The following is a 72,089-nucleotide window of genomic DNA, read 5'->3' on the forward strand; positions in this document are numbered from 1 at the left end:
TTGAGTATATTGGCTCTAGAGATTATCACTCAGTCAAGTGTGTTGACATGAGCCCTGGTCAGTCCAGTGTCAGGTGGACTTGTTTAGCGGAGCTGAGTAAAGTTAAACAGCACAGAACCACCTTCCATAAAGGGATCTTGTTTCTAAGACAACTGTAATGTTTGTTGTGATGTTTAGTGTGCACTCAACAGTCTTCAAGCTAAATGATGTCAGTTTGTGAACACTCGAGTCATGTCAACAATCCAGTGACTGACATCATGAGCATCAATGTAAACAATTAGCAGATGATAGCATCCATCATACAAGTCAGCAAGTCTGATCGTCCAATCCTGTGAGTTGTCTCAGGACAGTCATAAGTCGCTGAAGACCAACTCTAACTAGGATCTTGGCAGCATAATGAAACTTTTAGCATCGGCACTGAAGCAGGAATAAATACGGTAACGTCAAGTCGTAATACACACAAACATTCAAAGGTTGTCAGAACCTTCTTGGAATAAAGTACCAATCCTGACGTCATTATTTGATTACTACCGGGCCCAGACCAGGATATTGGTGAGTATACATTTCATTCATATCTCTCAACTCTTCAGTTCTCGTTGTGACGTAATTAACTATTCTAGGAAGCCATTATGTGTCTTTATGCGTTTCAGAATCTTGCCTGTATCAAATGTATAATTTAGCATGTTGACAAGCAGTGTATGGAAGTCAAGAGTCCTTACTGTAATGATGGAACTGAGATACTTTGCCGGTAAACCACAAGGACTTATAAGTACTCCATACCCACCTTAGTTTGGAACAGTGATGACTATTTGCAGGTGAACCTAGGGTTGCAACAAGTGTCTGGACTTTTTGTGCATTGCAATAATTGGTACCATGGTACATATAATTGTGCTTGGTGGCCACGGAGAATCCTTGGATGGGTGACCGTGTTTGGCAGCTTGACTCCTGAGAGTTTCTAAGACTTCTGCCCTGTCCCGAAACGAAGCACACCTGACACATGTGATCTCACATTAGGCAAGTGAGTCTGTTCAAAATTGCCTCTGTTCACCCAGCAGAAAATGGGTACTCAGTGGGATAAGTCATATGACGATTAACCTTCTAGCGCCTCACAGGCAGCTTGGGTTATCCGGGGCAATAATGTCCATTATGTTGCATGCACTTAGAGCATGTCCCTGCATGTCCAGCTATATATATGGCCTTGTAATTATCATTACACTTATATTAAGCCACCTGAGTTGTAGTGGACAGAATGTCTGCGCTGGAAATGAGAGGTCAGTGGACCGATCTCAGAGTCATTCACAACTTTATTTAAAGGTGGTACTTGTTGTTGCACTGCCTGGCAAGTGAGGGGACTGGTCAGGTCGGGGTCAGGTCGGGGTCAGTATACTCTGTTTGAATGGGGTAACAACTTTTGTCTCAGTGGGTGAGCATGTCGATACATATTTTAAACATGCTTTGAAATCCGAGGGGTGGTGGGGTAGCCTAGTGGTTAAAGTGTTCGCTCGTCATGCCAAAGACACGGGTTCGATTGTGTGAAGCCATTTCCGGTGTCCCCGCCGTGATATTGCTGGAATTTTGCTAAAAGTGGCGTAAAATCCCACTCACTCACTCACTCACTCACTCACTCACTGTTTGTGTCTGTTTACCTCCCTTTGATACTGATACCGTGGTTACATAATGCATAAATATGTAAATTAATATTAGTTAAATATCAACAAATGTAAATATTCAAACCAGTTATCACAATCCCTGACCGTATTTGGTTAGAGTTTACACAGGACTTAGTTTTCGTTAATGAAGAATTGTGGCCAGAAAGTGTGCTGATTCTTCAAGTGGCCTGCTTCATGAAAGAAGCAACTCGATCCTGAGTGTGTAACACTTACTGGTCCTAATCAGTACAGGGGTGAGCAACCCTAGCCCCAGCTAATTGTGTTAATGGTGTAGTGTGTTCACGTTCAATTTGCTGACCCATTAACTACACACTCAATCTGCCATGGGAGAACACACACTAGGCATCTAATGTGGCTTGTGTCTACCTTGGCTCAAGTGGGGCTGTATAAGCCACACACACACATATACCACACACATGATTGATGAACTTCAGGGATCTCCAGAACCCCTGACAATCAAGTTTACCTTTTTTAGATTAGTAGTTATTTTTGGAAATATTTCTTATGAATCTTTTTTTTCTGTTTTATTTTTCATCCTTCATGCCTTTTTTGATTGTGTTGTGACTTTGTGACTGTCATTCTTTTATTAGAAAGTTGTTTAGTTTTGCAGCTTGCATGTGTGGTTTAACTTTATTGTTGACAATATTCCTTGGTTATTGTGTCTGGGACACCCAGGGTGGGCTTTAGATGTTGTAGCATGTGGGGATTGGGATATAAACCAGTTTTGTTTCCATGTTATGCAGTGTCTTTAGTGTCTCCTACACACCTGAATTGCTGATCTCCCGACCTGATATCATGAACCCTAACCCTGATATCAGGCTGACCATGAAGGTGATCAGAAAAAGAGTAACAGGAAGAAAAGAAACACTTTTTCAATTGTTTGTTTTTATTTATTAACAAAGTATAAGAAATTACAATTACAAGCACATTTTTTGCATACATTTGACCATGAACCCTAACCCTGATATCAGGCAGACCATGAACCCTAACCCTGATATCAGGCAGACCATGAACCCTAACCCTGATATCAGGCAGACCATGAACCCTAACCCTGATATCAGGCAGACCATGAACCCTAACCTGATATCAGGCAGACCATGAACCCTAACCCTGATATCAGGCAGACCATGAACCCTAACCCTGATATCAGGCAGACCATGAACCCCCTAACCCTGATATCAGGCAGACCATGAACCCTAACCCTGATATCAGGCAGACCATGAACCCTAACCCTGATATCAGGCAGACCATGAACCCTAACCCTGATATCAGGCAGACCATGAACCCTAACCCTGATATCAGGCAGTCCATGAACCCTAACCCTGATATCAGGCAGACCATGAACCCTAACTCTGATGTCAGGGGAACCCTAAGACCATGAACCCTAACCCTGATATCAGGCAGACCATGAACCTAACCTGATATCAAGACCATGAACCCTAGTCCTGATATCAGGCAGACCATGAACCCTAACTCTGATGTCATCAGGCAGGCAGACCATGAACCCTAACTCAGGCTGATGTCAGGCAGACCATGAACCCTAACCCTGATATCAGGACCAGAACCCTAACCCTGATACAGACCATGAACCCTAACTCTGATATCAGGCAGACCATGAACCCTAACCCTGATATCAGGCAGACCATGAACCCTAACCCTGATATCAGGCAGACCATGAACCCTAACTCTGATATCAGGCAGACCATGAACCCTAACCCTGATATCAGGCAGACCATGAACCCTAACCCTGATATCAGGCAGACCATGAACCCGTAATTATTATGATCTGTGATATCAGACTGTAATATGATCTGTGATATCAGACTGTAATATAAACTGTTACTCAGATATTGGACTGACCATGAATTGTTACTCTGATATCAATCTGATTATACTGCTGGTTATTTATGAAATTTTGTGTTTTGCACTTTGATGGTTGGTACTTGATATTTTCGGTTTACCTGCATAGTTTTGCTTATATTGTCAGATCCCAAAACATAAGTTAGTTCAGTTTATTTATATCGCTGTTCTTCTGTAATTCATCTCTGGAACAATGTTTTTAGTATAATATGGACAAACTTGATGGGTAACAAATTCTTTTATTTTGTGAGTGTGACATTTCGGTTGCACTCATGAAATAAAAGAAGTTGTTATCCATAAAGTTTGTCTATACTGTACTTCCCAACATCTAAAATGCCTCTCAAAGAATTGTTTATAGTTTTGACAACCATTTCCCTGACTTAATGTAACTACAATCAGGTTTTCCCTTTACAGCAGTGTGTCATCAGTGATCAGTACTCGCCAGGACAATGCAGTGAGAGGAGAAGTAGTACTCCCTTACTCACAGACGTGCGTCTACCTTCCCATTCAGCCTGCCATTGTCTTAGTGTGACCAGCTATCAGTGCAGGCCGGCCTGTCAAACCCACCATTGACTGGGATCTGCCGTTCAGTCTGTGACGTGCACCGTACCACACTATACAGACAGGATCTGCCTTTGGGAGAACTTTGTGTGTAATCTTGTGTGAGACTTACAGACAGCTATACTATTGACTTGACTATACCACTGACGTAACTAACGATACCAGTGAGAGAACTAAACTGGAGACAGCTATACCAATTAGACTGCTATACCAGTGAGAGGGCTATCAAGGAAGCAATACCATTGACACTTCTATCAAGAAGCTATACCATGGATTAAGACAACCGTAAAGACAGTTACACATCGTGACAGCTACACCATTGACAGTTCTACCATCATCCCTGTACCACGTTGTGGACTGTACACAGTTAAGACTGTACTCTATCTAGACTGTACCCAAGTGGAGACTGTACACTACCTAGACTGTGCCACACCATCAGGACTGTACATCATTAAGACTGTGCCGTATCGTGGAGACTGTTTCACTAACACAGAGTGTTGTACCACTGGGACGGAGTTGAGGCTGTAGAAGTGAAGAGCCTGCATTGACTGTTACAGAGAGGCGACTTTCTGTGATTTCCTACAATACTAACAGTATCCTTGCTCTGTACCGACATGGCGGGACACGGTCAACATGCACTACTTCTCTGGGTTCTCCTGGCATCCTCTGCCGTCCACCTCTCCACGGGTAAGTGTGCAGCTTCGAGCATCAGGTGTCTAACACATGGCTCTCATTAACTTGTGTTTCTACAAATGGGCTAAATTCTAGTGTTAATACCTTACAGCATGTTGAGGAATATTGTTTGTTATTTATATTTTTGGGTAATTTTTTTGTCAACATTGTATTGTGTCCACTAAAAGTGTTAAAATATCGAGTAATATCATTTCTGGATATTTACTGCGTTGAAGAATGATTTTATGAAAATACAACTTCTATATTCTGTGAAAGGCTTCATTTTGACATAGATTTTAATGTCATTGTCAAGCATAGCGTTAGCAAGACATTAGGACCTATGTCGAAACATCGCCTTTCACAGAATTCAGAAGTTGTATCATCATTCTTCATCAGCTCAACTTCTAAAATGCCTATCAAAGAAATTAACTGTGTTATAGTTCAGTGCAACATGTCTGTAGAGATGTCAGTCCTATTCGGTTGTAGAGCACTTGCTTCATGTTGGTTGAAGAAACTTTGTCTTCATAGGTTCTAAGTGTTCCAAAATGACTCTTAAAGACAGGTCGATGAGTCAGTGAATGGTTTGTTCACAATTAAACAATGTTGTTGGTGTTATCTATTGAGTAAAGTAGGTGTAAATATTTCCTGGAAGCAGATTGCAGATGATTTAAAAGTATATTCACCTCAATACTAGGGAGCAATCATTTCAGAATATGGGTGGATGTGGAAGTGAAAGAAGTAAACAACCTCTCAAAATGTCTAAACATGGGTTCCATTGTAGGTAAAAAATAATTTGCCCTATTCTTGAAGACAGGCATCCAAAACATACATTTAGCTATTTCTTGACTATATTTAAGCACATCTTAATGTTCAAAAACAACTTGGGCCCTTAAACATTAAATCTCCAAATCTTAATAACATACTTAAATCTTGACAAATATTTTGTTTTAGATTTCTGAACTTGTGAAGATTACTGAATGTGAAGAGATAACTTTTTACTATGGAAGAAATCTGTATTCAGGCTAAAGATTTAAGGTTGATAGCAGACTCAGTGATGTTCAAGGCGTAACTCTAGTGTATGTAAGAGCTGAAAGGAAACCAAAGACTCAGTGATGCTCAAGGCGTTACTCTAGTGTATGTAAGAGGCTGAAAGGAAACCAAAGACTCAGGCTCCTTCACAGAGTTCATTGATTAAAAGGTGGTGAAATTGTTGCTACTTGACAGGTCCTAGAGCCTCACATGTTTAGCTCACCGTGATCATACGGCCTTATGTATTGTACAGTTAAGATCTATCTAGAAATGGTGTCATTTAGCTGATATTTAGGGCATTGTTCTGATGCTTATATATGATTTGTTTGTTTGTTTGTTTAATGCTGCACTCTGCAATATTACAGCTATATGGCGGCAGTCTGTACATAATCTAATCTGGACCAGACAATCCAGTGATCAACAGCATGAGCATTGATCTATGCAATTGGGATATAATGACGATATATACAAACTATTGCAAGTTGGACTGGTCTCTTAATGATGATTTTGCAGCACAAAAGATTTGAATATGCTATATATACTGAACATCATTGAAAACGCACCACCTGTAAATTTTGAAATATGGTAATAGGATTGTTTTGAGAGTGAAAATGAACGTTGGAAATGTTGTTAATAACACAAAAGACAATAAATAATGCTGTACAGTAAAGAACGGATTGCCCGAACACATCATGGAACAACACATCACATGACAACAACAAAATTCATGCACAACACACACGAAAAGCAGAAAATGCATGCGTAAAACATGCTGATTAGGGGTATAAATGACCGTCGGCAAAAAAACGTTCTCATTTTAGCTGTACTTCCACAAGTAAAGTTTATTTTGCAATGCCAAGATTGTCACCAGAGGAACGAGAACGGGCGTTAGGCATGTTGCAGGTTGGCACATCAAGGATTATTGCCAGACGATTTGGTTGCCATCATTCCACCATCATAAGATTTGCCAACAGGTACCAACAAACAGGAACCACCAGGGACCGCCAACGTCCTGGCCAGGCACGTGTTACCACCCCTTGCCAACATCGAGACATTGTTCGACGCCATATTCGGGATTATACGTTGCCGGCTGCCAGAACCGCCAACGCTGTCCAAGGCCGACGTGGTTTGATCAGTGCTTCCACCGTCCGGACTTGGTCTCCGTGCGGCAGGATTACAGTGTCGACGCCCTTATGTTGGACCCATCCTGACTGATAGACATCACCTTGAACGCCGACGATGGGCTGAACAGCATCGTTTGTGGTTGTTACGACGTTAGCATGGTGTTGTGTTCTCTGACGAGTCACGTTTTCACTTGCGACATGCTGACGGGTGTATACAGGTATGGCGGTGACGGGGAGAACGTTACCATCAGGACTGTATTGTGCAAACAGATTGGTGGGGTGGAGGAAGCATTATGGTGTGGGGAGGGATCAGTTATCATCACAAAACCGCTTTGGTAGTTTGTCGTGGCAGAGTGAATGCCCTTTACTACCGTGACACCATTCTTCAGAACAATGTCGTTCCCTTCTTTAACCAACATCAAGATCTGCACACATTTCAGCAGGACAATGCTTGAGCGCACACTGCGTGTGTTGCAACACAGTTTCTGGCAAACAACAACATTCCTCTACTTCCATGGCCTGCATTGTCACCAGATTTGTCTCCCATTGGGATTACATCGCCCAACGCCTCTCACATCACCCACAGATCAACAACCTTGGGGAACTTGAGAATGCCTTGCAACAAGAGTGGAATGCATTGCCTCAAAACATTATTCAGAGACTTAGCAGTTCAATGAGGAGACGTTGCACAGCTTGTGTTTCTGCTAATGGTGGTCATACACGTTACTGACTTTCCAATTTGACTCCATCTTTCTTTCATGGTCAGCAGAAATAAGACTTCACTGTTTTGCTGGATTGTTCTTGTTTCTTTTCTTTACCAATCATTGGACTACAAAAGTATGTAAAATTTACACTGATTGCTCATTTATGCTCTTGGAAATCCAAACTAATACAGGTGGTGCGTTTTCAATGATGTTCAGTATATATTGAGATGTTTTGATGATATACTGCCATCCCAGGAGTATACAGCATTTCATCATGAGGTGATAAGGGGCAGTGGGGTAGCATAGTGGTTAAAGAGTTCACTCATCACGCCAACAACCTTGGTTCAGTTCTTCACATGGGTACAATGTGTGAAGCCCATTTCTGGTGTCCCCCGATGTGATATTGCTGGAATATTGCTAAAATCGGCGTACACCAACTCACTCACTCATGAGGCGATACTCCAGTGTAGGTCCAGTGTGTAGTCTTCAGCAACCTATGCTTGTCATGAGAGGTGACAGGATTGGGAGGTCAGACTCAATTAGGTGGTATATAATTCAAAATTAAGATATTTGAACCATGAACCTTCTGATTAGAGGTCAAACACATTGTCCACATGACCAAGAGGTGAATCTCTCAGTAGACAGACAAGGTGACTTCTTTGAGGGGCATTTACAAGTTTGTGTGATGAACAACGGGGAAAGTTATATGGATATGCAACTTCTTCATTATCAATGTAAGAGACGTTTTGCTGGAATGACTTTATCAATGTAAGTGATGTTTCGGTGGAAGGATGCTATCAATGTAAGCGACGTTTCGGTGGAATGACATTATCAATGTAAGAGACGTTTCAGTGGAATGATGTTATCAATGTTAGAGACGTTTCGGTGGAATGACGTTATCAATGTAAGCGACGTTTCGGTGGAATGACATTATCAATGTAAGAGAAGTTTCAGTGGAATGATGTTATCAATGTAAGAGACGTTTCGGTGGAATGATGTTATCAATGTAAGAGACGTTTCGGTGGAATGACGTTATCAATGTAAGAGACGTTTCGGTGGAATGATGTTATCAATGTAAGAGACGTTTCGGTGGAATGATGTTATCAATGTAAGAGACGTTTCGGTGGAATGATGTTATCAATGTAAGAGACGTTTCGGTGGAATGATGTTATCAATGTAAGAGACGTTTCGGTGGAATGACGTTATCAATGTAAGCGATGTTTCGGTGGAATGATGTTATCAATGTAAGAGACGTTTCGGTGGAATGATGTTATCAATGTAAGAGACGTTTCGTGGAATAGCGTTATCAATGTAAGCGGCCGGTGGAATGATGTTATCAATGTAAGAGACGTTTCGGTGGAATGATGTTATCAATGTAAGAGACGTTTCGGTGGAATGATGTTATCAATGTAAGAGACGTTTCGGTGGAATGATGTTATCAATGTAAGAGACGTTTCGGTGGAATGACGTTATCAATGTAAGCGATGTTTCGGTGGAATGATGTTATCAATGTAAGAGACGTTTCGGTGGAATGATGTTATCAATGTAAGAGACGTTTCGGTGGAATGACGTTATCAATGTAAGCGATGTTTCGGTGGAATGGCTCCATGCCCCAATGCTAGTGCTACAATGACGAGCATCATATACTAGTTGCCTAGATCTGTGCTCATGATGTCTGTAACTGGTTTGTTGGGTCCAGCTCAAGTATTTACAAAAGGCTGGAATGTTGCTAATTGTGGCAATGCTTTAGGGCTCTGGACAAGACTCTCATGTAAATTTTACAATTGTAAAATTGAAAATGATTTCAGCAAGAATTTCACTCAAGAAGATAATTTCCTTTGGCATGAAATACTCCTCATACATCATAACTATATTTTTTCATTATGTTATGTCAGGCTAGGAAATACCACCTACAAATATTTCGATAGCCTGAAATTTAGGAGAGAGCTAAAATCGTCTACAGACTCTTGACTTGAGAGTTGTTGAGTGAGTATGTAACTTTTCCATTACCGTCAAGTGGTCCAGTGGTATGATTCAGAGGCTGCCAGACTTCACATGTAGATTCAAGCCTCCTCCAGCCTAACAAGCAAACACTGTCACCATTAGGCTACTCACATACTTGACCAATTGCCAGCAGATATGTCAGCTTCTCTTGCCAATACTCACTGTTTAATTTAGGGCCTAAATAAAAATGTTGTGGTTCCGATAACCCGACCGAGCCTTGAATTCTAGTGCTGACCGTATTCTTTTAAGCGGTATGAATAAAATAAGCTTTCAGATACCAATGCTTTTTCCCGGCACTGACGGATATCAGTCATCTTGATAGAGAAAGTTGACCTGATGAGCATAATCTTGATTGAATAAACAATTACACATTGATAAAAGTGTTATTAGTTTGTACTTTACTTCTAAAAAAAATGTAATATAAAAAATCCTACCTACCCTAAGAGGTGTAATCGGAACCACCAATTTTTTTAGCATGTTGCTAGGGACATATTATCTAGGGCAGCCCATAGATTTTCTGTTTCCCATCTCCCACCAAACCTGAATACTGATCCCGATGAGAAATAGTAGAAAAATGCCTTGGAAATGTATGCACTGATGATGATACTCTTACTTTTGCACACTGATAAGAACTAGGTCACCTTGATCTTTCTCCATCTTCATATCTGAAAATATTCCAGCGACTCAATCTACATCATAAATTAATTTGAATACTACTGCCAAGTGATCACAATTTTAAAATCTTCTGAAAATCTACACGAGTGAAAAAAAGTTTTCAGTTGAGTTTTTGTATACCCTCCCTACCCTCCCATATCTCTCTCCCCTACACACACATACACACCCACCCACACATGTGCTCACTTGTTTGTTCAGTTTAAGAAACACAAAAGTTTCCTTACCCTGATCGCTTTTGTAATGATCCACAAAGATTCTTTGATGTGATGATGACTTAAAAGACTCTAGATATGTTCTGCTATAGTATTTCATGCCAAAGGTGTGAATATTATATGATAATTCAAGTGAACATGATAATTGCTTGAATTTGATATCTTTACAAATCATAGATTCTTTGAAACACCAAGATGCTATGTACTTTGTTGTATTGATTTGGGATTTGGTATGTAAAAAACACTGAAAATCACTAACCTGTGTGTAATGTTAACATAATGCTTGTGCCAAGTTGCTCTCTATCAGTGCTAGTATCAGCATATGGTGTGTCATATACGGGACAAAATAAGTTAGGGATATTGTTATGATATTTTTATGATTGATGTTTTATCAGTGTGTCAATGAAGAAATAGATCATTATTCATATTTTCAAAATTTACATATATCCCTAACTATATTTGTCCAGTATCTATCTCTTCAGGAACTAACTATATTTGTCCAGTATCTATCTCTTCAGGAACTAACTATATTTGTCCAGTATCTATCTCTTCAGGAACTAACTATATTTGTCTAGTATCTATCTCTTCAGGAACTAACTATATTTGTCTAGTATCTATCTCTTCAGGAACTAACTATATTTGTCTAGTATCTATCTCTTCAGGAACTAACTATATTTGTCTAGTATCTATCTCTTCAGGAACTAACTATATTTGTCTAGTATCTATCTCTTCAGGAACTAACTATATTTGTCTAGTATCTATCTCTTCAGGAACTAACTATATTTGTCTAGTATCTATCTCTTCAGGAACTAACTGTATTTGTCTAGTATCTATCTCTTCAGGAACTAACTATATTTGTCTAGTATCTATCTCTTCAGGAACTAACTATATTTGTCTAGTATCTATCTCTTCAGGAACTAACTATGTTTGTCTAGTATCTATCTCTTCAGGAACTAACTATATTTGTCTAGTATCTATCTCTTCAGGAACTAACTATATTTGTCTAGTATCTATCTCTTCAGGAACTAACTATATTTGTCTAGTATCTATCTCTTCAGGAACTAACTATATTTGTCTAGTATCTATCTCTTCAGGAACTAACTATATTTGTCTAGTATCTATCTCTTCAGGAACTAACTATATTTGTCTAGTATCTATCTCTTCAGGAACTAACTGTATTTGTCTAGTATCTATCTCTTCAGGAACTAACTATATTTGTCTAGTATCTATCTCTTCAGGAACTAACTATATTTGTCTAGTATCTATCTCTTCAGGAACTAACTATATTTGTCTAGTATCTATCTCTTCAGGAACTAACTATATTTGTCTAGTATCTATCTCTTCAGGAACTAACTATATTTGTCTAGTATCTATCTCTTCAGGAACTAACTATATTTGTCTAGTATCTATCTCTTCAGGAACTAACTATATATTTGTCTAGTATCTATCTCTTCAGGAACTAACTATATTTGTCTAGTATCTATCTCTTCAGGAACTAACTATATTTGTCTAGTATCTATCTCTTCAGGAACTAACTATATTTGTCTAGTATCTATCTCTTCAGGAACTAACTATATTTGTCTAGTATCTATCTCTTCAGGAACTAACTATATTTGTCTAGTATCTATCTCTTCAGGAACTAACTATATTTGTCTAGTATCTATCTCTTCAGGAACTAACTATATTTGTCTAGTATCTATCTCTTCAGGAACTAACTATATTTGTCTAGTATCTATCTCTTCAGGAACTAACTATATTTGTCTAGTATCTATCTCTTCAGGAACTAACTATATTTGTCTAGTATCTATCTCTTCAGGAACTAACTGTATTTGTCTAGTATCTATCTCTTCAGGAACTAACTATATTTGTCTAGTATCTATCTGGTATCTTCAGGAACTAACTATATTTGTCTAGTATCTATCTCTTCAGGAACTAACTATATTTGTCTAGTATCTATCTCTTCAGGAACTAACTATATTTGTCTAGTATCTATCTCTTCAGGAACTAACTATATTTGTCTAGTATCTATCTCTTCAGGAACTAACTATATTTGTCTAGTATCTATCTCTTCAGGAACTAACTATATTTGTCTAGTATCTATCTCTTCAGGAACTAACTATATTTGTCTAGTATCTATCTCTTCAGGAACTAACTATATTTGTCTAGTATCTATCTCTTCAGGAACTAACTATATTTGTCTAGTATCTATCTCTTCAGGAACTAACTATATTTTGTCTAGTATCTATCTCTTCAGGAACTAACTATATTTGTCTGAGTATCTATCTCTTCAGGAACTAACTATATTTGTCTAGTATCTATCTCTTCAGGGAACTAACTATGTTGTCTGTATCTATCTCTTCAGGAACCTTCAACTATTTCTTCTAGTATCTATCTCTTCAGGGAACTAATATTTGTCTAGTATCTATCTCTTCAGGAACTAACTATATTTGTCTAGTATCTATCTCTTCAGGAACTAACTATATTTGTCTAGTATCTATCTCTTCAGGAACTAACTATATTTGTCTAGTATCTATCTCTTCAGGAACTAACTATATTTGTCTAGTATCTATCTCTTCAGGAACTAACTATATTTGTCCAGACACTATCTATTTAGGATTAGTGTTTTTAATTTTGATGTTCAGAATTTTGATAGAGTGTTTGATATTTGTTTTAGACATTGGATATTTTTGGTGCCCACAACAGTTTGGTACAAGTTATCCAGTGACCAAGTTGTTTTTTTTAATAACCTGAAGCAAAATATGTTTTTTGAGTACTGTTTAGATGTGATTTTCTTCATGAAATTGTCATTAACTTACTCAAATGCTTCTTTGTAAATAACAGCGGAGATTATGCCTCCTAAGATTGTTCAGACACCTGTTTGTTTGTTTGTTATTTAACACCATCTTCAGCAATGTCCCAGCTATATGGCGGCCAGACACTTGTATCTACCATGTCCACAGGTGTATGTAAAGTCATGTCTCTACCAATTAGTGAGAGTACATTCCGGTGTACAAGACCAACTAATTATCCCAGGTCGTGGAGAAATGATTCCTGAGCATAGCCTTACTGTAATTTTACCTCATCTAACATTAACCTCATTTGTTCAGCCTGATCCAGCGACCTGAATCTTGTCATGGGTCAAATCGTATATGCCCTCAAAAGTCAAAGGTATATAGGTTGTTTTAACCTAATTATTCTGACAGAGCTCCATCTGTATGGAGTTATTTCCAACAGAATTAAACATACTGCTGGAAAAAAGCTGCAAATAAATAAAGAATTTAAGGCTCATTCTTTCTATTATAGTCCGTTTGGCTCAAAAGCGGACCGATGAATTGCAATCTAACTCATAAACTAATAAACATAAAATACTCAATGAAACGCTGATCATAATCAAAACATCATACCCATTCTGTGAGGTTTTTGCAGATTTTTTGTCCTAAAAATAAAAAAGTTGTTTAACAATCTATCATTCAAATATTGACACAGTTCACTATTTGTTACGAGGGAGGAGTGCAGAGAAAGGGACAGCCAGGTGTTAGAGAAGCATGTGCACAAGTGCCGACAAAGTTATTGATTCATTAACCTGTGCTGTGCCGTCTCCATCCTTTCTCGAACACCTGGCTGTCCCTTTCTCTGCACTCCTCCCTCGTAATAGTGAACTGTGTCAATATTTTAATGATAGATTGTTAAACAACTTTTTTAATTTTAGGACAAAAATTCTGCAAAAACCTCACAGAATGGGTATGATGTTTTGATTATGATCAGCGTTTCATTGAGTATTTTATGTTTATTAGTTTTCGAGTTAGATTGCAATTCATCGGTCCGCTTTTGAGCTAACGGACTGTAGCTCTTAATTCATTGTACCATGAACAAACTGGAAAGACATTTAGAGGACATTTTGTAAATGGGTAATTACCATACTGTTCCAATGGTATTATACGACTGTGAGGAATCCCCATGCACAGTTTCTATGATAGAAATTCAGCCCCTTCAACATACTGCCTGCCCTCCCTGCAATGCTAAAGTCCTAAATGAAGCAAATCTAGATTTCTTCAGATTCTGAATATCTCCCATATCACTGGGGCTCCTTTTCAATTTAAATGGGCTTACTTGTTACTTTCTGACCGCCTTCGTGGAAGGTCGCGGGTTCAATCCCCGACCTCGTCATACCAAAAGACGTTAAAATATGGTACTTGTTGGTCCCTGTCTGGCTCTCGGCATTAATGGGTACAACAAGGACTGGTCGGCTTGGAGTCAGTATAATGTGTCTGAGTGGGGTATTCATGCTTTACTGCGGCATGGTATCTCAGTGGGCTAGCACTATAAAACCAGCTTCAGTCTGGGCTAGTACAAGCAGCCGCACATACACATACACACGCATGCACATCATCATATGAGCGAAATATTCTCAAGCACGACGTTAAACCCAATTTCACCTCACCTACTTGTTACTTTCAAAATTGTATATCCAGAGACTAAGCGTTAGTCTGGTCTGGCTCCTTGACTTGTTGGACTGCTTGTCCGTGTTTCCTGATGCTGTAGATTATGGCTGGCAATATTGATCACATGATTGTTCTGTCCAGATTCGATTATTTCCAGACTGCTGTCATGTGTAATATATGTTATATTTGGCATTACACTTTCTCATTAAAGTACAGATTCTTGTATTTTTCTTACGTTGAGTCCCATACCACCTTCTCTGTCAGAGTCAGGTACCTAATTGTCAGCACACGAAATCAGCGACCTGAATCACTGTCACCGTGGCTTCCACATAGGTGGAATATAGCTCATTATGGGAACAAATACTACATGCACACTCACTGACACATGCACTGACACACTCACTGGCAGACGCACATGTGCACATGCAAAACCAAATATGATGGATACATCTGAACTGTGTAGAGTTTTTAGTAATAATTCCTCATTTTTTAAAAGTCATACTGTCATACCTAGGGCCCACTACCACAGAGTGATTATAGTTCTAAAGTTATTATAAGTCCTCGTTAACAATGTGAAACAATAATCAAACTTTGACCTTAGACTTAAGTTATAATTTATGCTGTAAATTATTTTATAATGTTTATAATCTATAAGTCTCCTCAACAATGTGAATTATTTTTGAAACTCTAAGTCTTATCGACAATGTAAACTATTTTTGATACTATAAATTGATAATTTAGCATATCATGGAACTGTTAAATAGATTAGTTGGTACCTAAGTAATGAGAGACATGTAAATTTCTGTGGTGGCGGTATAGTTGCGTAACGACACCCAGTTATAGCGGATGTCCTGCGAGCTACTTGTCAACAACTCCAGTTCCGCATAGAGGAAATACTCCACTTATGATGGTCGTTCAGTTTTTCTCAGAGCTTGTGACCGACTAATCTAGACATTTGGGGAGCTGACAATAGCAATGTTGATTAAATCACTGACTGATGAGATGTGTAGGTGTATGGAAGAAGTCTGAACACTCTCCCACCACGCTGACAATCGTACACTGTTACTGTCTTACGTCTTACAGCTGTCTAGGATAGCTGCCACACCTTGTTTCTGTGTGTAGATAGCAACTGTCTGGCAAGTACCTAGAAATAATGAGGCCCTTGTATAGCTACAGACTGGAAAGTCCCTATATTGCTGCAGACTGCTAGGTCCCAGTATAGTCACAGAATGCTAGGTCCTTGTATAGCTACAGACTGCTAGGTCCCAGTATAGCCACAGACTGCTAGGTCCCAGTATAGCCACAGATTGCTAGGTCCCAGTATAGCCACAGACTGCTAGGTTCCAGTATAGCTACAGACTGCTAGGTCCCAGTATAGTCACAGACTGCTAGGTCCCTGTATAGCTACAGACTGCTAGGTCCCAGTATAGTCACAGACTGCTAGGTCCTTGTATAGCTACAGACTGCTAGGTCCCAGTATAGCCACAGACTGCTAGGTCCCAGTATAGCCACAGACTGCTAGGTCCCAGTATAGCCACAGAATGCTAGGTCCCAGTATAGCCACAGACTGCTAGGTCCCTGTATAGCTACAGACTGCTAGGTTCCAGTATAGCTACAGACTGCTAGGCCACAGTATAGCCACAGACTGCTAGGTCCCAGTATAGCTACAGACTGCTAGGTCCCTGTATAGCTACAGACTGCTAGGTCCCTGTATAGCTACAGACTGCTAGGTCCTTGTATAGCTACAGACTGCTAGGTCCTTGTATAGCTACAGACTGCTAGGTCCCTGTATAGCTACAGACTGCTAGGTCCCAGTATAGCCACAGACTGCTAGGTCCCAGTATAGCCACAGACTGCTAGGTCCTTGTATAGCTACAGACTGCTAGGTCCCTGTATAGCTACAGACTGCTAGGTCCTTGTATAGCTACAGACTGATAGGTCCCAGTATAGTCACAGACTGCTAGGTCCTTGTATAGCCACAGACTGCTAGGACCCAGTATAGCCACAGACTGCTAGGTCCTTGTATAGCTACAGACTGCTAGGTCCCAGTATAGCTACAGACTGCTAGGTCCCAGTATAGCCACATACTGCTAGGTCCCAGTATAGCTACAGACTGCTAGGTCCCAGTATAGCCTCAGACTTCTAGCTCCCAGTATAGCTACAGACTGCTAGGTCCCAGTATAGCCACAGACTGCTAGGTCCTTGTATAGCTACAGACTGCTAGGTCCCAGTATAGCCACAGACTGCTAGGTCCCAGTGTAGCCACAGACTGCTAGGTCCCAGTATAGCCACAGACTGCTAGGTCCCAGTATAGCCACAGACTGCTAGGTTCCAGTATAGCCACAGACTGCTAGGTCCTTGTATAGCCACAGACTGCTAGGTCCCAGTATAGCCACAGACTGCTAGGTTCCAGTATAGCCACAGACTGCTAGGTCCTTGTATAGCCACAGACTGCTAGGTCCCAGTAAAGCCACAGAATGCTAGGTCCCAGTATAGCCACAGACTGCTAGGTCCCAGTATTGAGCTACAGACTGCTAGGTCACAGGTTAGCTACAGACTGCTAGGTCCCAGTATAGCTACAGACTGCTAGGTCCTTGTATAGCTACAGACTGCTAGGTCCTTGTATAGCTGCAGACTGCTAGGTTCCAGTGTAGCTACAGACTGCTAGGTCCTTGTATAGCCACAGACTGCTAGGTCCCTGTATAGCTACAGACTGCTAGGTCCTTGTATAGCTACAGACTGCTAGGCCCCAGTATTGAGCTACAGACTGCTAGGTCTCAGTATAGTCACAGACTGCTAGGTCCCTGTATAGCTACAGACTGCTAGGTCCTTGTATAGCTACAGACTGCTAGGTCCCAGTATAGCTACAGACTGCTAGGTCCTTGTATAGCTACAGACTGCTAGGTCCTTGTATAGCTGCAGACTGCTAGGTTCCAGTATAGCTACAGACTGCTAGCTCCTTGTATAGCCACAGACTGCTAGGTCCCAGTATAGCCACAGACTGCTAGGTTCCAGTATAGCCACAGACTGCTAGGTCCTTGTATAGCCACAGACTGCTAGGTCCCAGTAAAGCCACAGAATGCTAGGTCCCAGTATAGCCACAGACTGCTAGGTCCCAGTATTGAGCTACAGACTGCTAGGTCACAGGTTAGCTACAGACTGCTAGGTCCCAGTATAGCTACAGACTGCTAGGTCCCTGTATAGCTACAGACTGCTAGGTCCCAGTATAGTCACAGACTGCTAGGTCCCTGTATAGCTACAGACTGCTAGGTCCTTGTATAGCTGCAGACTGCTAGGTCCCAGTATAGCCACAGACTGCTAGGTCCCAGTATAGCCACAGACTGCTAGGTTCCAGTATAGCCACAGACTGCTAGGTCCTTGTATAGCCACAGACTGCTAGGTCCCAGTATAGCCACAGACTGCTAGGTTCCAGTATAGCCACAGACTGCTAGGTCCTTGTATAGCCACAGACTGCTAGGTCCCAGTAAAGCCACAGAATGCTAGGTCCCAGTATAGCCACAGACTGCTAGGTCCCAGTATTGAGCTACAGACTGCTAGGTCACAGGTTAGCTACAGACTGCTAGGTCCCAGTATAGCTACAGACTGCTAGGTCCTTGTATAGCTACAGACTGCTAGGTCCTTGTATAGCTGCAGACTGCTAGGTTCCAGTGTAGCTACAGACTGCTAGGTCCTTGTATAGCCACAGACTGCTAGGTCCCTGTATAGCTACAGACTGCTAGGTCCTTGTATAGCTACAGACTGCTAGGCCCCAGTATTGAGCTACAGACTGCTAGGTCCCAGTATAGTCACAGACTGCTAGGTCCCTGTATAGCTACAGACTGCTAGGTCCTTGTATAGCTACAGACTGCTAGGTCCCAGTATAGCTACAGACTGCTAGGTCCTTGTATAGCTACAGACTGCTAGGTCCTTGTATAGCTGCAGACTGCTAGGTTCCAGTATAGCTACAGACTGCTAGCTCCTTGTATAGCCACAGACTGCTAGGTCTCAGTATAGCTACAGACTGCTAGGTCCCAGTATAGCCACAGACTGCTAGCTCCCAGTATATCTACAGACTACTAGGTCCCAGTATAGCCACAGACTGCTAGGTCCCTGTATAGCTACAGACTGCTAGGTCCCAGTATAGCTACAGACTGCTAGGTCCTTGTATAGCTACAGACTGCTAGGTCCCTGTATAGCTACAGACTTCTAGGTCCCAGTATAGCCACAGACTGCTAGGTCCCAGTATAGCCACAGACTGCTAGGTCCTTGTATAGCTACAGACTGCTAGGTCCCTGTATAGCTACAGACTGCTAGGTCCTTGTATAGCTACAGACTGATAGGTCCCAGTATAGTCACAGACTGCTAGGTCCTTGTATAGCCACAGACTGCTAGGACCCAGTATAGCCACAGACTGCTAGGTCCCAGTATAGCCACAGACTGCTAGGCCACAGGATAGCTACAGACTGCTAGGTCCCAGTATAGCTACAGACTGCTAGGTCCCAGTACAGCCACAGACTGCTAGGTCCTTGTATAGCCACAGACTGCTAGGTCCCAGTATAGCCACAGACTGCTAGGTCCCAGTATAGCTACAGACTGCTAGGTTCCAGTATAGCCACAGACTGCTAGGTCCCAGTATAGCCACAGACTGCTAGGTCCCAGTAAAGCCACAGAATGCTAGGTCCCAGTATAGCCACAGACTGCTAGGTAATTGTATAGCCACAGACTGCTAGGTCCCAGTATTGAGCTACAGACTGCTAGGTCACAGTATAGCTACAGACTGCTAGGTCCCAGTATAGCTACAGACTGCTAGGTCCTTGTATAGCTACAGACTGCTAGGTCCTTGTATAGCTGCAGACTACTAGGTTCCAGTGTAGCTACAGACTGCTAGGTCCTTGTATAGCCACAGACTGCTAGGTCCCTGTATAGCTACAGACTGCTAGGTCCTTGTATAGCTACAGACTGCTAGGCCCCAGTATTGAGCTACAGACTGCTAGGTCCCAGTATAGTCACAGACTGCTAGGTCCCTGTATAGCTACAGACTGCTAGGTCCTTGTATAGCTACAGACTGCTAGGTCCCAGTATAGCTACAGACTGCTAGGTCCTTGTATAGCTACAGACTGCTAGGTCCTTGTATAGCTGCAGACTGCTAGGTTCCAGTATAGCTACAGACTGCTAGCTCCTTGTATAGCCACAGACTGCTAGGTCTCAGTATAGCTACAGACTGCTAGCTCCCAGTATAGCCACAGACTGCTAGCTCCCAGTATATCTACAGACTGCTAGGTCCCAGTATAGCCACAGACTGCTAGGTCCCAGTATAGCCACAGACTGCTAGCTCCCAGTATAGCTACATACTTCTAGGTCCCAGTATAGCTACAGACTGCTAGGTCCCAGTATAGCCACAGACTGCTAGGTCCCAGTATAGCCACAGATTGCTAGGTCCCAGTATAGCCACAGACTGCTAGGCCACAGGATAGCTACAGACTGCTAGGTCCCAGTATAGCCACAGACTGCTAGGTCCCAGTATAGCCACAGACTGCTAGGTCCCAGTATAGTCACAGACTGCTAGGTCCTTGTATAGCCACAGACTGCTAGGACCCAGTATAGCCACAGACTGCTAGGTCTTTGTATAGCTACAGACTGCTAGGTCCCAGTATAGCTACAGACTGCTAGGTCCCAGTATAGCCACATACTACTAGGTCCCAGTATAGCTACAGACTGCTAGGTCCCAGTATAGCCTCAGACTTCTAGCCCCCAGTATAGCTACAGACTGCTAGGTCCCAGTATAGCCACAGACTGCTAGGTCCTTGTATAGCTACAGACTGCTAGGTCCCAGTATAGCCACAGACTGCTAGGTCCCAGTATAGCCACAGACTGCTAGGTCCCAGTATAGCTACAGACTGCTAGGTCCCAGTATAGCCACAGACTGCTAGGTCCCAGTATAGCCACAGACTGCTAGGTTCCAGTATAGCCACAGACTGCTAGGTCCTTGTATAGCCACAGACTGCTAGGTCCCAGTAAAGCCACAGAATGCTAGGTCCCAGTATAGCCACAGACTGCTAGGTAATTGTATAGCCACAGACTGCTAGGTCCCAGTATTGAGCTACAGACTGCTAGGTCACAGTATAGCTACAGACTGCTAGGTCACAGTATAGCTACAGACTGCTAGGTGCTTGTATAGCTACAGACTGCTAGGTCCTTGTATAGCTGCAGACTGCTAGGTTCCAGTGTAGCTACAGACTGCTAGGTCCTTGTATAGCCACAGACTGCTAGGTCCCTGTATAGCTACAGACTGCTAGGTCCTTGTATAGCTACAGACTGCTAGGCCCCAGTATTGAGCTACAGACTGCTAGGTCCCAGTATAGTCACAGACTGCTAGGTCCCTGTATAGCTACAGACTGCTAGGTCCTTGTATAGCTACAGACTGCTAGGTCCCAGTATAGCTACAGACTGCTAGGTCCCAGTATAGCCACAGACTGCTAGCTCCCAGTATATCTACAGACTGCTAGGTCCCAGTATAGCCACAGACTGCTAGGTCCCTGTATAGCCACAGACTGCTAGCTCCCAGTATAGCTACATACTTCTAGGTCCCAGTATAGCTACAGACTGCTAGGTCCCAGTATAGCCACAGACTGCTAGGTCCCAGTATAGCCACAGATTGCTAGGTCCCAGTATAGCCACAGACTGCTAGGTCCTTGTATAGCTACAGACTGCTAGGTCCCAGTATAGCTACAGACTGCTAGGCCACATTATAGCTACAGACTGCTAGGTCCCAGTATAGTCACAGACTGCTAGGTTCCAGTATAGCCACAGACTGCTAGGCCACAGGATAGCTACAGACTGCTAGGTCCCAGTATAGCCACAGACTGCTAGGTCCCAGTATAGCCACAGACTGCTAGGTCCCAGTATAGCCACAGACTGCTAGGACCCAGTATAGCCACATAGATTGCTAGGTCCCAGTATAGCCACAGACTGCTAGGTCCTTGTATAGCTACAGACTGCTAGGTCCCAGTGTAGCTACAGACTGCTAGGCCACAGTATAACTACAGACTGCTAGGTCCCAGTATAGCTACAGACTGCTAGGTCCCAGTGTAGCTACAGATTGCTAGGTCCCAGTATAGCTACAGACTGCTAGGTCCCAGTGTAGCTACAGACTGCTAGGTCCCAGTATAGCTACAGACTGCTAGCACAACCCTTGCCACCTAAAGAAGGGCAAGAACTAGCCCAGAAATGTTGTGAAAAATGAATCAAGAAGTTGTTATCCATAAGATTTGTCTTGTATTGCAATATAGCTGTTGATGTGTTTGTAGGTGGACTGAACGACATTCTCACCTCATGTTGCGTGGAGGGTGTCAAATGGGCGGTGGATGGCGGCAGGTGCAACAGCTTCAGCGCCTTCCTCAATGTGTCCGTGGAGGACCGACAGAGTTGTATGGCCATTGTGGAGGTGTGCTGTATGAAGGAGGTGCATGTGCAGAAGTGTGCCGAGGGCAAGCAGACGGCCCTGGACCAGCAGATCTGTGCCATCAGGGACATTGAGCCTGGCAGGGAGCAGTTTATGGTGAGACGTCTGCACACTGTGCAGACATGTGTGGACTCTGTCACTGTTTGTTGATGATATCCTTGTCTGTTGATGATATCCTTGTCTGTTGATGATGTCCCTGTCTGTTGATGATGTCCTGTGTGTTTACAATGTCCCTGTCTTGTTGCAGGAGTGTTGTCCCTGTCTGTTAATGTTGCTGTCCCTGTCTGTTGATGATATCCTTGTCTGTTGATGATATCCCTGTCTCTTGGTGATATCATTGTCTGTTGGTGATATCCCTGTCTCTTGGTGATATCATTGTCTGTTGATGATATCCCCTGTCTGTTGATGATATCCCTGTCTGTTGGTGAAATCCCTGTCTGGTGGTGATATCCCTGTCTGTTGATGATATCCTTGCCTGTTGGTGATATCCTTGTCTGTTGGTGATATCCCTGTCTGTTGGTGATATCCCTGTCTGTTGGTGATAGTACAAGCAGCCGCACCTACACATACACACGCATGCACGTCGTCATATGAGCGAAATATTCTCCAGCACGACGTTAAACCCAATTTCACCTTCCCTAACCTCACCTTCTGTGGTGGGTACTGTACCCACTGTATTTTTTGGAGTGGGTTACGAATGTTGAGTGGGTATTTCATTTTCCGTTACCCACTGCTTTCAAATATGTGGCGTATTTCAGTCATTCTACTCACCTAAGTATTACGTCATTGAGTAAGTTTACTAAGCAGGTATGTTCTGCCTTATGTCATACCTAATCAAAACCAACTTAAATATAATGGAAATGATTTCATAAAAATCACTCATCCTATAGAAGTACAACACCTGTCTATACTAACAGTACAACTTGATGTGTCGATGATGTTTTTCATTCACATGGCGATTTTTTATCAATATATTCGATGGCATTTGTTTAAATTTTTGCGTATCTAACATTTTAAAAGCGTGAATTAATGCGCCAACAATTATTTTTCAATGCGTAATTGGAATTTTCTATCGTATTTTACCGGATGTCAGCTTATCTGGGCCTCTGATGTCCTGATCTCTTCGTGATGTCTCCATCTTGATGACCTAGTTCTTTGTTGTCTGTATTGTTGCAGATGACCCTGTCTGTTGATGGTGTCCTTCTGTGTTGATGATGTCCTTGTGTGTTTAGAATACCACTGTCTGTTGATGATGTCCTTGTGTGTTTAGAATACCACTGTCTGTTGATGATGTCCTTGTGTGTTTAGAATACCCCTGTCTGTTGATGATGTCCTTGTGTGTTTAGAATACCCCTGTCTGTTGATGATGTCCTTGTGTGTTTAGAATACCCTGTCTGTTGTGTGTGTTTAAGAATACCACTGTCTGTTGATGATGTCCTTGTGTGTTTAGAATACCCCTGTCTGTTGATGATGTCCTTGTGTGTTAAGAATACCACTGTCTGTTGATGATGTCCTTGTGTGTTTAGAATACCCCTGTCTGTTGATGATGTCCTTGTGTGTTTAGAATACCCTGTCTGTTGATGATGTCCTTCTGTGTTTAGAATACCACTGTCTGTTGATGATGTTCTTCTGTGTTTAGAATACCCCTATCTGTTGATGATGTCCTTGTGTGTTTAGAATACCCCTGTCTGTTGATGATGTCCTTGTGTGTTTAGAATACCCCTGTCTGTTGATGATGATGTTCTTCTGTGTTTAGAATGGTTGTTGATGATGTCTTCTCTTTGATGATGTTCTTCTGTGTTTAGAATACCTCTGTCTGTTGATGATGTCCTTGTGTGTTTAGAATGCCCTGTCTGTTGATGATGTCCTTGTGTGTTTAGAATACCCCTGTCTGTTGATGATGTCCTTGTGTGTTTAGAATGCCTGTCTGTTGATGATGTTCTTTTGTGTTTAGAATGCCCGACTGTTGATGATGTCCCTGTGTCTGTTGATGATGTCCTTGTGTGTTTAGAATGACAGTGTCTGTTGATGATGTCCTTGTGTGTTTAGAATGGTGTCCCTGTAGTTTACGATGTCTCTTTCTTGTTGCAGGAGTGTTGTCACTGCTGTCAGCTGGGTCTGACGGCCCGGAGGTCAAGTCTGTCCTGTCAGAGCACGGCCTATGGGAATCCGTGTGACATCAAGTTCATGGAGTGCTGCTCGGGACGTGAGGTAGCACAGAACCAAACAGCAGGTGAGCGTCGGCATGGCAACAGATGCAGTGGCTGGGAACAGAAGGCCTTGCATGTTCACAATTATTGTTTATCTGTGTTACAATACAAATTTCACACAAAAAACAATAACTTTTCAGTTTGTGATGCCACAGGCAGCAGGGCTACCTTACTTTCTTAGACATCTGTAGTGTGTGGCATGTTATATATTGGACACAAAAAGTTAGGGATTTTGAATGTTACGGGATATATTACTTCTTAGTGAAGACTGAGCACTGGATATCATAAAAGTATCCCAAAACACTCATGATCCCTAATTACTTTTGTGCTGTATATGTTTCAAAGCATAAAGGAATTTTTCACTAAAACTTCTGCCCAATGTTTTAAAGTATTAATCCTGCCTGATAAGCCTTTGTTGATGTGTTTACTAACGGACCATGATGCCTGTAGGGGATCCTGGGACTGGTGTTCCCGGGAACGGGATTGGGGACCAGGGGGAGGACGACAAGGACGAATGTGCACTGTTCCCCAACAAGCTGTGTTCCCAGCGTTGTGTGAACACTCTGGGCAGTTTCCGCTGTGAGTGTAGCGAGGGCTACATCCTGGACGCTGATGGACGCACATGCAGACTCAAGAATGCCCAAGGTGATTAAGTCCACATGGACCTTCAAGGGAAAGCAACAAAGCACATGTGCTTATTCAAAAGAGGAATTAAAAAAGGTCCAAATCAAATTTAGATTGTGTGACTCACAGTTGGTGACAAATTCATTGACATTTGTAGAGGTTCACAAATTCCTTTGGATGCCACTCTGACATGCATTAGTGAATTCATATCAGTTTGGAATAACCTGTTATTATAGTATAATGTAAGTACATCAGGTTTGGTCTAATGTGATTTGAATTTTTCAGTTTACAGACTCACAGTTTGGTTTGTACTTATGTAAGGCACTAAGGTACTAATGTCATGTCATTTTGTTAATGTTACTTTTGTGTGAATGTGTGTTAGCATAATTGCCTATGGAACAGTTGTGTGATGTATTTGGAACTCTTTGGTCTGCATGGTTATGTGTAGATAAGTTTGTAATCATCTCCATTAGTTCTGTATATTTCCACTAAGCTCAGTCGCGGCAGGTTATGTGTGGCCGTATTCCATGTTGTTGCATGAGTGTTTCTCTGATTTGTTGTTTTTGTTGTTTAATACAACTGCAATTTGTACGTTACTAAGAAATTGTAATCCCAAATATAATATGTTGCATTTGACCACTTTCTAAATGGCATTGGGTAAACATAGCTTTCGGCCGTGGGAGCCATCCCAATTAACAGTCTTATCAGAGGGGTACACAAAGTCTACAGTCTAGACTACCAGTTGTCCGACTTCCATTTTTGTGGAGGTTGCGGTGTCTGAGCGGTCTAGGCGTCTGACTTTGTGTGCTGGTGATTTGGTGCCTGACTCTGAGAGTGTGGGTTCGAATCCCGGATGGGACTCAACCCAAGAAAAGTACTAGAATTTGTACTTTACTAAGAAAGTGTAATCCCAAATATAACGTATGTTGCAATTGGGATAGGACATATATTAATCAAGTCTGTGAGTCTCAACACCTGGTCCCCTGAGTTTTGAATAATGACAAGCAAGGATTGCTGATGATCAGTTCAAAAGGCATACACTGGTGGGTATGGTGTAAAAGACATGTAATGATGTCATATTGTACAGTTTACATCAATACTGTTTACCTGCAGTGTTATTCTACTGATGATGTGATATTAAGATTTTATTACATGACAGCTTTTATTTCGCCACCGAGGACATATATGGTAGTCTCGGGCTGATATGACTACTGAAAGGGAAACTGTGATGAAATAACTTTGTTATCATATGCCACATGAAATGACGTAACTCTAACATAAACTAGGCTCTGACTATTGAAGTTTCGAGCATATGCATGTATTCATTCATACCAGTTTAGTAGCCGGGAAATACGGCTGATATGGATTTTGGCCCTTAGGCTGATATGGCTGATATCCATTTTCGGCCCGGGTGGTCAATATGGACATGTGCCGACAGCCAGTATTGTATGTGCAAAATGGTACATATTATTCATAAGTATATGATAAAGCCTGTTATCACCCTCTGTTGGCGTAAAACTAAACTCACTCACTGTTGCTGTAGAGGGTTACAACTGCGGGGAGAACAACCCCTGTGAACACCAGTGTGATGAAGATGCTAGCGGTGTCATGTGCAGCTGCTTTGACGGCTACGAGCTGAATGGCGATCAGACCACATGCTCAGGTGAGTCCCAGGGAGCACTGCTTCTAAATAAAGAAATTGTCCCCTGTTATACTGAGATTTGTCTGCTGAGTCCCAATGCATTGCTTCAACAGCAAGAAATTGTCCACATGCTCCGTGAGTCCAAGAGAGCATCACGTTAAATGCATTGCTTCTTACAAATTATAATACATACTTCAAGATCTTACATTTACACAACAATTATAACACATCTGTCATGGTTGTTCATGTATACAACAATTATAACACATCCGTCATGGTTGTTCATGTATACAACAATTATAACACATCTGTCATGGTTGTTCATGTATACAAAAATTATATCACATCTGTCATGGCTGTTCATGTATACAACAGTTATTACACATCTGTCATTGTTATACACTTATACAACAGTTATTACACATCTGTCATGGTTATACATTTATACAACAGTTATTACACATCTGTCATGGTTATACATTTATACATGAGTTATTACACATCTGTCATGGTTATATATTTATACAACAGTTATTACACATCTGTCATGGTTATACATTTATACATGAGTTATTACACATCTGTCATGGTTATATATTTATACAACAGTTATTACACATCTGTCATTGTTATACATTTATACAACAGTTATTACACATCTGTCATGGTTATACATTTATACATGAGTTATTACACATCTGTCATGGTTATATATTTATACAACAGTTATTACACATCTGTCATGGTTATACATTTATACATGAGTTATTACACATCTGTCATGGTTATATATTTATACAACAGTTATTACACATCTGTCATGGTTATACATTTATACATGAGTTATTACACATCTGTCATGGTTATATATTTATACAACAGTTATTACACATCTGTCATGGTTATACATTTATACAACAGTTATTACACATCTGTCATGGTTATACATTTATACAACAGTTATTACACATCTGTCATGGTTATACATTTATACAACAGTTATTACACATGTCATGGTTATACATTTATACAACAGTTATTACACATGTCATGGTTATACATTTATACAACAGTTATTACACATGTCATGGTTATACATTTATACAACAGTTATTACACATCTGTCATGGTTATACATTTATACAACAGTTATTAAACATTTGTCATGGTTATACATTTATACAACAGTTATTACACATCTGTCATGGTTATACATTTATACAACAGTTATTACACATCTGTCATGGTTGTACATTTATACAACACTTGCAACTAATGTATCATGGTGGCCACAACACAACCATTATAGTTACACATTAATATCACAGTTCTAAAAGTCATATAACACCTGCTTATAAGTTGTGCCCAGCTTTAAACATTTGTACATCTGTTTATCTTCAAATCCACTCGCTCTAATTGGAACTAAACTTGAATAAGGATGTGTTCCTGTACCCTGCAGATATTGATGAATGTGCGCTTGGTTATGCGAGATGTGGTCGACATGAGGAGTGCATCAATGTGATGGGGCGTTACACATGCACCCCCTCCACCTGTCCCCCAGGCTACACCAAGAACCCCACCACTGGCGTCTGTGAACAGGAGATGGAGTGTGCCCCTGGGTATGGATTCAATAGCGTCACTGCCAGATGTGAAGGTGAGCGTCCAAACTACTGCTGGGCTAAAGTTTAGTTCTTCTCTCCTTAAAACCAGGGTTATTAAGTTGTGTGCCCATTGCTCCCATTATTTAAGGTACTACAGAGTTGCCTCCCCTAGGTGTGCCAGATCATGGGTTCAAATCCCAGATTCACCCTGACCAGGCTTCCTGGTTTGTCGGTTCCTTAGTTTATTCAAAGTGGAAAAGTCTGGATCTGCATCACTTGAGGCTTCTTCGGTCATTTCCCATGTTTTAGGTCTGCCTCTTTCCAACTGGAATAGGGGCTGCGGGGTAGTCTAGTGGTTAAAGCGTTGGCTCGTCACACCGAAGACCCGGGTTCGAATCCCCACATGGGTACAATGTGTGAAGCCCATTTCTGGTGTCCCCCGCCGTGATATTGCTGGAATATTGCTAAAAGCGGCGTAAAACCAAACTCAGTCAGTCCAAATGGAATAACATTGTTTTTCAGGGAAAGTACTTGACCCATAAGATTTTGATGAGTCCTGAACATGGAAGGTCCATGAGGTTTCAGGTAATGTTAGTTTTTAGGGACTGTCCTTCACTTGTTTGATGACAAGAAGTGTTTAAATACGTGTACCAGGATATATATAACATATATTTCGGTGATATTACACCCCTCCCAACATTCATCTACACAGGGAGTATGACAGAGATTGTATATTACTGTTTCAAGACATTGACGAGTGTACAATCTACCAGCACTCTTGTTACGGAGACAACCAGATCTGTGTGAACCTGAACGGGTCGTACAAGTGTGACTGTGTGGAGGGCTACCACTACAACATGACGCAGGGAGAGTGCCTTGGTACTGTACACTGGCATGGCTGTGTGGCTCCCTGGCGTGCAGTGTCCATGTAGCATGGCATGGCATACATTTGATTTTTTCTTGACAGTAATGTGCTATACAAACAGTTCATTTGTGTGTTAAATAGCAACATGTTGTTGACTGTGTGGTTAATGTTGTGCTAACACAGTCCATGTGATTTGTTATCTGTTTTCTAAGTGTGTGCTCTCTTACAGTGCATCAGCCATGTATCTTGTAACTTTGGGTTGGTGGATCTACAGACAACAGTGGCATATTATGTGATGTCTTCCTGTTTGTGTCCATAGTGTCTCATGGCTTCCATCGTGTTACGTGACGTCTCCTGTTTTGTATAGATGTGTTTTCATGACATGTGTTATCTGTTGGCCCCATTCATCAACATTTCCATTGAAATGTATCTTATCATCCAAAACTGTGTTCCACAGGAGATATTGCTTGTGTGAGATCAGATGACGTCACAATGATATGCTCTGCAAGTCTAGGAGTTATTGACAGTAGATTTTGTACAATGCCCTGACAATGCTATGACGGCATGAACTTGATGACGTCACAATGCTATGTTATTGCTACACTGCAAGTCTTATGGCAGTCATTCAACGTACAACAATGGCCTAGGCATTGTATAATGATCAGTACACAATGCTGGTCTTCTTGTAATTACAGATGTAATGTGAAATGAGATGCAATAGCCTGCTTCCCTTATTTATCATCAAAACTGTGTTCCACGGGAAATATTGCTTGTGTGAGATGTTTTGACAGTAGATTTGGAAAATGCCCTGACGTCATCAATTACATGACTCAAAAACCTGATGATGTCATAATGCTATGACATCGCTGCACTGCAAGTCTTTTGGCAGTGCCGTGTTCAGGGATGTACATGTGTAATTGAAAACAGAAGAAGAGTGATTTTTAATGATAAATAGAATCTCACCCTCGTGTCTTCTGATATCAAATATATCAACACTCGTTGATAAAAGTAAATATATCCTCGGCAAGCCTCGGATTTTGGTAACTTTATCAACTCATGATGATATATTTGATATCAAAAGAGACTTGGGTGAGATTCTCTATAAACTTTTATAATACACTCTGAGTCAGTAGACTTTAGAACCACACCATGCAGTATGTTCCAGATCTTTCTGTCTAAATCTAGTACATGTATAAATATAGCACACTATGACCCCCTTACTGGATCTAAATACACAATGTATTACACTCAGAACATTGTTACACAATGAACAGCGCTGCGACATAAAAGTCACTATACTCAGATTGTTTTAATGAGTTCATGGTTTGATAGTCCACTATGGTGTGCTTCAGTGTTAGTTAATACTGACATGCATCGTGTCCAGTTGTAAAAAAACTTTCTGTTGTATGTAACTAACCAGCCTGTATGTTTGTGGAGATTCTGGACTACAAGTTGTCCCAACAACGTGTGCCTGTTGGAAGAGGTGACACAATGAAATAAATTGCCATATATTGTGTAGTTATCATACTCCAACAGTCCGATGGTCTAATGACATGGTGTGTCAATCACTGGGTTGTCTGGTCAAGACTCGATTACTTACAGGCTTGATTATTAACATAGCTGGAATATTGCTGATTAAAGGATTAAACAACAACATAGGAAATCTTGTACCAGGGGTGTTGAAATATGTGTTGCTCATAAAGTAAACCTTTATGTAACATTTTCACAGTGTTTATGGGTTATGTCACACAGGTTTTGATGAATGTTCATTAAAATACTACCCCAATTTATTCTACAAATGTTTACAAATTTATTTAATTTTCTTTCATATTGGTAGTACTCAAACAACAGGTTTAAAGAGGATTCTGTAAAGTTCACTTTTAAAGAATGTAATGATAATGGATATATCGAACTGAATTTGGTTTGGTTCCATTCATTTGGTGTATTTTTTTATCAAAATGCACACAACAAACGATAAGGAAAATTAGTTTGAGTTTTAAGTCTTTGGATGGCATTTAGAAGTGATACACATTTTAGGGTGATGGATGTCATTAACTGATGTCAACTTCTGTAATATGAGGAACACGATGTTTCAGAGTATATTCCTACACCTTCATGAGGTAAGTTTATAACAACCTTAAGTTAACCACCTTAAATACATCTAAGTTACAGAACATGTGCATCACAAAGTATTTGGTTGCTATATGCCTGGCCTCCTGTGTTGCAGACATCAATGAGTGCGCTACGGGGGCCTACCACTGTCAGTCGGGGGAGAGATGTGAGAACAAAGTGGGGTCCTACATCTGTCGCAGAATCTACTCCTGCGGAACGGGCTACACCCTCGACACAGAGAGCCAGAGATGTGTTGGTAGGTAGCTTTGAGGAAAATTGCTACTCTTAGACCCAGACACCTGGAGATGTGTTGGTTGGTACAGCAGCTGTGTCAAAGCTGGAAACAAAAATTGTATGTAGCTTTTGTAATCTTTAGAGAACTGTTTGTCTCTGTAAACTGAAATAAACATTGGGAATGCTAAATATCAGCCTTCTTGGTAAAATGTTAAGAACCTTTATGAGCATTTATGCATCTTGAAAAGCTTGTGTACTATGTAATAATACCTACACTGATTACTTTGACTATATGGCAGGTGTAAGGCAGGGTTGTATGATAAGTCCTTTGCTATTTTCATTTTTTGATAATAAGTTATCTGTAGGTATTATAACGATTGAAAATACCTGGTTCAGCTCTTCCTGGATAAATTAGAAAATTTGTTGTTGTTTTGTGGATGATGTGATATTGGCCTCTGATGCAGTGTCTGGTTTGCAGGAACAATTAACATTTTGGAAACATATGCTGATGGATAGATTTTGATAAATCTTTAAAACACCAGTATTTTCATTTTTAGACAGGGTAGTCTTTAAGCACATTTAAAACGCTTATGACTTCAAAATTGAAAATGTTACCAGACATCTGTTTAAATACTTGTATTGCACACATAAGAAGTGATAAATATTATTAAACTTAAGTAATTGTAGTTCAATAATGTATATGGGCCTGTGGCCTTCTTATGGAATAAGGGGTGGTGGGGTAGCCTAGTAATTAAAGGTACGGGGCGGTGGGGTAGCCTAGTGGTTAAAGTGTTCACTCATCACAACGAAGAACCAAGTTCGATTCCATGCATGGATACAATGTGTGAAGCCCATTTCTGGTGTTCCCTGCCACAATATTGCTGTAATATTACTAAAAGCGGTGTAAAGCTAAACTGACTCACTCACTCATATAGAATAAACACTTGACACTTGACATGATGGTGAGATCCACACCATATCTTTTTACCCTTCTAGACACCAACGAGTGCGAACTGAAGATCGATAATTGTGGAGGTGGCTATGCATGTCAGAATACTAACGGCTCCTTCCGCTGCGTCCCCAAGACCTGCCCCGAGGGTTCCCGTTTCAACCCCGCGCGGGGAGCATGTGAAAGGATCTCCTGCCGGAGGGGCTTCAGACCAGGGCCTAATGGCAACTGTGTCGGTATGTGAGAATCATTTCCAATAATACTCTACAGCAACATGACGTATGCAAATGTTGAAAATGCATAATATAATCTACATGTTCTTGCAGATGCTATGTTGGTTGTTCACACTGAATATGATTGATACGAACTATTAGAAGGGACATTTGGGACCTGCTCTTGTATTTGGCATCACAGTCCAGAAACTAAATGTTTATATGCAAGGATTAAGACATGAGTGTTATGTTGTATGTGTGCAGATCTCAACGAGTGCAGGGAATACCCCAACATTTGTGGGAACTTCCAGCAGTGCGTGAACAACGTTGGTTCCTACACCTGTCGGAGCACTCTCAACTGCCCTCCTGGGTTTGAACCTGCAGAAGGTGGCCGATGTGTAGGTGGGTACCCGGTAGTTTCAGTACAAACATATGATGTGATGTTTCAGACAAGTGACAGATAGAAAGGTTCCATGCTTTGAGTGAAGTGTTAACTACCAAACAAAATATTTATACTTGCAAAGGATTTTCTGTTATTCAGCCCCTTCTTGAAGAACCAGGATGTAATAATGATTCTATTGTCACCATGCAACTAATAAAGACTGTGAGTGAAAATATCAAAATTAGTGCAATATTATGAATATGCAATGTCTTTTAGAAAGTGGTCAAATTTAGCATATATTATGTTGTGGATTTCAGAGTAAAGTACAAATTCTAGTACTCTTTTGGTTGAATCAAAGTGCTCATTTGGTTGAATCCCACTGAAACCCACACTCTTAGTCAGTCAAAGTCAGAGATCTTAACCGGGGCGGTGGGATGGCCTAGTGGTGAAAGTGTTCGCTCGTCACGCTGAAGAAGTGGGTTCAATTCCCAATATGGGTGCAATGTGTGAAGCCCATTTCTGGTGTCCCCCGCTGTAATATTGCTGAAATATTGCTAAAAGCATCATAAAACTAAACTTACTCACTCACTCATCAGAGATCTAACCCACCCAGCCTCGACAGCTTACACTGAATGTTTGACCATTGGTAGCCTTATATCCTAAGTGTACCCCTCTGAAGAGTGTAACTGGGGATGGCCCTCATGGCTGACATGTATGTGAATGCACAATGCCTTTCAGAAAGTGATAAAATGTAACATACATTAGATCACTCATTTTGTGTGCTGGCCTCACTCTGAGGGTAGTTAAATGGCTTTGAATATTGTAGTTTTATGTTTTTGTACAGATGGAACATTTGGTTATTTTTTTTCAGTAAAAACGTAGAACTTTCCTGTATCTTGTTTCTTTTGTATTCCATATTCTAAATGAATTGTTCGTTTGCAGCTGATATGGCACATAGTTTGTTTAGAATCATGCGTGAAAATAAGACCAGGTTAATTAATTTTCTTGTCTCCCCAAAATACCTGAAGACAGGGGGCAACAAATGTTTGATCACATAAGACTAATTTGGTATTTCCAATCTTTTATTGGTTCATTTGAAGGGGAAATATTATAATTTTCTGATGTGAAGAAACATGTAAATATGAAATATCTATGTAGCAAATAATAAATATATGTAGCAAATAGTAAATAAATACATATAGAGATGAAAGGTTAACAGACAGGCTACAGAAGTTATGTATGTATTATTGAGAATGGCTAAAATGTGAGTTGCATGGATCAATTAAACAAATAACTAAATTTGTGTGGCCTGAAGTAGGAAGACATGAACAAGAAGTAGCAGTGTTTTATTTGAATCGCTGTGACCTTCATCTGTTGGCAGACATTGATGAGTGCGAGAAATCAACTCACCGATGTGGGGCGGACCAGCAGTGTGTCAACAGACAGGGGAGTTACTTCTGTCAGTGTCCTCGTGGATACCGTACCAGCGCCGGCGGCAGATGCACCGGTCAGTACAACATCACATACCGTGGACATAGTCAGTTAAACCTGTTACATGTCAGACACTATCACTGTTACTTGATACTTTAAAATAGATTGTAATTTTTATCTGGTGTGCTTTCTAATACAGTCCTATAATGCTGTAACTTAATGCTGGATACTGATGGAGTCAGACAAATGTCAGTGTGTCAACAGGTAGTTGAAATATCATCACATAATAAGAAAAGTGTATGAGGTCATTTTTGGACAAAAACATTTTCCTTACGTTTTAAGACTTACACCACTCCAAAAAGCAAACTTGAAGGAAAACAACTATTTGTTGGAATGTTGAAATAATGAAAAAGGATTGTTTGTCTTTGAATGCTACTTCACTTTGAGAGGTTGTGGGGTAGCCTAGTGGTTAAAGCGTTTGCTCGTCAGGCCGAAGACCGGGTTCGATCCCCCACATGGGTACAATGTGTGAAGCCCATTACTGGTGTCCCCGCTGTGTTATTGCTGGAATATTGCTAAAAGCACGTAAAACCTCACTCACTACTTCATTTGATTGGTGTTAGTGGTGCAGCAAAGCTTTCAGCTATGTCACACTGTCATATTTTCCACACAACTTGTAATGTATCTAAGATAGACTTGCCTTTCATTTTTATAGCAAGTATATGACTATAGAGGCGTTTTTTTATTACAGTTGTAATGGAGGTTTTATTTTTGGATATATTGCATGGATCTATGTTTGTTGATTGTTGAGTATTGTCTCACTTCCTGTTGTCAGATGTGGACGAGTGTGCGTACGGTGCGGCCATCTGCCCCTCCAACTCTCGGTGTTCCAACACCCCTGGTAGCTACACCTGCCAATGCAAGGAGGGTCTGCAGGGCGACGGCCAGGGAAGCTGCTCAGGTCAGTGGTCTACTATGTGGTCAGTAGTTTTCCAACAGTAAAAGTGTCCACTCGTCACTAGTGTTGGGAATTGGTTGAAATCTCACAATTGATGATTGCTTCATTACCAACGAACAATCATCGAAAAAAATTGGTTAGCGTCATTTTTCAGATTTTCCTATCCAGGTTGTTATTGCAGATATGTATAACATGATGCAACATGCTACTTTAAAGTGATGACTTATATATCATGAACATAAACTTCCTGGAGTCTTCAAGAAATATTCAGTCATTGCTTTTCAGTTAGTGAAGTGAGTTTTAAGAATTAAACACGTTTTCAGGCCCTGACACTTCAACGATATGTTTCATTGTTAAGTATTTCAAAGACTAAAAAAAGTAGTTAAAAAATCGTTTATGTTCGATTATGAGAAAATGTGATCGATTGCTTGGTTGTTTGGTCACTGCGATCAATCTTCGATTATATTACAATTAATCGGAACACCACTACTCGTCACCCCGAAGACCCGGGTTTGATTCCCCACATGGGTACAATGTGTGAAGCCCATTTCTGGTGTTCCCCGTTGTGATATTGCTGGAATATTGCTAAAAGCAGTGTAAAACCAAACTCACTTACTCTTCCAACAGTGTATTATACAGTGTTACATGTTTCTGACATTGCAGAGTGCCTTAAAGAGTTATGTGACGTTATTTCCAACATTGAATAGTGTCTTGAACATTGTATATTCCGTTATTTCAGACATCGATGAGTGTCAGACCCCCAACATCTGCCACCACAGCTGCGTGAACGTCATCGGCTCCTACTTCTGCTCCTGTAACCGTGGCTTCCAGCTGGCGGAGGACAAGAGACTGTGTGAAGGTCGGGCTGATTCCTACAATCTATGCATTCTTTTAATCCTCTCATAGTATTCTGAAGTAAATCTAAAAAATTGAAGTTGAAACTGCAATTGTTGCCATACATAGAATGTCTTTAGTTCCCAGTCTCATGGGTACTTACACTCACACCCTCACTGAAATTGTACTTAGGACAATTACAATTTTGACTAATTTGAAGGAAATTCAATTATCTACTAGTATTATCAATTATCTTTTCATTGAAAAAATAAGACGGTTATTACACTGACCAATTGACGCTGAGATCCGCTGAAAGTAGATTTATGCATGTAACATATACTGAGAGAAACAAATAAAGGATCACAGGGATATTCAAGCGTTCCTTTAATATTTTCCAGTTTTTATCACCAGCTTTGAATAGTGCTGTGGTGAAGAAAACTGAATAATAATAAAGGAACGCTTGAATTTTCCTGTGACCCTTTATTTGTTTTTGTCAGTGTATCTCACTGAAACTTCTGCCATCATGGATTGTATGACATCATTATGCAGACAATGTATGGCTGCTGGGATATGACTGCACCATTGCTAACCATTGTAAAAACTCAATTCACTCTCTCACCCAGTCTTGTCCTGAATATACCATTAACATAAAATTGGTTTTCTTAGACATCAACGAGTGTACTCAGTTTGGAGGTCGAGGAGGTCGTGGAGGTATCAGGGGTGGCGTGTGCGGAGGTCGTTGTATCAACCTCCAGGGGTCATATCGGTGCGAGTGTCCCGAGGGATGGAGGGTCAAAGGTGATGGAAGGTCATGTGAAGGTAAGACTCACCTAGACAACTAGTCTGTCATACAGATCCTGTACCAAATATATCCAGGAAGGCCCATGCAAGTCTAGAATATGTGGCAAGTCTACATTACAACAGTTAATGAAGGAAGTCTCTGGAAATCATTTAATATGTTTTATGATAATAATTCATGAACCGTTTGTTCTGTATAATTCAAATTTTCTGTTCATTTCTGAGACTTGATGTTAGTCTACCCGACAACTTAAAGAACCCATTTCTTTGGAGACAACCGTGATATAGCGTTGAGTCCAGTCCGTTTAGATGACATGTAAATGAAATAATTAACCCTTAAGTGTATACAACATTTTAGGTAACCTGGACAGTTGATAGAGGAATGTAGTGTATGCTAAAGCTGTGAAGTATTGATGATGTAATGTTGCTGAAGTTTGGGTTTGAAAGTTCCATATTGACTGATTTCGTTTTGGTTCATTTCTAAAGGCAAAGAACACACAGAAGTATTGTACATGGTGTTTTTTTTTGTGTCCCAGATATTGACGAGTGTAAGACTGGTGTGGCTACATGTCGCAACAGGGATGAGTTTTGTGTCAACGTCCGTGGCGGCTTCAAGTGTCCTCTTGTGCGATGTCCAGATGGGTTTGTCAAGATTCCATCAGGCGGGCGGCAAAACAGGTAAGTCACAAATTTGATAAACACAAAGCTATGAAGTATTGGTCATGGAGAATAGATAAATGATGATTATATATGTTGTGACATTGATCAACAAATAAACCGCGTCAGAACTTATTGTTATATTGATATGTGCATGTGTGATGGTGTGTTTCTGTTGTTGATTAATCCTTAACATATTGTGAGTGGTGTTGTTTGTTGTACCTAACTGACAGCTTTGATGGAGATGTTGATATAAGTTAGTACAAAGCATCACAATGAAAACAGAAGAGTTTGCTAACTTGGAGATCATTGTGATGTAAGAGTTATCTCCCTTCACTCACATACGATACTTTGAACTTTTAGCCATGTTGGTACAGGCACTTCCTGCAACACTTTTTCACTTTGGCAATTTTGTGGCCAGTTACACCAGGCAACCACTGGTATTAGACTGATTAATGAGAGGCAAATTGTCTGATAATGTGACAGCTGTGTTTTTTGGGTAATAAATAACAAAGTTCAGAAATGGGTGGAGAAGCCAGAAGACAAATGGAATTGTTGACTGAAGCACCCTGAAAATATATTTGATGGAAGTTTGAGACATGAATGCACCAGCAGTCAAACATATATTTGTAGTTGGCGGCAATGACTGCCAAAGGTCTTGTTCTTAGCTCACCTGATCATGGGAGTTAATGTTCTTGTGTACAGGGTCCCATTGTACAAAACAACCTTAGTGCTAAGACTACCTTAAGTCTATGTTAAGGTATGGGAGATACAGTCACCTTAGAGCTAAGATCGTTTTGTACAACGGCACCCTGGTCTTTAGCTGGCAGACATAGATGTGTTACATTTTCTGACTTCATTTCTGAGAGGGTTGATGAATTCAACGTGACTTTTTGTGAATTTTGTGACTGTAGGGGTATGAAGTTTATTCAAGGTATTACTATTGGATTTTGATAAGGCTGTCGTAAAACCATCTATCATTAAGAACTTTGTGAATGTGATGGTCAACTTGTACAGTACATTGATTGTTGAAGACATCTTCATGCCAGTGGCTATAATGTAAAATACGTACACGAGTCATTCAAACATCTTTGCAGAAACTACTGGGCCAGTGACGCTGAGGGTTCACATGGTTGGTCATACCAATGATGACACCCCCAGTTTGTTCGGGTATCAAATTGATTTTCAATATGACCACCACACCAGCTATTTTGAAAATGATATCAATGACATTACTCAAAGTGTTTGTTAACAGCATTGAAATTAACGTCCGTCCTTAGGCCCGAACCCGACTGAAAACCACTTGGACCCACAGCTTTTGTTTTCTGCAGGTCCTTATGACCAACAGTTCAAAAAAAAGTTTTTCATCCCCAATAATTTCCAGTATTTTATCTCAATTAGCAGCAAAACTTTCATTTTGTTTGCTGGGAATTACATATATTGTAGCTAAAATATAGGGCGTACACATTCTGATCAGGACCCACAACTTTTTATGGTTCTGGGTCCTTAGGCCTGCAGCTTTTCAGGGTTAAGGGCGAACACTGCTTGTGAAAATGTAACGAGTAGTTTGTATTTGGGCTCAACATGTATGTTTCCTTCCTTGCAATATTAGGGTTCTCTGGCCTTGCCAAACTTAAGAAACAGAACTTATTCTAGTTTGGTGACATGGGTCTCCTTTCATGAAGCTACCTTTACTAAGGTTAACCTTAACTCCCATTCTTTAACATTGCACTAAGGTTACCTTAGTGACTTACGATCACCTTAGTGCTTTCTGAAAGGAGGCCCTGAACTTATTCTAGTATGGTGCTCCTTACCTTGACGTAATTTGTTCAAATGAATAAGAATTTAGTTGGGGGTTGGGGGGTCTGAGACAGTTAGAAAACCTGTACAGCTTTTGGAACATTACTCTGTATAGAAGGTTTATGGGATGAAGAGTTGAAACTTTGTCACAAAAAATGTTCACAGTTGGCAAATGCCACAGTGTGTTTTGAATATTTCATTCAAAATTTTGTTCTTGCAGATTTGCAGAACTATTGTGGATAGTTAGGTTCTTGTTTCATATTTACCAAAACCGGCTTTTCACTCAGTATTTCTGCAGAAACAAGTTGAATATTAAATCTGGCAATGACTTTTTAAAAGTACAGGAGCATGTCACTACCTTGTAACTTTAATATCTTCACAAACATAATGCTTACTTTTTACCTTAAATGTGTCCCTAAAATACAGTTCTGTTGGCCATGGCTTTGAAACACTGAATGAATATTTGACATTGCAAAACCTCTCACAGCTACCGGGGACGATGAGGTAGCCAAGTGGTTAAAGCGTTTGCTCGTCAGGCCGAAGACCTAGGTTCAATTCCCCACATGGGTACAATGCGTGAAGCCTATTTCTGGTGTCCCCCCCAGCCGTAATATTGCTGGAATATTGCTAAAAGCGGTGTCAAATGCAACTCACTCACTCACTGCAACAGCAAATTTGCATGGTAGAGGAAGTTCCAGGATTTTGAAAAAAGTGGAAAGAATATAATATCCATGGGTGCATTTTACATGTAAGGTGTTGGAAAAAAGGGGTTCCCCACTTAATACCCAAGTCGTGAAGTAACGTGGCCGAGGGCACAGTTACATTTAAGGTGTCAGGAAACAACAGGTTGTGTGCTCTTCCATGTGATCTGCTTCTCCAGTCTGAAGTGTAGTGTAGCTGCTTGCAGTCCCCCCATGTTGTCTAACACCCTCCATGCATACTGACATTCACTTACAGTTTCCGCTGCAAGAAGAGATCCAAGACTTGCCGCCGATGTCTGGACGGGCTCCTGTCCCTCTCCTACAACTTCCTCACCTTCCCCACCAATGTCATCATCCCCGCAGCCCTCTTCTCAATGACCGGCGCCAACGACCAGGAGAAGTTCTACGCCTGGGAACTGACCATCATTTCGGCCGAACCCCGTCAGAGTGGAATCCCCAAAGCCACGGACGCATATTTCTCGCTTGAGGAAAGCTCCAACCAGGCTGTTGTCAGCCTCATACAACGAATACAAGGTCCGCAAGACGTTGTGCTTCAGCTCCGGATGAGGATCAACGACCTTACCAAGGGGTTTGAAGGTTACGCTGAATCACGTCTGCATTTGTTTATCACAGACGACAATGTGGCTTAACTTGCTGTTTATTCTTCTATATAAAATAATCGGTATTGCTGATCCAGTGATTGTGAAGTCAGAACGAGGTTTCCAGGAATATTTGTCAGCCATCTAAGCAGAAATTGTCAACATACAGATCATTTGAACATACAGACCATTTGAACATACAGACCATTTGAACATACAGACCATTTGAACATACAGACCACTTGAACATACAGACCATTTGAACATACAGACCATTTGAACATACAGACCATTTGAACATACAGACCCATTTCATGAGGATGAAAGTTTGCTCTAATGGTATCCGAAAATGGTTTTATTGGGGAGCATAAACATATTTCTAAAGGTAAAATATATTCATTTTTGAGATTCAGTATGAGAAGATCATTCTAAACTTTGATTTTTTAGTAATTCTATTTAAATTTTCAAATTTCAAATTTCAAGCAGTATTTTACCAAAAGAAGGTCTGGTTGAATAATCCATGCTCTATATTATTATGTTGATTTTCACTGAATATTTGATCTTCACTTTTTATTTTCTGACTTTCTTTTACAATTACAATTAATGCAAAAATATTTAAATAGATCTGATAATATGAAACAATTAAGAAATTAGGAGGGTACATTTTGCTGACAGTTTCTTTCATGCTGATGTAATTGTCCCCCAATTCATTTTCAACTAAAGGCTTGGTTACTGCTGAAAATATATTTATCAGTATTTAATGTATTTAATTATGTATACATGGTCAGGAAAATTCTTGAAAAAAAATAGTTTCTAATATGACTATCTAAAGATTTAAAAAACAAACATATTGTTTAAAACAGTGAATGAATGTTATAGAGTTTTGGTTAAATATCAGCTTCCGTTGCCTAGGCATTAGAGATTAGTACCAGTTGCCCAATAACCATTCCGATATAGCCATCATTCCGATATAACCAGCATTCTGTTGGCCAGGACTTTGTGCGGATTTGTGTATGATATAGGATTCTGATAGTTGTTTTCAGACACTCTGTACTATATGGCAGTATTCTGTGTACCAGTGTCTGTTGTGTCATATCCCAGGCACTTCAGGTGTTATTTTGGATCTGGTGTATGGTCCACATATGATTCTTTAATGTTACAACAAGGTATAACTATATATTTCTTGGTTCATTTCGTTCTTAGGCCGGACCAAATTTATTTCTTGTTTTACGCATTTTTGTCCTCAGGAAACCTAAAGGCAGGAGAGAATTTTTTTGTATATAATCACCAGTCAAAGTAATATTCCTTCTAAAAACTAGAAGTATTTTACTTTGGGCAATTTATGATGTGCATTTTGGGCAAAATACAATTTAAAAAACATTTGTTTGTAAGTTTACATTTTTGCCAATGAAAACATTAGGATTGTATTTTTTGAGCTTGAAATCTTTTACAATTTTTTTTTATTATTCTTGAAATTTACGACCGGTGGATCCGTAAAACAAGAAATAAAATTGGTCTGGCCTTAGTTGTGAAGAAATATATGATATTCATGAGGGTTGAAAAAGAGGAAAAAAGGATATTTCAGAAGTTTTCTTTTGTCTGTAAAATTAATGTTATCAGAATATGTTGCCAGGCAACCAGTGTTAGCTTGAGACCTTGTAGTTTATCCTATAGTATATGCATAAGTTTCAGCATGTTTTGTGGGATCAGCATTTAGGAAATAAAGTGTCTTGCCTAACATTTGTATATCATTATTCATTTTGCATGTACAGGTATCATAATGCTATTCATCCGGTGACAAATATGATTGAATCAGTAAACGACAAGTTTGAGCTAATTTGGAATAATTTGATAATCATGTATCATATTCTTCAATAAACTATTTATATATTGATGTTTTGATTTATTTGCTGAGAAGAAGAATGAGAGAAATTGTATGAAGTACATGTATATGAGTCAGGCTTTACACCTGTGAGGTTTTACGTACAGCAGTGAGGTTTTACACCTGTGTGGTTTTACACCTGTGAGGTTTTACACCTGTGTGTTTTACACCAGTTTTACAAATTTTACAGCGGTGTTTTAACATGGATGCCAAAGAATCTCTACCTGTGAAGATCTGGGTTAGAATTGATCTTCAGTAACCCGTGCTTGTCGTAAAAGGCGACTAACGGGAATGGGTGGTCAGGTTCGCTGACTTTGTTGACACATGTCATTGTATCCCAGTTGCGTAGTACAATGCTCGTGGTGTTGATCACTGGATTGTCTGGTCTAGACTTGATTATTTACAGACTGCCGCCTTATAGCTAGAATATTGCTGAGTGTGGCATTAAACAACAATCAATCTGATCAAACTGAAATATGGTATATTTGGGATTCACCCAAATCATTCGCTCATTCAATGGGCCACCTTGCCAAGTGAAGGTGTAAAGTGTTGGGTGAAGTGTCATGTGCTCCTATGAACTACGTCTGTGATATGAGCCAAAGGAGAAATGATGTGTGTCAGTAGATGTTGGTGACTGACTTATGTAACTGACAGCGGTGAGGACATCAGTGAATTCACAGGTGAATACATTAGTGAATACACTGGTACATACATTGCTGAATACACTAGTGATGACATTGGTGAATACACTTGTGAATGCATTGGTGGTGACATTGGTGAATACACTTGTGAATGCATTGGTGGTGACATTGGTGAATACACTTGTGAATGCATTGGTGAATACACTTGTGAATGCATTGGTGGTGACATTGGTGAATACACTTGTGAATGCATTGATGAATACACTTGTGAATGCATTGGTGAATGCATGGTGAATACACTTGTGAATGCATTGGTGGTGACATTGGTGAATACACTTGTGAATGCATTGGTGGTGACATTGGAATGCATTGGTGGTGACATTGGTGAATACACTTGTGAATGCATTGGTGGTGACATTGGTGAATACACTTGTGAATGCATTGGTGGTGACATTGGTGAATACACTTGTGAATGCATTGGTGGTGACATTGGTGAATACACTTGTGAATGCATTGGTGAATACACTTGTGAATGCATTGGTGGTGACATTGGTGACTACACTTGTGAATGCATTGGTGAGTACACTTGTGAATGCATTGGTGGTGACATTGGTGAATACACTTGTGAATGCATTGGTGGTGACATTGGTGAATACACTTGTGAATGCATTGGTGGTGACATTGGTGAATACACTTGTGAATGCATTGGTGGTGACATTGGTGAATACACTTGTGAATGCATTGGTGATAACAAGGTAATACACTTGTGAATGCATTGGAGAATAGATTGTGATTACACTGGTGAATAAACTTGTGAATACATTGGTAAATACCATGGTGAGAACATTGGTGAAAACATTATGGAATACTTTGGAGAAGATATAGGTGAAAACAGTGGTGAATATTTAGTTCACTTGTCTGGCATGTGAATGTGAGCAACACCTTAACTTCTGTTTGACAAGACTGTATTACCATGTGCATGTTTGCAGTTCACACCCGTGTGCAAGGTCAGTATAAACCTACTGTTGTAACTAACATTATGTAACTACTAGCATTGACTCCTTTGTTATTGCATGTACAAGTGTACCACTGTTCTCAACTCAAGTCAGGAAGTCAGCTTGTTTCATTGCCAATCTGTGTGTGTAACTTGCATATATCAAGTGCCCTTAAGAGAACTATGTAGAAGCCTGCAAGACAAATTAACAAAAACACATGAACATATCTGTACCAATGTAGCTGAAAATGCCTTGTTTGTCTTCAGCCGCAGCGAGCTAATCGCTGATGATGGTGGAGTGGTATGTGGTCGGTCGTGTGTCCCCACCGACGTTAACTGTCACTACAACAAGACGAAGACAGTGTCATGGCAGTTCCTCGCACTGCCCCAAGTGGAGTTTGTCCATAAACCCCTCACCCTCCTCAACATCCGCACCATCGGGTACTCCATCTACCCAAACCTGGACCTGCGCATCATCGCCGGCAATGATGAAGGGCTGTTCCAGACAGTGGTGGAAGGAGACCAAGGTTTGTACCTTCTGGGGGTGTCATTGACTGGACTTTTAGCATTCATAGCATCTCATTTGTATCATCTTATATTGATCAATGATAAAGTTAGATATTTTTTATGCATAAAGATAAATAGTTACAGACATGGAATTGTTACATAAGTATTCACAAAGAACTTAGTTAAGCACCCCGACATATCTCACGATTGAATGAGTCCCAATCTTAACCCTTTGGAGCATATCTGGGACATAATTGGTCGTCGTGTGCAACAAAGGGATCCTCCTGTACAAAACCTGGCCCAATTGGAAGCTGCTTTACACAAGGAATGGTGTAGACTGCCCTTTTAGAGGATCAGGAGGCTGACAGGGGGTATGAGGAGGAGAGTGCTGGCTATCATACAGTCACATTTAGGTTACACTCTGTATTGACCTTGAATCGTGTAAGACATGCAAAATGACATTTTGAATGTTCACATTCACCAATAAATTCAACATTAAACATTCCAGGGCCATACATGTACAGACATGGTTTACCGTTTTGTATGAAAATCAGTGATTTTAAAAATGAGCAATTATCATCATAAAATCAACATGGATTCCAATACTTTTTGTCGCTTTTTATGGGTCAAAGGATCATATGGGTCAGAAAAACTTTTGTTTTTTCATTGTGGTCACCACGATAAGTTTTATGTACGTGTTGAAAACCTATCATTGCAAAAATACAAAGGGTGCTTAATTAAGTTCTTTGTGTATATTTCTGTAGCAGTGAATTTTATTCAGAAATCAGAGTTCATAATTAGTATTGATGCATCAACTGTAGGACAAATTTATTGATGCATCAATATTGTTATAAATTATGAGATACCTTGGACCAGGGCCCACTTACACAAACTAATCATAGCGCTGTGAAAACCTTTGGTGCCTTTTAGAGTATGGGGCTTATGATCATTGTAGCGCTAAGATCACTTTGTGCAAGTGGGTCCTTGTCCCTGGGCCTCTTGGGTCCCCTAGGTTCACTGGAATGAAGATGGGGCAGTGGGGTAGCCTAGTGCAATATTGCTAAAAGCAGTGTAAAACTAAAACTCACTCACTCACTCTTGATATGGATATCAATCACTGGATTGTCTGGATCAGACTTAATTATGTTGACATGTAGCAGGAATATTGCAGTTAACAGTGTGTGCCATTAAGCAACAAATGTATACTGAGGAAATAAGGGATCACATGAAATATTTGTTAGGCAATATACACTGCAGTGGTACAATATTTTGCAAAATGAAATAAAATTTGATGTAAACATTTAATTTGTTGTGGGATGCCATTTGTTTTTCAAGAATATTTCAAATTTTGACATTTGTGTTTTGACCGGTTACTTCATATTTTAAACTGTAATATTTCTTGTTACCAGCGTTCTTGAAGCTCCTGAAACCTCTCTTTGGACCTGCGGAGTACGAGGTGACGATGAAGCTGGAGAACCGCGACTTTTCCCGAACACGTCTCATCTCCCGTCACATCACGCACGCGAAGATCTTTGTGTCCGACTTCCCACAGTGATCCTCCTGTGTGACATCTCCAAGGTCATACTGTTACACTTCAACAACAACAACACAACCATCGTTATCAACGCTTCCTGGTTCCATAAATAAGTTGCATTTGAAAGATTCTACTTCAGCTGTTGTAAAGGTATCATAAATCATTTTGTGGTTAGGTGTATCTAAATGGATTAGGTGGTGACTTTCTTGGATCCATGCCGAAGATGTCAGGGTGTGGTCTGTCTAGGCCCACCTTGATCACACCACAGGTTGTGGTCTGTCTGGGCCCACTTCGATCACTCTACAGGGTGTGGTCTGTCTGGGCCCACCTTGATCACACTACAGGGTGTGGTCTGTCTGGGCCCACCTTGATCACACTACAGGGTGTGGTCTGTCTGGGCCCACTTCGATCACTCTACAGGGTGTGGTCTGTATAGGCCCACCTTGATCATACTACACGGTGTGGTCTGTCTGGGCCCACTTCGATCACTCTACAGGGTGTGGTCTGTCTGGGCCCACCTTGATCACACTACTGGGTGTGGTCTGTCTGGGCCCACTTCGATCACTCTACAGGGTGTGGTCTGTCTAGGCCCACCTTGATCACTCTACAGGGTGTGGTCTGTCTGTGCCCACCTTGATCACACTACAGGTTGTGGTCTGTCTGGGCCCACCTTGATCACACTACTGGGTGTGGTCTGTCTGGGCCCACTTCGATCACACTACAGGGTGTGGTCTGTCTGGGCCCACTTCGATCACTCTACAGTGTGTGGTCTGTATAGGCCCACCTTAATCATACTACACGGTGTGGTCTGTCTGGGCCCACCTCGATCACACTACAGGTTGTGGTCTGTCTGGGCCCACCTTGATCACACTACAGGGTGTGGTCTGTCTGGGCCCACTTTGATCACACTACAGGGTGTGGTCTGTCTGGGCCCACCTTGATCACACTACTGGGTGTGGTCTGTCTGGGCCCACCTTGATCACACTACAGGGTGTGGTCTGTCTGGGCCCACCTTGATCACACTTCAGGGTGTGGTCTGACTGGGCCCACCTTGATCACACTACAGAGTATGGTCTGTCTGGGCCAACCTTGATCACACTACTGGGTATGGTCTGTCTGGGCTCACCTTGATCACATTACAGGGTGTGGTCTGTCTGGGCCCACCTTGATCACACTACAGGGTGTGGTCTGTCTGGGCCCACCTTGATCACACTACAGGGTGTGGTCTGTCTGGGCCCACCTTGATCACACTACAGGGTGTGGTCTGTCTGGGCCCACCTTGATCACACTACTGGGTGTGGTCTGTTTGGGCCCACCTTGATCACACTACAGTTTGTGGTCTGTCTGGGCCCACCTTGATCACATTACAGGGTGGGGTCTGGGGTCTGTCTGGGCCCACCTTGATCACACTACAGGGTGTGGTCTGTCTGGGCCCACCTTGATCACACTACAGGGTGTGGTCTGTCTGGGCCCACCTTGATCACACTACAGGGTGTGGTCTGTCTGGGCCCACCTTGATCACACTACAGGGTGTGGTCTGTCTGGGCCCACCTTGATCACATTACAGGGTGTGGTCTGTCTGGGCCCACCTTGATCACACTACAGGGTGTGGTCTGTTTGGGCCCACCTTGATCACACTACTGGGTGTGGTCTGTTTGGGCCCACCTTGATCACACTACAGGGTGTGGTCTGTCTGGGCCCACCTTGATCATACTACAGGGTGTGGTCTGTCTGGGCCCACCTTGATCACACTACAGGGTGTGGTCTGTTTGGGCCCACCTTGATCACACTACAGGGTGTGGTCTGTTTGGGCCCACCTTGATCACACTACAGGGTGTGGTCTGTCTGGGCCCACCTTGATCACACTACAGGGTGTGGTCTTTTTGGGCCCACCTTGATCACACTACTGGGTGTGGACTGTCTGGGCCCACCTTGATCACACTACAGGTTGTGGTCTGTTTGGGCCCACCTTGATCACACTACTGGGTGTGGTCTGTCTGGGCCCACCTTGATGACACTACAGGGTGTGGTCAATCTGGGCCCACCTTGATCACACTACAGTGTATGGTCTGTCTGGGCCCATTTTGATCACACTACAGGGTGTGGTCTGTCTGGGGCCACCTTGATCACACTACAGGGTGTGGTCAGTCGGGGCCCACCTTGATCACACTACTGGGTGTGGTATGTCTGGGCCCACCTTGATCACACTACAGGGTGTGGTCAGTCGGGGCCCACCTTGATCACACTACAGGGTGTGTACTTTTTGGGCCCACCTTGATCACACTACTGGGTGTGGACTGTCTGGGCCCACCTTGATCACACTACAGGTTGTGGTCTGTTTGGGCCCACCTTGATCACACTACTGGGTGTGGTCTGTCTGGGCCCACCTTGATGACACTACAGGGAGTGGTCAATCTGGGCCCACCTTGATCACACTACAGTGTATGGTCTGTCTGGGCCCATTTTGATCACACTACAGGGTGTGGTCTGTTTGTCCAGTTTGATCACACTACAGGTTGTGGTCTGTCTGGGCCCATCTTGATCACACTACTGGGTGTGGTCTGTCTGGGGCCACCTTGATCACACTACAGGGTGTGGTCAGTCGGGGCCCACCTTGATCACACTACTGGGTGTGGTATGTCTGGGCCCACCTTGATCACACTACGGAGTATGGTCGGTCTGGGCCCATTTTGATCACACTACAGGCCATGGTCTGTTTGTCCATTTTGATCACAGTACAGGCCGTGGTCTGTTTGTCCAGTTTGATCACACTACAGGGGTGTGGTTGGTCGGGGCCCACCTTGATCACACTACACAGAATGGTCTGTCTGGGCCCATCTTGATGACACTACAGAGTGTGGTCAATCTGGGCCCACCTTGATCACACTACAGAGTATGGTCTGTCTGGGCCCATCTTGATCACTCCACTGGGTGTTTTCTGTCTGGGCCCACCTTGATCACACTACAGGCCGTGGTCTGTTTGTCCAGTTTGATCACACTACAGGGTGTGGTCGGTCGGGGCTCACCTTGATCACACTACACAGAATGGTCTGTCTGGTCCCATTTTGATCACACTACAGGCCATGGTCTGTTTGTCCAGTTTGATCACACTACAGACCATTGTCCGTTTGTCCAGTTTGATCACACTACAAACTGTGGTCTGTTTGTCCAGTTTGATCACAGTACAGGCCGTGGTGTTTGTCCTGTTTGATCACAGTACAGGCCGTGGTCTGTTTGTCCAGTTTGATCACACTACAGACCATGGTCTGTTTGTCCAGTTTGATAATAGTACAGACCATGGTCTGTTTGTCCAATTTGATCACACTACAGACCATGGTCTGTTTGTCCAGTTTGATCACAGTACAGGCCATGGTCTGTTTGTCCAGTTTGATCACACTACAGACCGTGGTCTGTTTGTCCAGTTTGATCACCCTTCAGTCTCTGGTCTGCATGGACATCATGGTCAGCTTTTCAGGATCACAAGATGAGACAAACATATTTTACAAGAAAAACAAATGTTTTGTTTATTACTTTAAGTCTTGCAATCCATAAATCTCATAATGGAGTTAACTTTCATCTGGCAACATGTTTATGTATCACAACACAGACAAACGTTATTTTGCGCTCCGTCTGAGCTCCAAGACACAGGTGCCCCTAAAGATTTGTCATTTTCTGGGGCTATCCGTTTGATCAGGCTTGTTGTGAAGGATCAAAACTGACTCTGAGGTTTTGTTCGAAAAAGTAAGCCTGGGACAGAGGGAAATTGGGAGGGCTGATAAACCAAGAAGGTTTTGATCCAACTTATGAACCAACCGAAGATAAACTTTAGGTATAATTTTCATATTTGGTATTTACTGTTGAAATCAACTGGGATGAGACTGACAGCCAATGCCAGTAAACAAAGACTTGCAGGTTCGAAACCATGCATTGGCACAATACATTGGAAGTTTTCAATACTGTGATATATACTACTCAAAGTTTGATAAGGATCATATTTTTCAGCACTAGTAAAACTGTCAACAAAGGTGAATGACAACCAACACAGAGTGATTTATGTTCAGAAATGTTTACTTCAAGAAATTGTGACAGAAAAATTTGGCAAACATGACATTTCATCGCGTACTCCTAAGGTAAAGGGAGAGTACCATAAAAAGCATGGTAATTTCATGATCACGAAATTGTTTAAACTCTGCACATTCCATTTCACACTGCACAAACAAGTGTCAATAGCGGGTATGGCCTCCGTTAGCTCCAATGACAGCTTGGCAACGTAGATCTCATGCTTCCAACGAGGTTTTGAATGGGCCTTAAAAGAGAGATTGTTCCATTCTTGGATCAGAACATTTTCAAGTTCCTGGAGGGTGGTTGGTTGTACAGGACGACGATGAAATCGCTACCTGAAGCATATTCCAGACATGCTCGATAGGGTTGAGGTCTGGAGAACGAGCTGGCCAGTCCATCACGAACAATTGTCTCACGTTCCAGGTACTCGTCCATCACCCTAGCACGATGTGGGCGTGCATTATCGTCCATGAGGATGAAGTCAGGACCAACAGCACCAGCATATGGTCTCCGCATTACACATCCAGGACTTCATCCCTGTAAGCGCACTCCGGTCATCGTGCCTCGCCTTAGGACATGGAGATCAGTTTCGTCCAGCTCGACTGATTCCTCCCAAATCATCAACGACCCACCACCATATCTGTCGTGTTCAGCAACATTAGCGTCCTGATATCGCGTTCTCCTGCCCTTCTCCACACTCGTGCACGACGATCTGTGAAGTCAACACAAAACCTCGACTTCGTCTGTGAAAAGTACAGGGGCCCAATCAACAACCCTCCAATTCACATGAGCCCTGGCCCAATTCAAAGCGATCTTGTCTGTGTCGCTGAGTAAGAGGGATGCGAATACAGGCTCTCGGGAACGAAGACCAGCTTCATGAAGGCGATTACGCACAGTTTAGCGTGGAAATGTTAACTCCAGTTGCATTCAGAAGATCATTTCTAAAGCGCGAGTCGCCGTTGCAAACCGATGGCGTCGTGCTGAAATCAAGAGAAAAGCGGTCACCTTGCTGCGTGGTGGACCTTTCTCTGCCGCCTCCATGTCGATGAGAAGCTGAACCATGAGATTGATACCGGTTCCAAGCTCTGCAAACAACGCTCTGACTGACACCCAATAGCTCTGAAGCGTGGCGTTGTCTTGCACCATTTTCGAGCATTCCTATGCATCTGGCCAATTCTTCAACAGTCAAAGCGGCGTCTTTGGCGTTGTGGGAGGCATTTTCATAGAGTAACAGTGACTTAAACGATGTCAGATGTAAAGACAATGCCCAAATTCAAATCAACGACAAGCACTCAGAAATGTGAAAAATGTGGGTACCATGCTTCACGTGCTACTCATGATCATTGCAGCATGCATTTCCCTACCTAACCTGTGTTTTGAGGCTCAAGAGGGGTCAGTCCAACATTGTGATGAAATTTGCGTGTCATATCAATTCATATATTGATTTTATAATGTAATAACTATATGATCCTTATCAAACTTTGAGTAGTATATATTACGATCGCATTCAGTCATAGTAAGACAAAATCTTCAAAATCTTCAAAATTTGTACAAGTAAAATAATTCAAAGTTAAGGGCTATTCCTTAGAAAATTGCCTGTAGAGGTTTACTTGGTGAAAGCAGAACCTGGCGAGACAACAGAGTGACCTCACTGGAGGTTTATAAGAGGATATAAAAGTGTTTTGTTCACATGGCAGCAGTGGGAATATTGAACATTGTGGTTTCTTCTCAGCCAGATGAGTTATTGAGACCATGGTTGTAATTTTATCATGTTTTCATGTGCACATTTTGGTTGCACAAGATCATGCAAGGTTATATTGTAAAATGGTGAAGATAAAATCACATTTGCATGGAATGAACTGTTAAAACATTTGACACCGAGTCTGAGCATGTCTGTAACCAAAGTTTCTCCAGTGAAACATACACACTTTATAGTATTTGTAGAAGCTATTCAAATGTATCAATTCATTATGGGTACAAGCATTTGGGAACAGCATTAGGTATAATCACACACATACACTTTCTTCAAAGACGTACAGTGGATTTTCAATATGGCTGAAATTATAGCCATATTGAGATTTGTATAAAAACTAATAATCAGATAATAGGTTTAGTCTCTTCCCTACAGGTCAGCCATATTGAAAATGCCACGTTGGACTTCACCAATCTTTTCTAGAAGGATTTATATCATATAGCTTCAACACAGCAAGATGACAGACGTTTTATTCCTATACCCTTCAAACAAACTGATATACTTATATCTGCTTACATGTTCAGACTTGAAGATAGTTTAGTCATTATTAAAACATATTATAGGACAGACTGAATGAATTCATAACTAAGTTTTCACTGTATATATTTCATGAAAAGTAATTATAAGATAAAAAATAAATACATTTCACTTGCTGTTGTGTTGTTTTTTCAGTACAAGAATATTGATAGTCTTTCAATGGGACTGTGGTATGAGAGACAGAGATGTTTGGTGAGGTAAAATGAGGTTTAAAATCATGTTCAGTGTTTTTGCACATAAAGGGTCAATGGGTGCCTGAAAAAGTCTGGACTAATGCCGGTTTTATATTGGTCAATTGAAAAGGTTACCTGACGCGACCTTCCACAAGGTTTTGTTAGACTCAGTATAGCAGTGTAACAAATAATACTGAGGCTAAGTTTACTTAGACTGGAATCCGATGATCATGTGTCAAACTCCTGTATTTGCCTTGACTTTTGTTCTAAGATTACAATACCCTTGTTTATAATGATCATAACATATGTGATTCCCCTGGGGTTTAACAAAGGAGATGAACATATCTGACCATCAAATGTAGTGGTTCCTGACCCAGTGAAGGGAAACAACTCTGTACAATCCTGCTTAACTTCAAGTGAGTATGGATTTATGTTGCTTTTAGCAATATTCCAGCAATATCACGGTGGGGGGGGACACCACAAATAGGCATCACACATTGTACCCAGATGGAGAACTGAACCTGGGTCTTCACGTGACGAGCAGACGCTTAAACCACTAGGCTACCCCATCGCCCCGCCCAACTTCTGGTTAGCATGAACAAACATGAGTTATTTTTCTGTTTTAACCTTGTTGATACAGAACACAAACAAGTAGTACAATCTGTACATCATAGTTTTATTCAATAAATCTAGCACAGCGATTCATATGACACTACATGGTCCCACACCATGATCCCTGGACACACACACACACGGTCATCTAATGATTTGATCAAGTCAGATTCATATGACACTACATGGTCCCACACCACGATCCCTGGACACACACACTCGGTCATCTAATGATTTGATCAAGTCTGAGGAAGTCTAGATATTCATGGCATCATTCTGAGAGCCCCATCAACACGTATAACTTCTCCGTTCATCAGAGGGTTCTCCACAATAGACTGGGCAAAGTGAGCGTATTCATCTGGGTCCCCCAGCCGACTGGGGAACGGGATAGTGCTGGCCAGGTGGTTTCTCACCTTCTCAGGTAGTCCAGCCAACAGAGGGGTGTCGAATAAGCCTGGAGAAATATAACCAATGTCAACCAATGTAGTTTTGCAAACATTCAAAATTGTACAAACTACTGAGTGAGTTCAGTTTTACTCCGCACTCCGCAATATTCCAGCTATACGGTGGCAGTTTGTAAATAATTGAGTCTGGACCAGACAATCCAGTGATCAACCACATGAGCATCGATATACATAGTTGGGGATACAATGACATTTCAACCAAGTCAGCGAGCCTGACCACACGATCCTGTTAGTCGCCTCTTACGACAAGCATGGGATACTGACGATCAATTGTAACCCGGATCTTCACTGGTATATCAACAGCATGAGCATCAATCTATACAACTGGGATACAGTGACATGTATTGACCTGATCCCATCACTTCTTGTAACAAGGCTGGACTTCCGATGACCAATTCTCACCCAGACCTTGATACTTACTACCACATAACAAAATGCTAAATGTGAATTTTGATTCATGCCACATGCCACATGCCACATACCTGGAGCTATGGTACAGACCCGGATCTCGGGCAATGTGGAGGGTCATGCCTACAATAGACCCATACTTGCTCAGTACCTACCTGGAGCTATGGTACAGCCTCGGATGCCCCTTCTGGCCAGATCTCGGGCAATGGGGAAGGTCAGGCCTACAATAGACCCATACTTGCTCAGTACCTACCTGGAGCTATGGTAGAGACCCGGATGCCCCTTCTGGCCAGATCTCGGGCAATGGGGAGGGTCAGGCCTACAATAGACCCATACTTGCTCAGTACCTACCTGGAGCTATGGTACAGACCTCGATGCCCCTTCTGGCCAGATCTCGGGCAATGGGGAGGGTCATGCCTACAATAGACCCATACTTGCTCAGTGCCTACCTGGAGCTATGGTACAGACCCGGATGCCCCTTCTGGCCAGATCTCGGGCAATTGGGAGGGTCATGCCTACAATGGCTCCTTTACTTGCTGAATATGCCACCTGCCCCTTCTGGCCGTCGAAGGCTGCGACGCTGGCGGTGTTGATGATGACGCCCCGCTGGTTGTCGGCATTCGGCTCATTCTTGTCAATGAGACCTACGGCTAGACGAATCACGTTGAAAGTTCCTGCCGCGTTCACCTGTGTAAAGGAGTCCAGGCTGTATATATGATCCTCAACATGCCTTTGTGAATTGTATTTTACACTGCAATCTAAGAACTTTCTGAAATGTCCTTATGGTCAGCAAACAATATTTAGTGCCTTCAAAACCAAAACAAGCAAAGAAATGTTTACAACTAGCCTTGTTGTGTACTGTCTGGGATAGGGAACCAACAACTGATTCACCATATTAGCGAAAACTCAGAGTGATTAGACATCATTGTTAGCTTCACAGGACGCTCAGCAAACCAGCAGTACAGAGGATCCCAAAACAACCCCACACTTACCTCCATCTTGAAGTACAGGAGATCTAATCACACTTAACTCCATCTTGAAGTACAGGAGATCTGATCACACTTACCTCCATCTTGAAGTACAGGAGATCTGATCACACTTAACTCCACACTTAACTCCATCTTGAAGTACAGGAGATCTGATCACACTTAACTCCATCTTGAAGTACAGGAGATCTGATCACACTTAACTCCATCTTGAAGTACAGGAGATCTGATCACACTTAACTCCATCTTGAAGTACAGGAGATCTGATCACACTTAACTCCATCTTGAAGTACAGGAGATCTGATCACACTTACCTCCATCTTGAAGTACAGGAGATCTGATCACACTTACCTCCATCTTGAAGTACAGGAGATCTGATCACACTTACCTCCATCTTGAAGTACAGGAGATCTAATCACACTTTCCTCCATCTTGAAGTACAGGAGATCTAATCACACTTACCTCCAGCACTCTCTTGAAGTCATCCAGATCATGTGGTGTCCCGGACTTGAAGTTATATGTCTGGAATGCCACGCCTATGCCAGCACAGTTGACAGCAACATTTAGCCCACCAAACTTGCTCTGGGCAATACTGAGGGCATTCTTCACATCAGCTTCCGATGTTACCTGGATAACAATAACTACCTGCTTGAAGTCTCTGGTTGGCATTTGCAAGGATACACATACAGGTGAGAATTTATGGACGTCAATTTCCTTATTCCTTCTGAAAAAGGAGTAAGATTACATTTCGAAACACCATGTTCCTCAAATAAAGAAGTTAAATTCTTGCCTTTACATGCTTGATATCGAGTCCATCAATAGTTCATACTAATCACAGAATGTGTCATAAGACAGAAATATGCTATGAACACTATGAACATACTACATACCACATACATATAAAAAAGAAAATTTCGAAAAAAAAGTCTGATTTATAACTTCATTTAACATAACCACTAGTGGTGTGACGATTCATCGATACGCATTGATGCATCGATCCATGGGCCGCCGATACATTGAATCGATACATAGTTTACGTTGTCGTATATCCCGATACGATACTTCAAATGGGCTATGATAAATCAATGGTTTACTTTGAATAATGCCGAATCGGGATATCTGTCAAGAAAGACTTAATTACTTTTGTTTGATGATTAAAATATATGCATACTTATTTTCCCTTCATAGCTTTCTCTGAAATTCTTGCGTCAGGAACTGTGTCAAACATAGCACTCGCATTTAATTAACATTCACAAAGTCCGTGTATAAACTTAATTATCTCATTTCCGAATGAACATTGAAAAACGCTGGCAGAATTTGATGAAATACTTTAATATAGTTTTGATTTTATCTTAATGTGTTTTATAGTTGGTGTTAGAATTAAAGATTTTAGTATCATGATACATATCGTATTGCCACCCTTATATCGGGATTCGTATTGTATCGTATCGCAGCTTCCGTGCACAATACTTTGGCAATATATCGTTGTGACTAAAATTTTAGTATCGTGATGTATCGTATCAAAGGTTGTATGCTAATACCAGCACTAATAATCACTTGTTTCATGAAAAACTTAAAATCATGATCCATCGCCCACCAGCTGGTCACAACACTGCACAAGGCATATGACTGATCAGGTAGCATTCAGTTAATATTATGACTTGGTTATTATCATAAACATGTTGATGATGTAACTGATACAAACAACAATATAACAACCGTTTCTAATTCAATCTGTAAAGTCAAAAGGAAAATCTATCCTTGGTTTAAATAATATTTGAAGGCTACCCCATAAAAATCAGCTAAACTGATGAATGGAAAACCACAGTCGTTATGGCAGTTGATCATATGACAACATACATTAGTTGGAGCAAACACACAGTTGTCTCCCAGCTTCTTGGCTACTTCTTCTCCATCGGATGATGGCAGGTCACACAGTACGACCCTGGCGCCTTGCCTCACAAATCTCTCCACTGTTGCACGCCCGAGGCCAGATGCTCCACCTGTCACCAGCCCTACAAGACCCTTGAAATACAAAGAAGGACTTTAAACTCATACACTAAGGCATGCCTGAGTCAAACAAATCACAGGTAGATTTAGTGAAAAATGTGTGTACAGCGGATTGATAGATTCACATACACACACAATAATCTTTATAACAGTATATAAACAATGCCTAGCAGAACAGAAAATACAGATAATGTCTAGTGATTCTTTTATCTCAGATTTCACATTTTGTTCACCAAGTTTATAGTCAGCTGTTTGTTTACCTGAAGGGATACTGTGTACCTTTTTACTGTGCATAATACAAAGAATAGCGCTGAACACATGGAATGAGTTTAACCACAAGGCTAACACATTGCTCCCTAGACAGAGGTAAAACCTGTCAAAACTATATTCAATAATAAGCAATTATTATTCCACGAAGAAACAACATATTTTGACGCTTTCAAAGTTGGAGTTTTGTTCCCTTTAAAATCCTACCCTCTGTGGCCTGCCGTACATGCCCTGAATAAATAACACAATCCATTTAAGAGATATTTTCAGCAACTATTAATTCATCCACTCTCAGGTCATGATGACACATATAACCATGATCATGATCGTGACAATCCATCAGGTCATCTAATGAGAATAGCAGTTAAGGACTTGTGCATAGAATTCTGACCTGGAATGCGAGCTGCGGCATTTTAGCATAAATGCAATGATTAATTCATTTCAATATTAAACATCTAAAATCAACAGGTCAACAAATTTCAGAGATAACCATTCACATGTGCGTCCCATTTTCCTCTAGCATAACATGTTTCATAACAAATGTCACTGCAATATTTGCGTATATGGTTTTTCTATGTTACAAAAAGCCAGTCGTATTGAAAGCTATGTCACAACAAAACAACAAGCTCAACGTATTTAAAAGGTATTTCAAAATAATACGAATGTCATGATTATTAATCACAATGTAGACCACAAATCTTACTCCATTAGTGAAGTTGGTCTTTCAGTTTCAGTCAGGTGAGAGAAGGATCATCCTCTATTTGTCTAAATAATATACGATGTCGCTACAAGATACTGAGACGTTTATATGAAACACAAAGTAACAATGATAAAATGATATTTTGTCTTCTGTTTCATCAAAATGTTTCGGTTCGGCTTTCGTACAAAGCAACGATAGCATGCAGTTTACCTTCAGCGTGCCAATGGATGCCATGTTGGTTTCAAAGGTCAAGGTAAAGAGTCTGACCAATGATCTTCGCCTCTAGCGACACACCTCCAGCTGACAAAAAGAAGGATCCAGCATGGAAAGGATAAATGGAATGTCGCATATTTCCGCTGCAATAAAAGAAAATTCCTTATGAAAGCTTTGTTTCAAATTTCCTACTACTTCTTATCATTTTCTTTGGCGCTTATAATGTTTTACGATGGGACGTACTGACTTATGGTTAATTTGATTGTAAATACGCGCGATGACATACTGTTTAGTTTGGGTTCCAAGTGACAAAACGGTGACATGCGTTCTCGTAGCCTTGGTGTCTATTTATAAAAAATGTCAAGTATATACATTTTACACCATAAACAGTGACATAAGATAATGAAAGGACATTTTTTCCCATCGTCTATTTCTATTGTAAAAGGAGCGATAGGTTAATTAGCCCAGGGGTTAAAGCGTTCGCTCTTCACGCTAAAGACCCGGGCTAGATTCCCCACATCGGTACAATGTGTGAAGCCCATTGCTTTGTCAACCGTCGTGATGCTGCTGGAACATCGCAAAAAGCGGCGTAAAACTATACTACCTCTTCTGTAAAAAGTACAGTATAATTTTAAGTGAGCTTCGATCAATACTCAAGAAATGGGCTTCACACATTGCAGCCATGCGGGGAATCAAACCTGGCCCTTCTACCCCGGGCTTGAACCACGAAGCCTTGGTTACCCCACTCTACATCCTGAAGGTATGGCTATACGAGCCATACCGCATACATATAGATGTTTCTGTACCCCTTGGATGGCCGAATGTCTCTAACATGACATGCTTCCAAAGCAGTGACAATGCAGTATATGTTCTTTTCCTCGGTTACAAAATGTCAGTCGTATTAAGAGCTACATCACAACAAGATAACAAACTTAAATTCAATATAACCACTCAATCTTGGTTATTCCACTCTACTTCCTAACTCTGAAGATATGGCTAATCGAGTCATACAGTATTACATGAAGATGTTTCTGTACCCCTCCTTGGTGGCCGAATATGTTGTCCTCTTGGTACCAGAGAGTGTATTGGCGCCGTGCAGACACATCACCGCGGAGTCATCCCTGCATAAGCGTCGTACCAGTACTGGTAATGGTTACGGACCTATGAGGTGAGGTGAAATTGGGTTTAACGTCGCACTTAAGAATATTTCGCTCATATGACGACGTACATGCGTATGTATGTGTGTCTGCTTGTACTAGCCCAGTCTAAAGCTGGTGTTATAGTGCTAGCTCACTGAGATACCATGCCGCAGTTATTAAAACATGAATACCCCACTCAACCACATAATACTGACTCCGAGCAGATCAGTCCGGTGTTGTACCCATTAATGCCGAGTGCCAGACAGGGACCAACAAGTACCATATTTTGGTATGACGTGGCCGGGGATCGAACCCGCGACCTTCCGCTCTCCGGGCGGACGCTCTAACCACTACAACAAGGAGGCGGTCTACGGACCCATGGCGATGCGGGTTAGAATTGATCTTCAGTAAGCCATGCTTTTCCTAAACGTTGACTTACGGGATCGAGTGATCAGGCTAGTTGACTTGGCCCACAAATGTCATCGTATCCCAATATGCTTTGACCGAGTGCTTTGCATGACGCTCTTTTTTCAATTTGTTTCAATTCTTTCTCCTCGGCGTCTGAGTGTCGGTTGGGTAACCGCCTTTTGTAAGTTATACAGTAGATTTAATACGGGATTCGCTTCTGGGGTAAAACTTGTAAAACAGTAAAAACTCAAAAGTGCCTTTTGTTATTCTGCCTTTGAAGAATGATAATAATTTTATGGATATATGTTACAGTAAATGTGTCAAATCAGGAAATGTTTAAATTTCCTGGAATATTTAGGAAATGTGTACATTTTCTCATTCACTCAGTAAATGTACACATTTCCTAAATATTCCAGGACATTTACAAATTTCCTGATTTGAGGGCCTGATTTTTTTACACATTTCCTGATATGATTTTTTGCTATCTCAAATAATACAGCTTCGATTTAAAGGACAATCAAAATCATCAGTTTTACACGAACTCATTTATTGTGGCAATTCAAGCTTAATGGACAACGGCTATTACACTTAAGTCCTGCTTTGTAACGGTAACCTCCCAATACTTAGACCGCTATATCTTAGACAGCTTAAAACAACATTTCTGGTTCAGTGCACAACTAATCCTCCAGCTGATACCTATTTCTTATAATGGATCAGTCCAGTAGAATCAATTAGACAAGACGTTATGTTCATTCAGCATATTTATTACAAGTTCAACAGAGATAAAAAAATATATATTAAATATGGTACTATGTTGATCATGTTCACCGCATTTCCACAAAAAGTTATGTGACTGGCTTTTTAAATAATTAGCATATATTGGCCCATTCTCCAGTTTTCATTGCGGGGCGGTGGGGTAGCCTAGTGGTTAAAGCGTTCGCTCGTCACGCCGAAGGCCCGGGTTCGATTCTCCACATGGGTACAACTTATGAAGCCCATTTCTGGTGTCCCCCGCCGTGATATTGCTGGAATATTTCTAAAATCGGCGTAAAACCATACTCAGCCAGCCAGCCAGTTTTTATTGCAAATTAAGCAAAACTTCATATCAGGAAATGTGTCAAAGAATCAGGCCCTCAAATCAGGAAATTTGTAAATGTCCTGGAATATTTAGGAAATGTGTACATATACTGAGTGAATGAGGAAATGTACACATTTCCTAAATATTCCAGGAAATTTACACATTTCCTGATTTGACACATTTACTGTAACATATACAACTTCTTTATGCTGTGAAAGGCGACGTTTCGACATAGATTCTAATGTCGTTGTCGAGCACGTGATGCCCATCAAAAGACTGACTGACTGAGTTTGGTTTTACGCCTCTTTTAGCAATATTCCAGCAACATCACGGCGGGGGACACCAGAAATGGGCTTCACACATTGTGCCCATGTGGGGACTCGAACCCGGGTCCTCGGTGCGACTAGCCAACGCTTTAACCATTAGCCCCCACCACCCCCACCCCACCCCTTAAATCAGACTTGTGCTTCCTTTAAAACATTTTCAGAAGTCCACTGTGAATAAGTAGACCCCTTTACAGAGGGAACATTCAGGTTATCTTGAATGTCATGTTGGAAGACATCTTCAGCTGTAGTCGTGAAATAGTGAGTTTATTTCCACGCCGCTTTCAGCAATATTCCAGCAATATCACGGCGGGCCACACCAGAAACGGGCTTCACACATTGTATGCATTGTGTGTTCGGGTTTTCGGCGTGACGAGCGAGCGCTTTAACCACTAGGCTACCCACCGCCCCTCAGTTGCAATAAAATATTCCTGTATGACCTGAACAGCTTACTTTTCTCGAAAACTAGTGGTGCCTTTTGCTGTTATTTTTTTTTATGCGCACAATTTTAGTTTCCAAGACAAAAAAATGGACTTTTTTCAAGGTAGTGACAGCTTAATTAGTATTTCATGGATGACATTCGACGGCTGCTTCGTGGTGTCTTTTACCAGCATGACGGCGCCAGACCAATGTTTCAAGTGAGTGAGTGAGTGATTTTTACGCCGCTTTTAGCAATATTTAGCAATGTCACGGCGGGGGACACCAGAAATGGGCTTCACACATTGTGGGGAATCGAACCGTGGTTTTCGGCGTGACGCGCGACCGCTTTAACCACTAGGCTCCTCTTTTCTTTGAGTTTTAAGCCGCACACTCCAAAATTCCAGCTATATGGCGGCGGTCTGTATATAATCGAGTCTGGACCAAACAATTCAGTGATCAACAGCATGAGCATCGATCTGCGCAATTGGGAACCGATGACATGTGTCCAAGTCAGCGAGCCTGACCACCCGATCCCGTTAGTCGCCTCTTACGACAAGCATGGGTTACTGAAGATCAATATTCTAATCCGGATCTTCACGGTAAACTTGCGTAAGTGATAAATACAGTTTCCGTATGCAGTAACTGTTTACTTGGGGCAACAGTTGCTTGTGTACATTTCAACGCAAATCTAATAGTGTATAGCCGCTTTATGTGGATATTTTATCCAGATGGACAGCTTGTCTTGAACTTTGCAGTACACCCAGTGTTGGTTATGTTGCAGAAGCTCAAATTACGTTGACTATACAAATCTCATCACGTGAACTTTCAAAACATTATAGGTACGTACAGTTCATGACGAAACATGCACATCTGCAGCATAAACACAAAGCATTACAATGTCCAAGAGTGAAATAATGAATCAACAATAAGTGCTTCATACAGAAACTGTTGCCCCAAGTGTTGTACGAAGAAATGTACAATCGGCAGTGGTGTAGCATCAACCAGCCAGTCTGGCAGTGAGGATTGGTGTCTGTATTTCTCCTTGTCTCATGTCAATATCTATTGTGGAACTATCCTCCCCTTCAGTCCCATTTGTTGATTGTTCAATAAAATACTCAGCAATATTCCAACTACATGACGGTTTGTTAACAAAAGTGTCTGTTGTCCGTTATCCATAAAAAAGAAAATAAAAGAAAAGAAAAACAATAAAAGTGTCTGTTGTCCGTTATCCATAAAAAACCAAAAATAATATTAAAAAATAAATAAAATGAAAGTGTCTGTTCGTTATCCATAAAAAAATAAATAAATAAAAATAAATAAAAGTGTCTGTTGTCCGTTATCCATAAAAATAAAGAAAAAAAGTGTCTGTTGTCCGTTATCCATAAAAAATTATAAAAAAAAATAAATAAAAATAAAAGTGTCTGGGCCAGATAATCCTGTGCCTGATAGCAGGACCATTGATCTACACAACTGGATATGATGACATGCATCACCCAAGTCAGTAAGTCGGAGCACCCAATCTTGTTAGTCAGGCCTTACGTTCACATGGGATTTTGAACCCGAATCTTCACAGGATTAATGGGAGAGCATAAATCATGAAAATAATACATATGATCTTCATCATTAGTTTTATTCATTGTAAAATCAATAAATATCACAATAATGTACCTGCATGTAAGTTTAATTACTTTACTTCAATGGAGTACTGGTAGTATATAAACACGGAATCATCAGTGATGTCTGGAATTCTTGTACAGTCTCCGTAATCAGTAAGCTGTTCATCATAGATATATCTGTCTGTTTAAACAAAAGTTCATCTTAAGAAACACTCCTGTCTTGAACACTTATATAAACACCTTTGTCTCTATATTGCAACTTGACATGCCCACTCAGAACGCTAGTGTTATCTTCACAACTATACACATACTCCTTGTACATTCTATGTTAATGATAAGAACATCTCTTGACTACAAGGATGTAAGCACTTCATCTGTTGGTGACGATGGTGGTGTTAGATAAGCGGTGGAAGGAGAGCCTCATCACCCAACCTCATCACTTGGGTGATGATGGTGGTGTCAAGTAAGAGATGGGGGAGAGCCTCACTGGTGATGATGGTGTTAAGCAGTAGGGTGTGGACAGGAGAGCCTCATCTCATCTTTAAACACTATGTGAAGTAAGGTCGGAGTGTCAGAGCCTCTGCTGCCATCTCCTCCTCTGTCCTCAGTATTCTGTCTGAGCCAATTTCTCGATCATGCTCCTCCAACTGTCAACAGACCCCAAAACCTAATTAAGATTGTTTCCATTCAAACTATTAATCTTTATTGAAAGCAAAAATCCACACAAAATGATGCAGTGAATGTTACCCAACCCTCCAAGATGGCCGTCACCCATCCACTTATGATATATAACAAGCAACCATTTCAAATATATCCAATCTCTTGTCTCCTTTTTCAAACCAGAAACCAGACTAGGGACATACTAGTACTCATATAATGGTGAAATACTTTACCCTTGGACACATATACTGTGGAAAAATTTATCGTTGGACACACAAACTGTGGAAATACTTTATCGTTGGACACACATACTGGGGATATACTTTATCCTTGGAAACATATACTGGGGATATACTTTATCCTTAGACACACATACTGGGGATATAGTTTATCCTTGGAAACATATACTGAGGAAATACTTTATCTTTGGACACACATACTGGGGATATACTTTATCCTTAGATCCATTGGGGATCCTTGGACACATATACTGGGAAATACTTTATCTTTGGACACACATACTGGGGATATACTTTATCCTTGGACACACATACTGGGGATATACTTTATCCTTGGACACACATACTGTGGAAATACTTCATCCTTGGACACACATACTGCGGATATACTTCATCTTTGGACACACATACTGGGGATATACTTTATCCTTGGACACACAAACTGTGGATATACTTTATCCTTGGACACACATACTGTGGATATACTTTATCCTTGGACACACATACTGGGAATAAACTTTATCCTTGGATACACATATACCTGGGATATACTTTATCCTTGGACACACATACTGGACATAGTTTATATATTGGGATATACTTTATCCTTGGACACACATACTGGGGATATACTTTATCCTTGGACACACATACTGGGGATATACTTTATCCTTGGACACACATACTGGGGATATACTTTATCCTTGGACACATATACTTTATCCTTGGATATACTGGATATACTTTATCCTTGGAAACACACATACATACTGGGATATACTTTATCTTTGGACACACATACTGGGGATATACTTTATCCTTGGACACACATACTGGGGATATACTTCATCCTTGGACACATATACTGGGATATACTTTATCCTTGGACACACATACTGGGGATATACTTTATCCTTGGACACACATACTGTGGATATACTTTATCTTTGGACACACATACTGGGGATATACTTTATCCTTGGACACACATACTGGGGATATACTTTATCCTTGGACACATATACTGTGGATATACTTTATCTTTGGACACACATACTGGGGATATACTTTATCCTTGGACATACACTGAGGATATACTTTATCTTTGGACACACATACTGGGGATATACTTTATCCTTGGACACACATACTGAGGATATACGTTTATCCTTGGACACACATACTGGGGATATACTTTATCCTTTGGACACACATACTGGGGATATACTTTATCCTTGGACACATATACTGTGGAAATACTTTATCGTTGGACACACATACTGGGGATATATGTTATCCTTGGACACATATACTGGGGATATACTTTATCCTTGGACACATATACTGGGGATATACTTTATCCTTGGACACACATACTGTGGATATACTTTATCCTTGGACACACATACTGGGGATATACTTTATCCTTGGACACATATACTTTACTGGGATATACTTTATCCTTGGACACACATACTGGGGATATACTTTATCCTTGGACACATATACTGGGGATATACTTTATCCTTGGACACACATACTGGGGATATACTTTATCCTTGGACACACATACTGGGGATATACTTTTATCCTTGGACACACATACTGGGGATATACTTTATCCTTGGACACACATACTGGGGATATACTTTATCCTTGGACACACATACTGGGGATATACTTTATCCTTGGACACACATACTGGGGATATACTTTATCCTTGGATACACATACTGGGGATATACTTTATCCTTGGACACACATACTAGGGATATACTTTATCCTTGGATACACATACTGGGGATATATGTTATCCTTGGACACACATACTGGGGATATACTTTATCCTTGGATACACATACTGGGGATATACTTTATCCTTGGACACACATACTGGGGATATACTTTATCCTTGGATACACATACTGGGGATATATGTTATCCTTGGATACACATACTGGGGATATACTTTATCCTTGGATACTGTGGATATACATACTGGGGATATATGTTATCCTTGGACACACATACTGGGGATATACTTTATCCTTGGACACACATACTGGGGATATACTTTATCCTTGGACACACATACTAGGGATATACTTTATCCTTGGACACACATACTGGGGATATATGTTATCCTTGGATACACATACTGGGGATATACTTTATCCTTGGACACATATACTGTGGAAATACTTTATCGTTGGACACACATACTGGGGAGATACTTTATCTTTGGACACACATACTGGGGATATACTTTATCCTTGGACACATGGGAATACTACTGGGGATACATACTGGACACATAGGGATATACTTTATCCTTGGATACACATACTGGGGATATACTTTATCCTTGGACACACATACTGGGATATACTTTATCCTTATACTTATATCCTTGGATACACATACTGGGGATATACTTTATCCTTGGATACACTTTATACTGGGGATATACTTTATCCTTGGACACACATACTGGGGATATACTTTATCCTTGGACACACATACTGGGGATATACTTTATCCTTGGATACACATACTGGGGATATACTTTATCCTTGGACACACATACTGGGGATATACTTTATCCTTGGACACACATACTGGGGATATACTTTATCCTTGGACACACATACTGGGGATATACTTTATCCTTGGATACACATACTGGGGATATACTTTATCCTTGGATACACATACTGGGGATATACTTTATCCTTGGACACATATACTGGGGATATACTTTATCCTTGGACACACATACTGGGGATATACTTTATCCTTGGACACACATACTGGGGATATACTTTTATCCTTGGATACACATACTGATACACATACTGGGGATATACTTTATCCTTGGATACACATACTGGGGATATACTTTATCCTTGGATACACATACTGGGGATATACTTTATCCTTGGATACACATACTGGGGATATACTTTATCCTTGGATACACATACTGGGGATATACTTTATCCTTGGATACACATACTGGGGATATTTATCCTTGGATACACATACTGGGGATATACTTTATCTTTGGATACACATACTGAGGATATACTTTATCTTTGGACACATACTGTGAATATACTTTATCCTTGGACACATATACTGGGGATATACTTTATCCTTGGACACATATACTGCGGATATACTTCATCTTTGGACACATATACTGGGGATATACTTTATCTTGGTCAGTTTTCTGAAAACTTTTTCTTTCCATAAAAGACTTGTAGGACTTTCAGCTAATACGCAATTTCACGAAGAATATTTTGATAGAGTTGAATTACAAGTGAACTTTACCTTGGTGTAGATGTCATCATTCTTCTCAAAGTCTCCCTTCTTCCGGGGCAGAATATGCACATGCACATGCTGGAAACAGAAACACCACACAAAGGTCAATTGGGAGAAATATTACAACCATGAAATTGCATAATAATCCTTTGCAGACCACTGTGACATCATCGACTGCCATGACATCACAATCATATGACATCACTAAGACATCAGGCAGAAGAAGCTTGTGTACATTTTACACTTGTTATTATTGTTTACAAACTAAAACAGTTGAGAGAATGATTTTAAAGCATACATAGAATCTCATACATTCTGAAGTTAAATATATCAACCTTATCAATATAGGTGTGATTCTTTATTTAACAATCATCCAATTGCTATCAACAGTCAACAAACATTGTCAGCTAAGAATCCTGCTGTAAGGATAGAAAGTGGTGTAACTGAGTTTGGAGATGCTTCAGTGCCTTTGTCTGAAAACAAAGCTATGGTGGTGTCAGGGTCAATGGTACATATCAGATAGTGTAGTCTTTTGCTAAATACTGTTCACCTGCCATACTGAAGGCCTGGGTTTGGTTCTCACATGGGTACAATGTGTCAAGCCTATTTCTGGTGTCCCTTGATATTACTGGAATGCTTAAAGAGGTGTTAAACTTCACTCACTGTAAAACTGACTGACTGACTGACTGAGTTTGGTTTTACGCCGCTTTTAGCAATATTCCAGCAACATCACGGTGGAGGACACCAGAAATGGGCTTCACACATTGTACCCATGTGGGGATTCGAACCCGGGTCTTCGGCGTGATGAGCAAACGCTTTAACCATTAGGCTACCCCACCGACCCCTGTAAAACCGAAGCTACTAGAGAGAAAGGTTGACAACCCAGACTCCACATGTAGAAGAATTAACAAACCTGCTGACATCTGACAAGGCATTTTGTGTGTGACCTTACATTGATATCAACTATTACTGGCCATGGCCATCTCACCTGCCATAGTGATTAACAAATGGGGCTTCCAAGGCCACACAGTTTGTGTCCGTGACCTGAAGGTTTTAAGACACAGAGCTACTAAATGTTACTGACCATGACCGTTTGACCTGCTTCAGGGCCATCTTGAATGGCAACTGTGGCTGACGTGGCATTGTAGTGTTTCTCAATGACCCGTGTGATGACCTGTACAGCCGAGAACAGGTCAGCCACCTCGGCAGCTGTCAGGTCGGAAAATCTCTCTGCTGGTCTCAGGGGTGATACAAGCACATCTCAAGATGGTCAAGAAAACGATCTTCACCCAAGTTTGTTCTCCTGTATATACAACTGTACACTACAACTTGTATAAACCATGTTGGTCAGTACAACACTACATAATGGCTCTTATTATTCTTCATTAGGCCAGACCAATTTTTATTTCTTGCTTTACAGATCTGCCGGTCGTATTTTTACAAGAATAAGTAAAAAAATATAAAAAAAGATTTCCCTGCTCAAAAAATATAATCCTGATGTTTGCATTGGCCAAAAATGTACCTTACAAGAAAGTTTTTTTTAGATTGTTTTTTACCCAATATACACTTCATAAATTGCCAAAAGTAAAATACTTTTATTATTTAGAAGGAATATTACTTTGAATGGTGATTTTTATTTTTTTTATTTTTCCCTCCTGCCTTTAGGTTATTTGAGGAGAAAATTAGGTAAAACATGAAATAAAATTTGTCTGGCCTTATTTATAAAAAACAACACATTTTCAAAAAAGACATTTTTCTAATGAACTACCAAACTGATAAAAGATCAACAGAACCTACTTTTCTCTTAAAGCGGAATGTGGAGCATCTGACAAAAATACATGGCTCTCATTCTGATATTTCTTAAAAATGTCCAGAATTTATATTGCCTTTGTGCCAATGACTTTAAAAAAGTTATACACTTGTACATGTCAGAGAAGGATACGTCCTGGCAAGAGGGGTTTGAGGTTCACAAAACCATACGACAGAGCTGATCTGTAGAAAACGTTGCTAGATTTGATGCTGTGCTGGCCAAATTTGTACTCCGGACTGTCATCAGCCTTGCCTGAAACCATGTTAGTATTCAACTGCAAGGACTGAGGACAAGAACTTTACCTTAAGATACCAAAATCTATGTTATCAACTCCCTTAACATAATAACCCCCAAAATAGAACAATCTTAAAATACACGGACAGGACTGAATTATAGATTTTCTTTATTCTTGGGTTTCAACAAGGCACCTGTACTGAGGTGTCAAATTAGACAACTAAACAGGTGAAATCCACGTTAACTCAGTCTGTCTTGACACTACAATGTCCAATATTGCAAAACAACATTAAAATACAAGCCCATATCACCTAAGCTTCCCTGTATGAATCACAATTATCTCATTTCCAAAATGGGTGGTTATAAATGCTTAAATGTTTTTGCACTTTATTACTATATTGCTTTAATGCTTCGATCATAACATCCTCTTTAATCTTTGTGTAGTCAGTATGTGTGTGACGTTGGCAGGTGCTAATCTCATGGGGATCGCAAGACTCACCCTTGGCTGCGGTGTGTATATGACCATATAGGTCATGTCGACGATGTTGCGACACTGGCATCTCCTCCCTCACTTTGTCCACGTATGCTGTGTCCACCTCCGCCACACAGACGTCCACTCCATCACGGCAAGCACTCACGACATGGCCCCAAGGGTCCACGATCTGATGGGCACATAAAATCTTGATCACAGCACCAGAAATGACTTTACAGACCAAGAATGTGATCTTGACATATCATATAAGAGTTGATTTACAGCATTCTCATGAGAATAATAGTGGGATAGATGTCATTAATCTAAAGCTAACTATTCCTTAGAATATTTCAGTTTCTGTAACAGCAGGATTTGCAGAAAATGACCACGTCTCGGAACCACATGTCTCCTACAATAGCATGACCACATGTCTCCTACCATAGCATGACCACATGTTTCTTACCATGGCATGACCACATGTCTCCTACCATAGCATGACCACATGTCTCCTACCATAGCATGACCACATGTCTCCTAACATAGCATGACCACGTCTCCTACCATGGCATGACCACATGTTTCCTACCATGGCATGACCACATGTCTCCTACCATAGCATGACCACATGTCTCCTACCATAGCATGACCATGTCTCCTACCATGGCATGACCATGACCTGTCTCCTACCATGGCATGACCACATGTCTCCTACCATGGCATGACCACATGTCTCCTACCATGGCATGACCACATGTCTCCTACCATGGCATGACCACATGTCTCCTACCATGGCATGACCACATGTCTCCTACCATGGCATGACCACATGTCTCCTACCATGGCATGACCACATGTCTCCTACCATGGCATGACCACATGTCTCCTACCATGGCATGACACATGTCTCCTACCATGGCATGACCACATGTCTCCTACCATGGCATATGTCTCCTATGGCATGACCACATGTTTCCTACCACGGCATGACCACATGTCTCCTACCATGGCATGACCACATGTCTCCTACCATGGCATGACCGCATGTCTCCTACCATGGCATGACCACATGTCTCCTACCATGGCATGACCACATGTCTCCTACCATGGCATGACCACATGTCTCCTACCATGGCATGACCACATGTCTCCTACCATGGCATGACCGTATGATGTCCTCTTGGCGTTGTGTCTCCCTGTCTGGGCAGCGGCAACCACATAGCACTGGTTCTCAATAGCCCGGCTTCTCAGCAACACCTGTACAGGAACGTAGAGACAGAATCATACATGGAACAGATCAGCAGTCATACAGTTTGAGTTCCAAAAGATTTCCCCAATACTTCAAAACAATGGAAAATGTAAGAGAAGTTGAATCAAAGGTGTGTCTGTACATTTACAATGATCTGTATTTCTGCCATGCTTAATAGCTTATAAGCTGATGCAACTATCATTCCTGATATTAATTGAAATTATATGACATTACTGACATTACATGACATTATAAGACATTACATGGCATTACAAGACATTATATGACATTACTGACATAGCATGACATCATATGACAGTACATGACATTATACGACATGACATGACATTATA

The 72,089-nt window shown here is 41.1% G+C and overlaps 4 protein-coding genes and 1 long non-coding RNA gene across 10 annotated transcripts in view; 2 read left to right on the forward strand and 3 right to left on the reverse strand.

Moving 5' to 3' along the window:
- The first annotated feature begins 340 nt into the window (after positions 1 to 340).
- Positions 341 to 47,199, forward strand: LOC124253257 (fibulin-1-like). 4 transcript variants are annotated; one of them, XM_046686998.1, is made up of 18 exons: positions 429 to 552; positions 3,945 to 4,778; positions 22,261 to 22,511; positions 24,507 to 24,648; positions 25,076 to 25,270; positions 26,793 to 26,912; positions 28,351 to 28,545; positions 29,240 to 29,371; positions 31,585 to 31,725; positions 32,700 to 32,888; positions 33,129 to 33,266; positions 34,628 to 34,753; positions 35,513 to 35,638; positions 36,375 to 36,494; positions 37,136 to 37,288; positions 37,804 to 37,945; positions 44,809 to 45,068; positions 46,458 to 47,198. In XM_046686998.1, the coding sequence occupies exons 2-18, from the start codon at positions 4,706 to 4,708 to the stop codon at positions 46,601 to 46,603; spliced, it is 2,649 nt and encodes an 882-aa protein (XP_046542954.1). In that variant the 5' UTR covers positions 429 to 552; positions 3,945 to 4,705; the 3' UTR covers positions 46,604 to 47,198. The 4 variants fall into 4 exon arrangements, with proteins under 4 accessions (XP_046542957.1, XP_046542954.1, XP_046542956.1 ...); XM_046687001.1 differs by lacking the exon at positions 25,076 to 25,270 and having other exon boundaries at positions 341 to 552; positions 46,458 to 47,199; XM_046687000.1 differs by lacking the exon at positions 29,240 to 29,371 and having other exon boundaries at positions 430 to 552; positions 46,458 to 47,196.
- On the forward strand, positions 2,860 to 3,446 carry LOC124253254 (circumsporozoite protein-like). The gene is made up of 2 exons (XM_046686995.1): positions 2,860 to 3,027; positions 3,252 to 3,446. The coding sequence occupies exons 1-2, from the start codon at positions 2,860 to 2,862 to the stop codon at positions 3,444 to 3,446; spliced, it is 363 nt and encodes a 120-aa protein (XP_046542951.1).
- A 477-nt stretch (positions 47,200 to 47,676) lies between the features above and the next one.
- LOC124253259 lies at positions 47,677 to 50,544 on the reverse strand. The gene is made up of 3 exons (XR_006892147.1): positions 49,535 to 50,544; positions 47,982 to 48,437; positions 47,677 to 47,860 (listed from the first exon to the last, which is right to left on the reverse strand). It is a non-coding gene; the product is annotated as an uncharacterized LOC124253259 (long non-coding RNA).
- A 3,218-nt stretch (positions 50,545 to 53,762) lies between these two features.
- Positions 53,763 to 58,886, reverse strand: LOC124253271 (3-hydroxyacyl-CoA dehydrogenase type-2-like). Its single transcript, XM_046687010.1, has 5 exons — positions 58,765 to 58,886; positions 57,438 to 57,602; positions 56,040 to 56,204; positions 55,041 to 55,278; positions 53,763 to 54,173 (listed from the first exon to the last, which is right to left on the reverse strand). Exons 1-5 carry the CDS (start codon positions 58,786 to 58,788, stop codon positions 53,983 to 53,985), a joined length of 783 nt encoding a protein of 260 aa, XP_046542966.1. The 5' UTR covers positions 58,789 to 58,886; the 3' UTR covers positions 53,763 to 53,982.
- A 4,862-nt stretch (positions 58,887 to 63,748) lies between these two features.
- The window catches only part of LOC124253269 (nitrilase and fragile histidine triad fusion protein NitFhit-like), a 17,641-nt gene continuing 9,300 nt past the window's right edge, over positions 63,749 to 72,089 (reverse strand). For 2 of the 3 annotated variants that reach the window (XR_006892150.1, XR_006892151.1), the window contains exons 6-12: positions 71,643 to 71,744; positions 70,518 to 70,680; positions 69,917 to 70,036; positions 69,059 to 69,234; positions 67,984 to 68,052; positions 64,032 to 64,398; positions 63,749 to 63,966 (exon numbers count right to left, since the gene is read on the reverse strand). Coding sequence is in view for 1 of the 3 variants with exons in the window: in XM_046687009.1 (XP_046542965.1) it covers positions 64,300 to 64,398; positions 67,984 to 68,052; positions 69,059 to 69,234; positions 69,917 to 70,036; positions 70,518 to 70,680; positions 71,643 to 71,744 (729 nt within the window). In the remaining 2 variants the exon portion in view is untranslated. Of the gene's footprint in view, positions 64,399 to 67,983; positions 68,053 to 69,058; positions 69,235 to 69,916; positions 70,037 to 70,517; positions 70,681 to 71,642; positions 71,745 to 72,089 lie in introns of all 3 variants that reach the window. The other variant, XM_046687009.1, reaches the window with a different exon arrangement.

This window comes from Haliotis rubra, unplaced genomic scaffold (assembly GCF_003918875.1).
Source record: "Haliotis rubra isolate DU_JTF1 unplaced genomic scaffold, ASM391887v1 Scf537, whole genome shotgun sequence".
NCBI classification, from domain to species: Eukaryota; Metazoa; Mollusca; class Gastropoda; order Lepetellida; family Haliotidae; genus Haliotis; species Haliotis rubra.

Coding starts and splice junctions, on each gene's coding strand:
- LOC124253254 (XM_046686995.1), top strand. CDS start 2,860: ATGAACCCTAACCCTGATATCAGGCAGACCATGAACCCTAACCCTGAT. Junction 3,028..3,251: donor CCATGAACCCTAACTCTGAT/GTCAGGGGAACC, acceptor ACCCTGATACAG/ACCATGAACCCTAACTCTGA.
- LOC124253257 (XM_046686998.1), top strand. CDS start 4,706: ATGGCGGGACACGGTCAACATGCACTACTTCTCTGGGTTCTCCTGGCA. Junction 25,271..26,792: donor CAGACTCAAGAATGCCCAAG/GTGATTAAGTCC, acceptor CTGTTGCTGTAG/AGGGTTACAACTGCGGGGAG. Junction 31,726..32,699: donor AGAGAGCCAGAGATGTGTTG/GTAGGTAGCTTT, acceptor TTACCCTTCTAG/ACACCAACGAGTGCGAACTG.
- LOC124253271 (XM_046687010.1), bottom strand. CDS start 58,788: ATGGCATCCATTGGCACGCTGAAG. Junction 56,205..57,437: donor GTGTGTTTGCTCCAACTAAT/GTATGTTGTCAT, acceptor ATTGTTATCCAG/GTAACATCGGAAGCTGATGT. Junction 54,174..55,040: donor GGTCTGTACCATAGCTCCAG/GTAGGCACTGAG, acceptor ATATTTCTCCAG/GCTTATTCGACACCCCTCTG.